At 37.5% G+C, this 72,089-nt stretch overlaps 1 protein-coding gene across 2 annotated transcripts; it reads left to right on the plus strand.

The window, feature by feature from the left end:
- The first annotated feature begins 19,784 nt into the window (after window positions 1-19,784).
- LOC129875226 (cation-chloride cotransporter 1) lies at window positions 19,785-58,739 on the plus strand. 2 transcript variants are annotated; one of them, XM_055950673.1, is made up of 13 exons: window positions 19,785-20,108; window positions 20,252-20,389; window positions 20,822-20,900; window positions 22,602-22,693; window positions 27,114-27,228; window positions 27,376-27,476; window positions 27,653-27,714; window positions 28,003-28,230; window positions 31,904-32,018; window positions 32,204-32,398; window positions 35,521-35,921; window positions 40,205-40,366; window positions 57,453-58,739. In XM_055950673.1, the coding sequence occupies exons 1-13, from the start codon at window positions 19,909-19,911 to the stop codon at window positions 58,529-58,531; spliced, it is 2,967 nt and encodes a 988-aa protein (XP_055806648.1). In that variant the 5' UTR covers window positions 19,785-19,908; the 3' UTR covers window positions 58,532-58,739. The 2 variants fall into 2 exon arrangements, with proteins under 2 accessions (XP_055806648.1, XP_055806649.1); XM_055950674.1 differs by lacking the exon at window positions 19,785-20,108 and having other exon boundaries at window positions 20,309-20,396.
- The last annotated feature ends 13,350 nt before the right edge of the window (window positions 58,740-72,089 follow it).

A 72,089-nucleotide genomic window follows, 5' to 3' on the forward strand; every position in this document is an offset into this window, starting at 1 on the left:
TGAAGTAGAATAACATATTTATATGGGTTAAATTGAAGTAATTACAAGAACTAATTGGAGACAGAAATCTGTCCGCTAATATTGTTGTCGACATGTGTTGCTTGTGGGCTATTTTAAGGTCATTTTTGAAGTAGTTGTGAAGGGATTTATTGGTATATAACTTTTGAATAAGGTGGTTGTTATTTTTAAGTAAATGGTGCTGAATGTATGCATTGTTTGGGTTGTTTTGGAGTTAATCCGAAAGTACGAATTGTAGGGGAAATGTTGCCCAATTTTTGTTAGAATTCCTAATTATAGTGCTACTCTCTTATTTGTAGACTTATAAATATAAAGAGTAGTCGTAGCCACTGGAAATTAGTTAGACATTCAGGTATGTAAAGCTAACATTTCTTTCTTTTGGCATGATTTTATGTAACAAGCGGACGACAAATGTATAGAATTCCAACGAAGCTCTTATTCTTAGAGATACTAGGATGGCGAATGTTCTTAATTTTTAGAATTTATATCGTTATGCCTTGACTCATATGTATGATTCCAGCCACCCTAGTTGGTATAAGTCATATTTTTGTACAAGTCATACTTTGGTATAATTCATATTTAGCATAATTTATAATGGCAACCGAAGGTTATTTGAAAAGACTACCGTCTTAATTTTAAACAATAGTTCATTTTGATTATTCCATTAAGTCTTAAATGATGAGCCGGGTATGTATCATTCACAGTTTCACTACATTATTCACTGAGTCCCTCACTAGAGAGCCGGGTACAATATATATATATATATATATGATGATATGACCTAAGGACATGATGATGGCACCGAGCCCATGATGGGATGAATATGATATATATGTATATGACGGATTCACCGAGTCCCTAAAGGGCCGAATATGATATATGATATAAGCATGCATGACTTTATTTCATAAGGCACAGGTACAGTGACTTCTTGAGTATCATACTTGTCTTTTGAAACCTCAACTTTATCTATGATCTTCTTACTATATTTTATACTTATATACTCAGTACATATGTCGTACTGACCCCTCCTTTCTTCGGAGGGGACTGTGTTTCATGTCCGCAGGTACAGATACTCATTTTGGAGAGCCGTCAGCTTAGGATTCTACTCAGCAGGTTTGAAGTGCTCCATTGCCTCAGAGCCTAAGCTTTTGGTACCAATCCTTATAATATATATATTTGTGTATTTAGGGGTACGGCAGGGCCCTGACCCATCATATATTTTTGTTAATTCTCTTAGAGGTCTGTAGACACATGCATGGGTTATATATAAATGTCATTTGGCTGTACTAGTACGGATTATTTTGGGACATTTTCATTCAAAGTGGCAGCCTCATCAGCTTGTGCATGTAAATGTTTATTTTAGGATGTGTTATGTTGCGCAGCCTTGTCGGCTTACATATTATGCTATTCTATCTTTGAAAATTTTAACTCCCTAGGAGACAAGTAATATTAGTATATATACAAGTGACAGTTTTGAGATAAAGTGTTGTCCATATAAAGCCCATATCATGTTCAATTGCTGATTGATTATAGATAATAGGCGTATATGAGTGTCCAATTCGGATACTAGTCATGGCCCACGGGATTGAGTCGTAACAGAAGTGGTATCAGAGCAGTTCATCCTTGGAGTATCTACAGACCATGTTTAGTAGAGTCTTGTTTATCAGTGTGTTGTGCATCATATCTATAAACAGGAGGCTACGGGACATTTAGGATGTTATCCTTTCTTTTTACTTTAAATCGTGTGATAAAGCTGTGTTATCAGGATAATTTCTCCCTACCAGGATTGTTATGTTTACAGCGATGCCTCTGTGGAAAGTGACAGTGGCCCATAAGGGCAAGTCAGTAGCAAGGGAAACCAGCTAGACCCCGAGAGTTACTAGGGCTCGTTCCTAGTCTACGCTTAAGATTGTCCTCTAGTCGGTGAGTTCCACTACATCACCACCCCCAGAAGAACTTAGAGTAGCTGCAGATCCTGAGGCCCCAGTACCCAAGCCTCTAGGTCCCCATCTAGGGGGGGAGGATCGAGCCATGAGAGATATTGTTCAATTACTCACCAGATTAGCAGAAACACAAGCTCGCAGGCATGGATTAGGAGTTGATTATGCAGACAGACATGATAGTTTAAGGTTTCGTGACTTGTTGACTTATAACCCCCTAGAATTCTACAGGTCGAAGCCCACAAAGGATCCACGGGAGTTTATCCAGTAGGTGCAGCATACATTGAGAATAATTAGGGCTTCCAAAACTGAGTCTGTAGAGTTAGCTTCATATCGATTGCATGATGTAGTTGTTAATTAGTATGAGTCCTAGAGTTATCTAGGGGCGAGGGTGCACCACCAGAGATGTGGAATGAGTTTGTGGAGGCCTTCCTTGGAAACTTTCAACCTTCGAAGATGAGATAAGCCAGAGTAGATAGATTCTTCCATTTGAGGCAGAATGGCAGAAGTGTTAGAGATTATAGCCTTGAGTTTGATTTGTTGGCGAGACTTGCGCCCACTATTATAGCTGATAGAGTGCATCGTTATATGATGGGGCTGGATCATTATTTGATTGATAACTATATGGAAATGGCTTCTCAGCCAGGTATAAATACTTCTCGGGTACATGCATATGCACAGGAAGTAGAGGATCGGCACAGAGGGCGTCAGCCCGATAGAGATCATAATCGAGGCCAGCATAAAAGAGCTAGATTGGCTAGTTATTCTGGTGAGTTTCGAGGAGGGAAGCCTTAGCAGTACAGTAGGTATCCTTCTCAGCCAGCCCATAATGCACCCCTACAGTTCACAAGTAAGAGATTTGATAGCACAGGGGATTCAAGAGCTGATCAAAGCTCTAGGGTATCAGGTTCACAGATGCCTAGGGGTTCGATTCAGTCGAGACCACTTTTGCCTCGGTGTTCTTGGTGTGGTACGCCCCATTCTGGAAAGTATCGTCTCGCTACTAGTACTTGTTTTTCTTATGGTCATCAAGGTCATATTATGAGGGATTGTCCATTCAGGGGTAATCTAAGTGGTGCAGCTCAACCTACTGGGTCAGTTGCTGGTTTATCTTCTTCTATAGCATGTGCCCTGTGGGTCAAGGTATCTTGATATCAGTAGGCCGTAGAAGAGGTTGTGGCGGAGTTTCTAGTTCTAGCGGTCCTTTGAACCGCAAATATGCATTAGCTAGTAGACAGGACTGAGAGGCGTCACCAAATGTGGTTACAGGTATACTATCAATCCTATCTCGAGATGTATATGCATTGATAGATCCAGGCTCCACCTTATCATATATATCTCCCTTTATTGCTAATAGAATTGGAATAAAACCTGAATTGATAGAAACATTTGAGGTAGTTATGCCGGTAGGAGATTTTGTTATAGCCAAGCAAGTATATAGAGCTTGTTTGATGATTATATAGTCATCATACCAAAGACGATTTGATAAAGTTAGATATGACGGAATTTGATGTTATTATGGGTATGGATTGGTTAGCTTCTTGTTATGCTAATGTTGATTGTTGAGGAAAAGTAGTTCGATTTCAATTTCCACGAGAGCCAATCATAGAATGGGCGGGCAATACAGCATCACCGAGGGGTAAGTTTATTTCATACCTCAAGGCAAGGAAGATGGTTAGAAAGGGTTATATTTATCATCTGGTTTGTCTGAATGATTTAAAAGCAGAAGAACTGACTCTTCAGTTAGTTATGGTAGTTAATGAATTTCCAGATGTATTCCCAAATAAACTTCCAGGTCTTCTTCCTGAGTGGGAGATAGAGTTCACTATAGATGTATTGCCAGATACTCAGCCCATATCTATTCCCCCTTATAGAATGGCACCCACGGAGTTCAAGAAGTTGAAGGAACAACTACAAGACGTATTAGAAAAATGTTTCATTAGGCCTAGCATATCACCTTGGGGAGCACCGGTATTGTTTGTGAGAAAGAAAGATGGGTCACTGCGAATGTGAATTGATTATAGGTAGTTGAACAAGGTGACAATAAAGAATAAGCATCCTCTCCCTAGGATTGATGATTTGTTTGACCAGGTACAGGGTGCTAGGTATTTTTCCAAGATAGACCTGCGATCAGGTTATCACCAAGTGCGGGTAAAGGAGGCGGATATTCCAAAGACAGCATTTAGGACCCGATATGGGCATTATAAATTCAGAGTGATGTTATTTGGGTTAACTAATTCTCCAGCAGTGTTCATGGATCTAATAAACCGAGTGTTCAAGCCATTCCTAGACCTATTTGTGATTGTATTTATTGATGATATTCTGATCTACTCACGATCGGAAGGGGAGCACGCAGATCATTTGAGGACAGTATGTCATGATCCAACCCTATAAGCCGCGACTAGCATCCTATTTGGATACCAAAATAATCTTACATACTAAATCATCATATTACAGAAGAATTCTAATTTCGTATTCTTTATTTAATCAGAACAGAAGACAATTATTATGGTAAGCAGTCGCGTGTACAAAAAAAACATATTAAACTAAAAAAGGCGACGGAACGCGCATCGCTGGATATGTGCCTACATACAAACATATGGGCTGTTTTGGTCATTATACCATAAAGGACCGCATTAAGACATATGTCATAAACAGACAAACATACATGACCTATGACCCACACCTATGTCTATAGGTCTCTACAGAACATAGCAGAAATATATGACGGGACAGGGCCCAACCGTACCCAAATGGTCAAATATACAGGAGCAGGTACATAGGAAAGACATATACAAAAATGCGGGCTCCGAGTCAAAGAAACACTCTATAGTAGCAAAAGGTGTGTAGCATACGCTGACGGATCACGAACGTCTGTACCTGCAGGCATGAAATGCAGCCTTCGAAGAAAGGGGTGTCAGTATGAAATATGTACTGAATATGTAAAGCACGAAGTATATATAAAATCCAAACTATAACTAAAAGGAAAGGTACAAAGAGCACTTACCAAACTAGGACATCAAAATTTGTACTGAAATATATAAACAAAATGCAAATAAAAGAAATCATGGATAAGGCTCAGGAATGTGGTCACCACCCCGACACTGGTACCACAGCACATCATACTCCAAAAGGTCTCAAGTCTCCATACAAACCCCGAATATACCATATCATTATAAAATGTCATATCATCAGAACATATCATATGTCATATCACATCATAACACCATAGACGGTACCCGGCCCTATGGCGAGGTCTCAGGATCCGTAATATATCATACTGTCGAGTATATTATAGGGCGTACGATTATAAAGCCAGTCTAAGTTCCGACGAATGATATCATAATAGTATGTATGAGCGGAGTAGTGAGAAACTAATGCAGCACATGTATATAAAGCATTTATGGAGACTCGAGATAATCATATGACCACAAGTTAAGTAGACCCAATCGAACGGCTAAGGGACACAGGGGTTGTCCCGTGATAGCATTTCTAAAATTATATTTGCAGCCCCAAAATAGGTATTAGAACATCAGGGGACGATTAGGACATTATTCTTTAGAAGGAAAAATTATGGACAAAAGTTATTCCTTTATGTCATATGAGAATAAACTAGATAGGACAAACTAGGCGAGTTTTGGAGTTAGTGGGCCCATCTCCAGCCAAGTCGAGGTGGCGTACATAAATTTTAAACATTTGGCTCTACGGAGTCATCTATCAAGGTTGTAGGATGATCCGATCTCATAAGTAGAAGTTACGGATGTTTGCACGTTTCTTTTCAATATATTTGAGTTTTAAATTCAATTTCACTGAAAGGATTTGTAGGAAATTTAAACTCGGATAGAATTCCCCCCGAGGCTCAAATTACAATCTACTACACCTAGGATATGCCAAAAGAAGGAAAGGAAGATCTTTACATACCTTATCCGCCTCTTACACTCACTCAAACTCAAATTCCATTTCTTCTAAAATCTACAAATAGTCACAATTACCAAATGTAATTTATAAGCCTTTAAGAGTTCAATTTTTAACCCTTACTTGCCTACAGAAATTTGGGCAGCACCTCCCCTACCAATTCAACATCTCCGAGAATTTAACTCGTCCAAACTATCAACAAAACACCGACAACATCAACAATCACTACAAAACACAATTTACGCCCATAGTCCTTCTTTTTTTTTCTTTTTTTTCTTTTTTTTTTATTACACAAGGCAACAAATTCTACTCCAACTTCACACCTTCAACTAATATCGATATTTCATACTCATTCACTAATTCAAGACCACTTAAACATAATTTGAAAGAAATTTACATTATTTCACACAATATACACAAAATTCCACCAAAACCATAATCCACCCAAAACTTCTACGAACGCAACGAAACTACCAAGTCGCATTGTCTTCTTCCAAATTCATTAAGAATAACAATAATTCTCATATTAGAATTCTACTTCCATAATTACATAAAAACTATACTAAAATCACATAATTCACTATAACAACTTATAACCAATTTCAAGGTCATCTCGAATCATTAAACTTTTAGTTACATCATACTACCACAACGATGCAACTAACAAGCTAAATAAAATTCAATTTCTCTTCCCTTCACCATCATACCACACGACCATACACACACTTGCACACCCACACGGCCACACACACACATACATCACAATTTCATGATTTTCATTTAATTCCAACACTTACAACACATACACTTCTTCCATAACATAAAAAGATAGAATTCTTACCTTTTTCTTCAAATTTCCACTTGCCACAAATGTAGTTTTCTCACTTAATTAATTATACCACGTTGAAGAGGGCCTTGAACATAACAAGGATTCAAGAAGGAAGAGATTTTTGGATCAAAGTTGAAGAACTTGGAATTTGTTTTCTTTTTTTTCCTATAATTTCGGCCAAATGGCCCTTATGCTCTCACTCTCTCTTTTGTTTTAATTCCTTAAGTCTTAAAGCTTCTAGTAGATAGAAGATATATAGATAATAATGGGCCTTCTTAATTAACTTATTACATAGAATAAATTTTTCATGGGCTTGGGCCACCCTTTGCTTTGGGCCTCAACTTCTCTTATTATTATTTTTTTGAGCCCCAAAACTATAAGTCTTATTTTTGAAATTCATGAAACTAATTTCCAAAATTCCTAATTTTACCCTCGGCCTTCCTCTGTATTTCCACATCAATTTTCCCTAAACATCACACTGGTATTAAATAAAATAAATCATAACCCCATTCCTAGCAAGTCAAATTTTTTTCTTTTTTTTTTGTTTTTTTTCGAATGCGCAAAAATGCGGGATGTAACACGGTACTTGAGGCGCTCCAGCACCAAAAGTTGTATTGTAAGTTCTCTAAATGTGAATTCTGGTTGACTTCAATAGCATTCTTAGGGCATATTATTGGAGCTGATGGTATTCGAGTAGATGCACAAAAAATTGAAGCCATAAAGACATGGCCTAGACCTACGACACCTATTGAGGTACGTAGTTTTTTGGGGCTAGTAGGATATTACAGGAGATACGTAAAAACGTTTGCTTCGATTTCAGCGCCTTTAACAAGGCTAACTTAGAAGACAGCTAAGTTCCAGTGGACCATGCTTGTGAAAGAAGCTTTCTGTTGCTAAAAGAAAAGTTGACTACGACCCCAGTTCTAACTCTTCCTGAAGGACCAGATGGATATGTTATTCATTGTGATGCATCTAGTGTTGGGATAGGTTGTGTATTGATGCAGCACGGTACGGTCATAGCATATGCCTCCCACCAGCTAAGAAAGCACAAAAGAAACTATCCAACTCATTTTCTGGAGTTTGCAGTAGTAATTCATGCTTTGAAAATATGGAGGCATTATTTATATGAAGTACATGTTGATATCTATACGGATCAACAAAGTCTCCAATACCTCTTTAAACAGAAGGAGTTGAATTTGCGTCAGAGAAGGTGGCTAGAGTTGCTGAAAGATTATGATGTTGATATTCTATACTACCCGAGAAAAGCAAATGTTGTGGCAGATGCACTTAGCCATAAATCCATGGGTAACTTGGCAGATGTATAACCAGAATGGGAAAATATAGTTCGTGAGATTTGCCAGTTAGCTAACCTTGGAGTCCGATTGGCTTATTCTAGTAATAGTGGAGTTTTTGTTCGAGGAGTTGCTGAATCCGCTATCATGGAAGAGGTAAAGCAACGCCAGTATGAAGATCCTATTCTGGCACATTACAGAGATGCGGTCCTTCAGAAGGAAAAGACCCCATTCGAGCTCACACCTGATGGAGTAATAAGATATAGGAAAAGATTATGTATACTTGATATTGCAGGGCTATGGTAGTAGGTTATGAGAGAGGCACACTATGCCCAATATTTTATTCATCCAGGGTCAACAAATATGTATCATGACCTTAGATTTTTATACTGGTGGAATGGCATAAAGAAGGACATAGCAGAGTTCGTAGCCTAGTACCCAAATTGCCAACGGGTTAAGATTGAGCATCAGAAGCCTGGCGGACTATTACAGGATATAGAGATCCCAACTTGAAAATAGGAAGCCATTAATATGGATTTTATTACAGGCTTACCTCGCACTCCACGGAAGTATGATTCTATATGGGTTATTATAAATAGGCTGACAAAATCAGCCCATTTTCTTCCGGTTAGAACTACATACTCAGCTAAGGATTATACCAGAGTATTTATCAAGGAGATAGTAAGACTTTATGGGGTCCCCACATCTATTATTTCAGATAGAGGATCTCAATTTACAGCTAACTTTTGAAGATCATTCCAGAAGGGGCTAGGAACACAAGTGAGTCTTAGAATGACATTTCATCCTCAAATTAATGGACAGGCTGAGCGTACCATCCAGATACTAGAAGATATGCTACGTGCTTGTATTATTGATTTCAAAGGTAGCTGGGATAATCAATTTATCACTTATTGAATTCGCTTACAATAACAGGTACCATTCTAGTATCTAGATGGCACCATATGAAGCTTTATATGGAAGAAAGTGTAGGTCACCTATTGGTTGGTTTGATGCCATTGAGACTAAACTAATAGACCCAGATATGATTCAGCAAGCTGTGGATAAAGTGAAGCTCATTCAGGAGAGATTATTCGAAACCTAGAATCTATATAAATCATATGCAGATAATTGACGTCGACCTTTAGAGTTTCAGGTTGATGATTGGGTATTCTTGAAGGTGTCACCCATGAAGGGGGTAATGAGGTTCAGCAAGAAAGGGAAGCTTAGCCCGATATATATTAGCCCTTATCAGATTATTCGTAGAATAGGCAAGGTTGCCTATGAGTTAGACCTATCATCCGATTTGGAAGAAGTACATCCAGTTTTTCACGTGTCAATGCCTTGCAAATGTATAGGCGACCCTTCCAGAATATTTTCATAGATGATGTCCAGGTAACAGAAGAGTTTTCCTATAGGGAGAAACCTATCGCCATCCTAGATCGGCAGATTAGGAGGTTGCGGACTAAGGATGTGGCTTCCGTCAAAGTGCTGTGGCAAAATAATAATAGAGAAGAGATGACCTGGGAAGCCAAGGAGGAGATGAAGAACAAGTACCCTTACTTGTTCCATACACCTACAGGTAACTTAAATTTTTAATTTGCTGAAATCGTAGAGAAATGAAATTTTCATATTAAATTTAACATTCGAGGACGAATGTTCTTAAGGGGGAAGGATGTAATACCCCGTATTTTTTATTTTCTAACGTTTTAGTATATTGTACTCAGTGTGGAATATTCATACATATATGAGAAACCATGACTTGTAGGTGAATGTATTGGTTGGAAATGGATTGAAAGTGTGGCAATGGTTTAAAATTTTAAAAGGTGGCATGTGATTTTTTTTAATTCTAAGAGGAGTAGTAAGTTGAAGTAAGAGGTATTAAGATTTGGACATGGTGTAAATTTAATGGATTGGTTATACGGTACTATTAAGCTAAGTAATAACTTATTGTTGGCCAATATAAGTGAATTATGGGAAATCCAATTCTAAAATTTTTCTGGTAGCCCATTGTTGGTGGAATGGATGAGGATTTTGGGCTGCCAAACTCCAATAATATTTTTAGAACAAAAGCCTAATATGTTGTCCACATAATAAACTATTTTTTGATCCTAAAATTAGCCCAAAAACCGATCCAAAAGAGCCCAATTAAAAGGGACAAAGATCAAGCAATTTTCAGCATTTACACTTCACAAAAATTTCCAGAATTTTCTCCCACTTCTCCCTTATCTCAAAACCTATCCAATAACGTCCCAACACTCTTTGAACTTCAAAAATCTCTACAAGGTGAAGGTAAGTTGATTATTTATTTTTTTTAACTTGATTCTTCCATAGAATTCATTGGAATCATGCTATAGATGTTGGAAACATAAATCTGAAATTTTTGGAAAGCCGTCCAAAAATTTTGGTTTTTAACTTTCGAGAATTACTTTGATCTTTAGTTTATTTTAAGAAGAATGATTTAGAATATTGCGGTATAATTCTAAATAAGGTAATTAAAGATGTTAAATAAAGGTTTATTTCTCATTTTTGGTGTTCTTAAAGACGGAATTGAGAAGAGGTTTTACATGTTTTTGGTGTAAGAACTTTTGAGTTCAAATATTCTATTGTGTTGTGAAGTTATGTTGGGGCTGTTAGATGTTGTTTTTGTGCATGATATGGTTAAGGTATGTTTAAAGTGTAAACTAAAAAGGATGTGTATAATTTGATTGAAGTAGAATAACATATTTGTATGGGTTAAATTGAAGTAATTACAAGAACTAATTGGAGACAGAAATTTGTCCGCTAATATTGTTGTCGACATATGTTGCATGTGGGCTATTTTAAGGTCATTTTTGAAGTAGTTGTGCAGGGATTTATTGGTATATAACTTGTGAATAAGGTGGTTGTTATTTTTAAGTAAATGGTGCTGAATTTATGCATTGTTCGGGTTGTTTTGGAGTTAATCTGGAAGTACAAATTGTAGGGAAAATGCTGCCCAATTTTTGTTAGAATTCCTAATTATAGTACTACTCTCTTATTTGTAGACTTATAAACATAAAGAGTAGTCGTATCCGCTGGACATTAGTTAGACATCCAGGTATGTAAAGCTAACATTTCTTTCTTTTGGCATGATCTTATGTAACAAACGGACGACAAATGTATAGAATTCCAATGAAGCTCTTATTCTTAGAGATACTAAGATGGCGAATGTTCTTAATTTTTAGAATTTATATCGTTATGCCTTGACTCATATGTATGATTCCAGCCACCCTAGTTGGTATAAGTCATATTTTAGTATAAGTCATACTTTGATATAATTCATATTTGACATAATTTATAATGGCAACCTAAGGTTACTTGAAATGACTACCGTCTTAATTTTCAAACAATGGTTTGTTTTGATTATTCCATTAAGTCTTAAATGGTGATTTAAATGCATATGGTTACTCACTACCCTTCTCGTGCATGTCTTAATGTATCTTTCACCGAGTTTCGGGATGGGTATGTATTGGTGAACAGTTTCACTACATTGTTCACTGAGTCCTTCTCTAGAGGGCCGGGTATGGTATATATATATGATGATATGACCTGAGGACATGATGATGGCGCCGAGACCATGATGGGCTGAATATTATATATATGTATATGATCGATTCACTAAGTCCCTAAAAGGCCGAATATGATATATGATATAAGCATGCATGACTTTATTTCATAAGGCACAGGTATAGTGACTTCTTGAGTATCATACTTGTCTTTTGAAATCTCAACTTTAGCTATGATTTTCTTATTGTATTTTATGCTTATATACGCAGTACATATGTCATAATGACTCCTTCTTTCTTCGGGAGAGGGGGGGAGGGAGGGCTGCATTTCATGCTCGCAAGTACAGATACTCATTTTGGAGAGCCGCCAGCTTAGGATTCTACTCAGCGAGTTTGAAGTGTTCCATTGTCTCGGAGCCTAAGCTTTTGGTACCAATCCTTATAATGTATATATTTGTGTATTTAGGAGTACAGAGAGGCCCTGTCCCATCATATATTTTTGTTAATTCTCTTAGATGTCTGTAGACACATGCGTGGGTTGAATATAAATGTCGTTTGGCTGCACTAGTCAAGCTTATGTTTTGGGATATTTCCATTCGGAGTGGCAGCCTCGTCATCTTGCATATGTAAATGTTTATTTTGGGATGTGTTATGTTGTGCAGCCTTGTCGGCTTGCATATTATGCTATCCTATCTTTGAAAATTTTAACTCCCTAGGAGATAGGTAATATCGATATATATACAAGTAATAATTTTGAGACAAAGTGCTTCTCATATAAAGCTCATATCATGTTCAGTTGCCGATTGATTATAGATAATAGGCGTATATACGAGTGTCCAATTCAGACACTAGTCATGGCCCACGAAGTTGGGTCGTGACAGATTCTAGTTCTACAATTGATAAAGGCATAAAAATTGTGAAGCCAATCCATGCCAAGAATGATATCAAAATCAAGCATGTTCAACTCTACAAGATAAACTGAGGTGATTTTCTGAAAAACTAAGACCGAACAATTTTTGTAAACCCATTTAGCTAAAACTGAGTCACCAACCAAAGTTGAGACTGGGAAATTTCTTACTAGATTTCAGGACTGAACTCAAAATTCATGGCAACATGAGGAGTCACGAAGAAAAGATTCGCATCTGGATCTAACAAAGAATAAACATCAAACTAAAAGACTCGTAACATACTAGTGATCAGATAAGGGGAATTCTCCTAATACTGTCGAGTCTAAAGAGCAAAAACTCTGCCTGGGCGTTATCCGACACTAGTACTAGATGAAGTACCCTGCTAAGCCAGGCGACCTATTGAAGCACTAGGTTGAGTCTGCTGGCGAACATCCCTACCCTTACCTTAGGCAGATGGGCAATCCCTCAATCTATGTCCATTCTTACCACAACCATAACATCCATCAGTACTAGCCATATACTCTCTTGAATGGTTCTTACCATATTTCTGACACACAAGGAAAGTGAACCTAGTAGAAACACTACCATGAGACTTGGATCTTAGTGCTCTATCCTTATTGAAGCAGTGGAGCACTAGCAGAAGATGGAGCTAGGCTTGAATACGTCTATCGAAAAGAGCAACTACTACCTCTTGATCACTAATGAGAAAAATCCACATTATCTTACTGAGCCCTCTTGTTATCCCTAATACTCCCCTTAAGCTTTTTTCCTCAATTTGTTGATCATAAGTCATCAAATGGGATATATCCATCTCCTTGATCAACATCGCAGTTCAGCAATCTTTCATCACTATCTCAAAAACACCAGAGACAAGCTTACTCATACGAGCCCTAGAGTCGACTACCATAGATGGAGCATACTTTGAAAGTTGAGTGAACTTCAAAGAGTACTCCTTCACAGTCATATTACCTTACTTCAACTTACGAACTCTTAAACATTTGCTTTCTTCAACTCAAGCGGAAAGAACCTGTCAAGAAAAGTAGCCTGAAACTTCTCTTAATCAAGTAGACATGCATCCTCCTCCATATCATCCTTCCGTTGCTTGTACCTTATATGAGCCACTCCCATCAATTGATAAGAGGATAACTCAACACTCTTAACCGGGGTGACCTCCATGATCATAGTAATTTTCTTGACACCCTCAATGAACTCTTGTGGATTCATATCTATCTTTGAACCATGAAACTCTAGAGGGTTCATCTGAGTGAAGTCCAGACTCTAGTAGTGGCCTTAATAGCATTAGGGTTGACTTGAGCGGCCATGGCTTAGGCTATCCTTGGAGAGCAGCCCTAAACTCAGCATGAGAGACATGTTCATTCAAAGGGTTTATTGGAGTTAGAAGTGCTTGTTGCTCTTTATCTTGGTTCCTTTTGACGAAAGCTCTTCTTGACGGTGTAATGTTGTACACATATAAAGAAAGAGTTAGAAGGAAACCATTTAGAGTTGCACTCTATCGCACGATTGAGAATATGAAAGAAGTGAAGTATTTCTTAAACGTTTCATAGCCTCTTATTCATAGATGTGGTTCGCTTTACACCCATGAATAAGACTAAATGTGATTTTCAAACACCTTTAGACACTTGAACCTAATGCTCTAATATCAAGCTTGTCATAATCTGAGACTATCCATTAGTTGAGACACAGTTCTTAGGGACAGAACTGCTCCCAAGCTAATCTGATGGCATGGCATGAAATTAAGATTAATAACAACACAAGATATAACTTTAAAAAGTGAAAGACATATCAAAATAGACAATATCTGAAAGTCAACATAGGCGGAATCTAATTATATGACTGAAAGTCTCTACTAAATAGATGATTTGCTAAGATAGGTCCCTAACTAACTCCAATATCTGCAACTGAAAGACCAAATTGAAAATAATGAAAGATAAACTCGTCCTCGGATCATGAAAACTCACCAACTAGCTCAACTACTCATTGGAGATATATACTAACCGCGAGCATGATAAAAAGCTCACAACCTATATTATGAAATAATATATGTAGAAAAGTATGCAGTCAGTACTTGGAATATACTGAATATGAGGAACATGCGTAAGTAAACATGATATTTGAACAAGATAAGTCTATAAAACATGTTGATGCAATGATCAAGTATGAAGCATGAAAAATGAGTAACTGAACAGAAATATCTAAAATACATGATCAATGCAATAATCTGCTCTTACATGGAAGCACATGATAACAAACAAAAGTACTATTGAGCCTCAAATCCAGTGGACAATTAACTCAGGTACCTATAGCTTCTAGTGGGATGATTGGTTGGGGGTTGGACCCTTGGCTAACCATAATGATTACCTTCCTAGACTCAATAATTCTACTGATTACCCTTGAAGAATAGAACTTGGAATGTGGAGAAAATAAGATAACATACCTTTCACAGTTAGTTCACAAGATCCTTAACACTATTATAAAGTATCAACAAGGCATACCTGACCAAGCTTGCTGGAAACTAAATTCCCACGGAAAGTTTACATGTAAGTCTGCTTGGGAGCTGATCAGGAAGAAAAAATCCAAGACTTTGACTAATTCATTTACTTGGCATACTAATATACCCTTCAAGGTCTCTTTTTTACTTTGGAGAGTACTTAGATATAAACTTTCCACTAATGAAAAGATTGTGTCATTTGGAGTACAACCTGCAGCTTGTACCTATTGTTACAGACCAAGAATGGATGATGTGGATCACATTTTTACATCTGGAATTTTGCCAAACATATCTAGAAACATTTTTTCAATTGCTGGGGAATTCTGCATGAACCAAAGGGTACTTCAAACTAGAAAAAATGGGGATTCCAAGATTTAGAAGAAGAAAACTAAAAATAATCAAACATCCTCCTTGATATACTACTTTCTAATGTTGTTATAGATGTCTCTATATCTATTTTTGGCTGCCCAATCCTTTTCAAATTAGCTATTTCTTAGGATAGAGATATAGCTCTTTTGAATAGGTCATAGTATTAGAATTTTCTTTCTTACTTTGTAAGGGGAGAGTCTCCCTTATTTACGTTTTATATTTTGTATCGAGAGGAGTCCTCTCTTGTAGGTGCTTAGTATCAAGGTTTACATTTTGATAGTATTGGGGATGAGTCGATCGACATTAATAGGTTAGTCGACTTATGAACCACCTAGGATTGGAGGTAAGGTTTTATGTCTTCCTTCTTTGTATTTTTTTTATTTTATTTATGTTAAGGCTTGGGGGTTTGTGGCTTAACCTCTGACCATCACGAGGGATGAGATCCTTGGGTCAGGTCTGTTTAATTAAAAAAATGCAATAATCTGAAAGTCTGACTATGGGAGATACCGTTAACCATCATAAACCATGTGAGCTACAATATGGAGTTAAGTGTATTGCTCCCACACTGAAAAGAGAGTGCCCATACTTGCCAAGGTATGAGCCATGATATCTAAGCTAAGGTGGATCCACTAGCTAATGTCTATTGGAGACAAAACCTAAAGTGACATATAGTTCCCAGACTTAGGGATTGCTACTAAAGGTCTACAGACACTAAACGGAAAACTTCATCCCAAGAGCCCACTCGGTGCTAAGTATACTCCCCATGGAAACATGCATAAAACTGAATCAGAAATAGTATGATAAAATTTTATTTTTGATAATCTAATAAACATATAGAGTAGCTCATGAATCATGATTTAAATGTGATAATAATTGATGATGCTTTATCTAAAAGCAACGTAAATCATGATAACTGATAAATACTAAAAGATACTTTATCTGAAAGTATCTAAAATCATCGAATATGATAACTATAGGCATGAATGTGTCATAACATAATTTCTAAATCATAAAAATGCTTGTATACATGTGGGTTCATGAAAATAACATTGAAAACGTCAAATTATAACTAAATTCATCCAATTAGAGACCATATTTGAAGAATCAACGAAATTCAAGAAGAACCCATAAAGATCATAATACCCTAAAATTAGGAGAAATCATAACTTGAAGAAATTGGGGTTTCTTTGAGAATCAATGGGTGAAGAGAAATCCATTGATGAAATTTCCACGTACCTTGATTCAAAACCCTAGCTGAATTTGGGGAAGAAGACATGGAGATTGGATTCCTTGTTCTTGCCTAGAACCCTTGTTCTTGGCTTGAGAGAAAACTTGAGAGAGAAAAAATCTTAATTGGGTGAGAGTTGAGAGAATGAGAGGTTGGGGCTGATAGAAACCCCTTAAATTCCACTTAAAATAACCCAAAACAATATAGTGTAAGGTTAAAGAATGGGAAAAGACTAAAGTACCCCTAATTAAAAAGTTGTCGGAGACATCTACGAACGACATCTACGGTTCGTGGTTCCATCTACGGATCGTAGAACACTGCCTGTTGAACTCAGGCAAAATTTTAATTTTCAGAAGTTGGAACTACGAAGCCTAACTATGGACCGTAGATTGAAGTACGATCCATCTTGCTGAGTCATAGATTGAAAGTACTGAAAAACTGAATCTCTAAAGTTGGAAACCGCGAGACCCTAAGTGCAGCTCATAATTCCATATACGATACTTATAGGCCTTGTAGGATCAAAAAACTGAAATAACTATTCTCTGAAGACGTATTTACGTGATCTAACTATGAGTTGTAATTTTTTTTATGAGCCATAAAACCCTTTCTTCCCGTTCAAGTCAAATTTTTCAACTTTCTGAAGCTTGATCTACGACTGGCATCTATGACTTGTAACCAAGCCTATGAGTTGTAAATTCAACTTGTAAATCCCAAGTCTGATGTCTAATTTTCTGAAGTCTTGTGTATAGATGATTTTCATGAGCCATGGTTCCATTTACGGATCGTAAACCACGTCCGTAAATTCCAAAATTTCTAGACTTTAAATTTTTGGTCTGTATAAGTCCTGATCTGGTCTAGGGACTTCTGAGGTGTTACAGATTCTTATGAACTTAATTCATCTCCAATGCTTTTTCCACACTAATTAATTAGAATCCTCAAATTCGGGTTTATGCGCTTATGAGAAATAATTTGGGTCTTAGCTTAGAATTTGCAGGGGTTACATCAAGTCCTATACACCATGATAATTCATAAGCTTCATAGAATTGAAAATTTATCAAACAAATCGAGACAGAACTAGCACGTCGTAAGACATGACATCTCGTGTGTCGTGATAAGTCAGAACTTTAGAGACCTGTATTGCATAATCCAGATTTGAAATTGCACTGACACCTCACAAGTCACAGCACACGTCGTGCTAGTGTGTTTTTGTGCTGATTTTCATTTTCTTCACTCTTTTCATGCGTGCTTGGTCCTCCCTAAACGATCTCAAACAATTTTATCAATTTCTTTTCAATCTTTGAAGTCTTTTTTTTATTCATTTCAGCTCAAATTATTTCTTTTGTACCAAATCATTCTCTAAAAAAATATACGCGTAAAGTGCATGAATTCAAACTCAGCCACAAGTAAATCGTCAAAATAATAGGCTAAATATAACTAAAAACATGCATTCTAGCTGAGTATCACCTTCCATAATCAATGGCATGGCGAGCTCTTTTCTTTACAATACTAACATATTTTTCTGCAATTGTTTCACTTATTGTTCATAAGCATTAGTTACTTTGAGTTTGGGTTGTATTTCTTTTGCATAAAACATCCATGAGCCAACTAGTGAGAAGGTCAAATGCATGCAAATTGCATGTATTTTTACTAGCTAGAACATTTTTTGTCGCGTTCTTCGAAAATCTTTTTAAACAAACAATATTTGTATATTTTTTTCTTTATATAATTTCTTCAATGATAGGTGAGAGCAACAAAACTTGCTTGAGTGTCAATATTTAATTGGTTATAAGGTGACAACTATACTTTCCTTTATCTTGGGCATCAAGTAATTTCTCATTATAATTTTTTCGGAAAAAGGTCAAAATTACACTTAAACTATTCGAAATAGCTCAACTATACCCTTCAATTATTTTTGGAATCAAATATACTCTCGCTGTTATCAAAAGAGACCACAAATACCCTTTCACTTAACGGTTGACTGTTAAAGCTAACGTGGTAGTGCCACATGAAAAAAAATATCCACATGGACGGCTACATCAGCCTCTCTCCCTCTTCCTCTTTAGCTCAGGGGCATTTTTGACCCTTTTTTTATAATTTTATTTTTTTCCTAAATTTCCTACACCACCACATACCCCCTCCCTCCACAACCCCACCCACTTTTTTTTAATTATTAATTATTATTTTTTAAAAATTTTCTACAACACCACATACCCCCAACACCCCCCACCCCCGCCCGATTTTTTTAAAGTTTTTAATTTTTTTCTGACTTTTCTACACAACCACATACCTAGCCCCACTCCATCACCCTAAAAAAAAATTCTTAAAATAAAGTTTTACAAGTTGTTTTTTTGAATTTTTACACCATCCACCCCTATGCCCCCCTCCCAAACCCCATCATCCCCTCCAAAATTTTAAATTTTTAACCACTCAAACTTTTAATTTTTATAATTTTTTTTATAAAAGGTAAATTAAATATGAAGTAGATTAAATTTTTATTTTATTTTTTACCCTACGACCCCCTTCCTCCAAGACCGATACCCCCACCCCTCAAAAAAAATATTGAAAAGTTTTCATTTTTGATTTCTCTATACCCACTTCCTAAAAAAATATAAAATTTTAAAAAATAATTTTTTTGGGGAGGATCGAGAGGGGAGTATGTGGTGTTGTAGAAAAAAAAATAATTAATAATTTAAAAAATTGGGTGGGGTTGTGGAGGGAGGGAGTATGTGGTGGTGTAGAAAATTTGCGAAAAAAATTAAAATTATAAAAAAAGAGTCAAAAATACTCTTGAACTAAAGAAGAAGAGGGAGAAATGCTGATGTGGCCGTCCATGTGGATATTTTCTTTAATGTGGCACTACCACGTCAGTTTTAACGACCAATCGTTAAATATAATGATATTTTTGATCTCTTTTGATTATGATGAGAATATATTTAATTCTAAAAATAGTTGAAAGATATATTTAAATTATTTTAAATAATTAGAGGATAATTTTAACCCTTTTCACAATTTTTTTCCAGAGTTTCAAGTTTCATCATCCAAAACATAAAACCCTTGTGCCTTGGAGATCCCCCCTCCAACAGGTACGCTGGTTAAAAGGGGGTTGGGTCCTTGAGGTGCACACCGGCACGCTTTTGTCAGTTTGCTTGTGAATTAACAAACTCGGTTAAAAATTACGGAAACTTGACCCTTTTTTTCTCTTCGCCCGCCCGCCCGCCCGCCCTTATCTGCAATACATTTCGTTTCTCTCTTAAATACAAATGCATTCAACCTCTGTTGTTTGAATTGTCAATCTCTCTCTTTCTTAATTTCTACGTTCAATCAGATCTGAATCATAATATATAGATTTTGTCAATTGGATTGTTGGAATTCAATGCATTCTAATCGAGATAAGGAGGAAATGGACGGGGGAGGAGAAATTGAGGGTGGCGGGGATGAAAATGACTTCCCAAAAGCTGTTAGGGGACGAAAGTACAGTCCGGTGGTGGCGCATGATAATGAACGGGCCATTTTGGAGATGTCCTCTATTGATCCTCGATCCTCATCCTCTCCTTATTCCAATCAAGATCTCAAGTACTCTCTACTTTCTCTCTCAGATTTTTAGCTTCTCACATTAGTTTGATTTCATGATTTGTTTTTTTGCTGAAAGTGTTCAAGAATTTTGCTTCTCTTACATTGTAATTTTATGCATTATTCTGATTTACACAATTTATCAGGAAAGTTAAAGTGAATATGCAGCCAGATGTGGCTTCCGAAGGTTCAATGCCCAATCACAGTGTCAACGGTCCTCAAAGAGAATCCAAACTGGAACTGTTTGGCTTTGATTCTCTTGTAAATATTCTAGGTCTCAAGAGGTAAGAGGTAAACATTCTGTCGTCCTTTACATTTTATTGCCTACAAACCTTTTATCTTCTATTAGATATATATGATAAATACAGCTCCAACCTGTTCTAGTTTGAGGTGTGGTTGATTGATTGATCTAGCTTTAGTTTCATTCTTCTCTCTCTCTCTCTCACACACACACACACACACACACACACACACTCACTTTTCCCCAAGAACTGCCTAAAAATTGTAGCACCGTGAACTACATTGGAGAATAATGGAGTTTTTCTATTGGGTTGGGTCTTGGCTTGAGGATAATTTTGAATTTTGTAAGACTTGATACATGTCCCTATAAACTTATCATTTTGTGTTTTGAAAACTATCATTTTGTAATTCAACTTTCCTTTTAAGTATTTGATATCTGATTAATATTATGGTTCTAATCAATCTTGCTATTTCAGCATGACAGGTGATCAAATTCAAGCGCCACCTAGTCCGAGAGATGGTGGGGATGTGTCTATCGCTCTTGAGCGGCCCAGGGTACTGTGATAGGTTCTTAATCATCCGTTCTATTTTCCTGAAGTTTTATGTGATACCCATTAACACTGCATTTTCGTTTAATGGAAAGGGAAGAGAATGGGGAGGAAAACATATAACTCTATTTCCATAGATAAATTATCTAAAATACCCACGGTGATTTGGTACTACCGGAAGAGGAGTAAATGAGTGCTCCTTTTTGTCCATTTCTTGAGAGACTGGAAAAGTTGACGTGGTTGGGTAGCATACTCTATTTTTATTCTCTCTACCTTTTTGCTTCCTAACCAAAAGAGGGAACTAGCCCTTCTCTCTTCTTCTATTCTTCTCCTATGACTGATCCTCTCTAAACTCCAACGAAACATGTAACATGCTTTCAAGGCAGAGTCTCCCATGTAATTCTCCTTTCTTTCATGGTCTTTGTTGTCATATCCTATGCCTTCCTCTCTCTTTTGGGGGAGGCCCATGGGGAATGGTTAAAGAAATATATGGTCTGCATCTTTGAATAAATGCTGAACAGTGGGCAAGAAGGTGGCTAAAGGGTAGAGTGAAGTTATAAGAAGACTAAAGTGTAGAAAAACTCACTTTAAAGTATATGCATTGTATGGTAACATATTGTTGATTAATTATTAGTGATAAATGATCATTGCATGCTCAAGTTCACTTTGAAGTTTAAATAAAGAATCACCCTCTTACACCATTCCAAATTGTCAATGTTATTTTTGTTTAGGTTCCTATGTCACAACAATTTGTTATAAATACTAGGTAATTATCTATGAAGGCTGTATCTCGTGCTAGCAATGACCTAGTTTTAGATATAGAGGAGGTTGCTGGATCACCAGTTTCCCTCTCTTGCTCTTCTTTGTGAGAGTGAAGGGAAGAAAAAGTAGATCCATGGAACTTGTTGCCATATTCATGTACTCCTTGACACTGTAATATCTTATCATACTACTTTAGTAGAATACCGTTCTTGATAATAAAGCTGAGATCTTCAGATTTTAAAGTTTTATTGTCTCAAAAATAAAATGTTAGCAGACAGAATACATAACAGAATATTCCAAAAAGTTAAAGCATGAGAGATCCTCACTAAAAAAAATTGTTAGATGTAATCGTGTCTGTCTACAAGTTTCTATACTCACTATCTCAGTTTTACTCATAATTTGTGCAAGATAAGATGAATCTGAATTGTGTAGTTGTGTTATCAATTATCCATACTGTGGTAAAGTGAGAGTGTATGTATTCTTAAGTGGCTGCCTGAAATACATAAACAACAGTTAAGTTGGTTGTTCTCCCCTCTCCCCTTCGTTTCCCCCTTTAGTTTACAACTTCATTTAATGAGGTTTGTTCCAGATTTTATTTCAGATCAGCATGGAAGAGTGTGAGGGATATTGTAGTATTCTTCTCTAGTTACTTGTTTGGTTTCTCCTACTTTTATTGTAATTTGGTTTACAATCAATTCTTACAATTACAGACCTTCATTTGGGCTTAAATGAAGAAGTGAAGATTCATATTGACAACAATGTATTTGTGACTGAGGCTTAGTTGTAGTTGTAGTTGTGCATTCATCAGAACTTGCACTTTTGAGATTTGATATTCATCGATCACAACTTGCATATGTTGCTGAATTATGTAATTCTGTAATGATGGGTTGCTCAATGAAGCTTTGAATGCCTTTCTAATTGTCATTTTCTGTGAATGCTGTTGTAGCCTACTGCTGTCAAGTCTGGGACATTGATGGGTGTCTTCGTGCCATGCTTGCAAAATATCATGGGAATTATCTATTATATCAGATTTTCTTGGTATGTTTCATCGTATTCAATCCCTTATGTGTTCTCTTCGGATTCTTTTTGTGGACAAGATTTATAATGTGTAGCTATCAAAAGGTGATCAAGTTGCGTTTCCTTAATTCTGCATTTTAAGGACTATGGTCAACATTCTGGATGTGGATAACTTCCTTTCATTTCCAATACTTCGGCATTTGTAATTCCCGCGTTCTATAAATTCCCGCATTGATTGTTATGTTGAGTGAGTAAATTGTAAAGCAGATAACACTATGTTTCCTATGTTAGTTATGATTTAGTAGTCTACTCACGTCACAAGTATGGGTTGATATTGATATTTTAACCTGCTTCTGTGCGGTACTCACTACTCAAAATGAGTTGATCTTCCTTCTATCTCTGGTATTCTTCTGTCCCAGAACTTGTTAGGCAGCTATTAGAATAGGAACAGGATTGTACATTATATTTTGCTATGTAATGTAGTGTCTATAAAAAGGGCTCTATGTAATAGTGTAGTTTATGTATCTTAATAATATTTTTCTATGCTCTCTCACACTCAGGAAGGTCTGGTGAGAAGCCCACTCAGCTCTTCCAGCATCTGGCGGTTCATGCGCCCTCACACGCTGGTAACAACAACTCCAGCGGTGCGTCCGTCTCACACGCCGACATGCGAGGTTTATTCTGGCCACTTTCTTGGAAAGTTTTTTTTTCCTGTCGGGGTGGTCCAACAATTCCGAGCTCACCCATATAATTTTCATAGAATTCCGATCACTTTCATTTTTTCTAGTGAGTTTTCCGGCGAGATCCAACCCCTGTGTCAGCTTCTTGACTTCTGTTTCTTGGCAGAAACTTGGTGTTTTTCTCTTTGGTCAGATTGTCTTGAAATTTTGAGCCATATCTTCCGGATTTGATGTTTTTAATTCCAAAAAATACGGGAATCGAAAGTTCAAGTCCTATGATTACTTCCTAACCATTCATGGGAAATTCAAACTATTTAGCTTGGACTTTCTCGGTTGTGGTGCAAGGGGCAGGTGTTCAAGATCACGTAGCGAAAAAGGCTAGTGAGTTTGATGAAAAGACCAAAACACAATGGGAGAAGGTTGATGCTCAAGTATGTAGTATCCTGTGACAATCTATCGATTCCAAGTTGATGTCCTTGTTATGTCCATTCCAAACACGTTCAATTTGGGAAAAGGCTTGTGCTTTATCTACTAATGACATATCTCGATTTTGTGATGTGATATCTTACATGACATACCTAAAAAAAGAGGAATTAGATATGTCTACTTACTTGGGACAGGTACATACAATTATGCAGTAATTTGAGAGGTTGATATAGTCACTACGGACGTTGAAAAACAATAGGAGAAAAGACATACGTTGTTTCTAGTTCTAACACATGTTAGACTTCCTACCGACCTTGATTCGTTGCATGATCATATTTTGGCTAGTCCTGCAATTGATGAACTATTCTTTCGTTTACTTCGCATCGTGCCTCCTAGTCACATTATGGTCTCATCAAGAACCACCGACTCCACCGTTCTCGCATCTCAAATCACAGAAAATCAAAGATCTCAGTCCACAAAGAATCGACGAGGAGGTTGATTTGGAAAATCTCGACGTAAGTGTAGTTATTATAGTAGGCTTGGACATACTCGTTACATATGCAATTCTCTACATGGTTGACCAACCAAGAATGCTCATATTGCTCAGATTGATACCATAGGTAATCAAGGGTTGTCTTTTTCTGATGGGGAATATAAGGAGTTCCTTCCGTATCGAGTAAGTAAGTACATATCTCAACAAGTAGCCTTAGTTGCTCAGCCTGATACTTCTTTGGCTTCTATTGCTAGTAATTCTTTTACTTATGTTTCACAATCTAGTACCCTTGGACGGTGGTTCATGGACTCAAATGCTTCTGATCATATTTTTGGTAACAAATCACTGTTGTCAAATATTGTTTATTCAGCCACTTTGTGCTGTTACTTTTAGCCAATAGGAACCAAACAAAAGCAAAAGGAGTTGGACAAGCTAATCCCCTTTCCTCTGTCAGTCTAAGGTCTATTTTGTCCTTGGCTGTCCTTTTAATCTTGCATCAGTCAGTCATTTTGACTCGTGCCTTGAATTGTGCTTTAATATTTCTTGACAATTCTTTTGTTATGCATGACCGTAGTATGGGACAGGCAATTGGCGTAGAGCATGAATCACAAGGAATCTACTACCTTACCTCTCCTAATTCCTCCACAACGTGTCCAATTATAGATCCTCCCGTTTTAATTCACAGCCATTTGGGACATCCGAGTTTATTCAGGCGACAAAAAATGGTACCTAGATTGTCTAGTTTGTCCACATTAGATTGTGAGTCGTTTCAAACTTGGGAAACATACTCACACTACCTTTCCATGTAGTATTGCGATTCGTCCAGAGTCTCTCTTTTCATTAGTTCATTATGATATTTGGGGTTCTAGTAGAATCAATTCAACCTTATAATTTTGTTATTTTGTTAGTTTCATTGATGATTACTCCAGATGTACTTGGATTTTCTTAATGAAAGATTGTTCAGAATTGTTTTCTATATTCAAGAGTTTTTATTTCGAAATACAAAATCAATTTGGTGTTTATATTTGTAATTTCCAAAGTGATAATGCCTTAGAATACTTATCCTCCCAGTTTTAGTAGTTTATGACTCACCAAGAAATTATTAGTCAAACATCGCGGCAGTACACCCCTCAGCAAAATGGGGTAACAAAGAGAAAAATAGGCACCTCATTGAGACTACTCACATCTTCTCATTCAATCCCATGTTTCGGTGTGTTTATAGGGAGATACAATTCTCACATCTTGCTATTTAATTAATCGGATGCCATCATTTTCCATTCAGAATCAGATTCCTTTTTTAATGTTGTTTTCTCAGTCATCTTTATACTCTTTCCCCCTCCTGTGTTTGGGCGCGCATGTTTTGTTCATAATTAGCCTTTGCAAAAGATAAATTAGCCTCTCATGCTCTCAAATATGTATTATTGTCTATTCTTAGGTTCAGAAAGGGCATCGTTGCTAGTCACCAAATCATCCTCGATACCTCATATCTGTTGATGTCACATTTTGAGTCTTGACTTTACATTTTTTGACCATCCAGACATCTTTGAGGTCTTACCTATACCAATTTATGAGGAATGTAAAATTATTTCTGTATCTCCATCCATAGTACTACCACTTCTGACTTATCGTCGTCTGCGTATAGGATCCGCTGTATCTCCAGCAAAATATTGAGCAATAATTGTAGCAATGTGTGAGCTAGTTTAGATCAGACAGTTGCTCAGAGAATAAAAATTTGGATAAGTCGGTCAAATGGAACTTTGGTGTGATAATCAACTGACCTTTCATATTGCATCAATTTGGTGTTTCATGAGAGGACTAAACATATTGAGATGGATTGTCACTTTATAGAGAAAAAATAACCTCAAGAGATATTGTTACAAAATTTGTGAAGTCAAGTGATCAGCTTGCAGATATTTGCACCAAATGAGCTGTTGCTCACTGGTCCTCGTATGGGAGCCTGTTTGGATTTGGCTTTTTATTTTTGACTTATAAGCAAGCCAAAAGTTAGAATTTTTAACTTATGATTGTTAGAATTTCTAACTTATAACTATTGGCTTATATTTAGCAACAACAACAACAACAATAACAATATACCCAGTGAAATCCCACTTAGTGGGGTCTGGGATGGTATAGTGTACGCAACCTTTACCATTACCTTGTGGAGATAGATGTTTTTGACTTATTTTTAGCATTTTAGTTTAATACTAAGTGCTTGTAAGCACTTTTTTTTTAACTCGCCCAAACACTCCAAAAGTGCTTAAAATTTATTTTAGCTTAAAAGGACTTAAAATAGGCCAAACCAAATGGGCTCTTAGTTACATCTATAACAAGCTTGGTATATATGACTTATATGTGCTAGCTTGAGGGAGAGTATTAATAGGTATAGGATTGTACATAGTATTCGTACATGAAAATGATTGTAATGTAGTGTTTATAAATAGAGCTCACTGTAATAATGTAGTTTGAAGGGAAGCCTTGGAGCAACCTTGGAAACAGCCTCTGACAGAAATGCAAGGTAAGGTTGCGTATAATAGACCCTTGTGGTCAGGCCCTTCCTCGGATCCTGTGCATAGCGGGAACTTTAGTGCACCGGACTGCCCTTTTTTTTGTAATAATGTAGTTTATGTATCTTAATAGTATTTTTCTGTGCTTTCTCCCAGCAGCGTAATCAGAGGAAGGAGGAAGAAGTAGAAAAGGACACTGTAGGAAAAAGGAAGAAAAGAAAAGATGCAATTGTGTGGGATGGGGGGTGGGGGAGTTGAAAAAGTATCTATTTGTGTGTTAGTCTCGTCATATCCTATAGTTGACATGTTGTGATACTTTGTTTTCTTCTATGCTGTAGGATTGTTGGTATGGCTGGGATTGGTGAGTCATTGTTACTCGTTGCTTTCTGTGGATCTTGTACTTTCTTGACCACAATATCATTAAGTGCTATTGCCACCAATGGTGCCATGAAGGTGAGAAAAATTTGCTCATCAAAATTTGAATGAAAATAAAGGAGATAGCTTCTGAATTTTGCTTTATTATATCAGACACACACATTTTCTTTTTCCCCTAGTAGCTTAGATATCAATGATATCTTTGATTTGTTTTCTCAAAATTAGGGCGGAGGGCCTTACTATCTCATTGGTCGTGCTTTGGGTCCAGAAGTTGGTGTCAGCATTGGACTGTGTTTTTTTCTTGGAAATGCAGTTGCTGGAGCAATGTGAGTATACAATCTGACCTTTTGTGTTAATTGCTACTCACTTGGTGAACGTAGCAAAGGAGGCCACAATGCTTTCATCATCGGACACTAGCAAATGAGGTTACATTACTTTCATCATTTGGCACTATCTATAAGTTTGAGTTAATGTTGCCTGCTATTACATGTCTGTCTTACAGGTATGTATTGGGAGCTGTGGAAACCTTTCTAGATGCTGTACCAGCTGCTGGTATTCTTAGAGGTATTTCTTGAGTGAGATTGTCACAGTTGATTTATTGGCTAGAATTAATGTTTCGAAAGGACTATAGATCATAATTTGGCTATGAATGCCTCCTTGGATCTTGTCTTTTTTATAGTAGTTCTTTTTTGTGTTTACTTGTATGGACATGTTTGATTATAGTCTGTTCTCTTCCTTGGTTATATGGATCATTACTTTCAATGAGTACATTTTTGTTGATGCTTTACTGGGTAATACATTATTTTGTCAAAATCATTTGTATTTCTGAATTTTACTTTGTCATTTATGCAGAAACTGTCACAAGAGTTAATGGTACAGATATTGCGGAGCCCATTATAAGGCCAAGTTTGCATGACCTGCAAATTTATGGGATTGTTGTCACTATTCTTCTCTGCTTCATAGTTTTTGGTGGTGTAAAAATTATTAATCGTGTCGCTCCGGCATTCCTTGTACCTGTTGTATTCTCATTGGTGTGCATATTCTCTGGCATTCTTTTGGCAAGGAATGATCGTCCAGCAGGTTTATGTTGTTTATGCCTACTTTTTTTTAAAAAATGTTTTGAAAGCTTTGTGTGAAGTGTTCTGCTGCTTAGAAGTTGATTGCACACGCTTAAAAGTTGAGATATATGAAGAAAAGCTTTTGACAGTGTAAGGTTAAACCTTGTCGCTTTTTCTTAGTAGAATGCTGTTGACCAATTCATTTTGTTCTGGCCTTGAGAAGAGTGGAAACTTATTGCTAAGCTAGTCTGTAATGATAAATCTCAATTGATATCTCAACCTTTGCAATTTCCAGCAATTATATTGCTTCATAGTGGTCGTTACTGCTTTGAGAAAAGGCCCAAAATGGTCCTCAAGATTCGGGCTTCCACTCAAAATAGTCCCTGTTCTTTGAGGTGGAGCACTAATGATCCTCCATCTTTCAAAAATTGAAGCAGATGTAGTACTAGGTAACTGATACCGTCTATAACTAACACAATGCCTCATGTGCCTTTCAAGTTCATGTTCTCTGAAATGAAAGCTGATTGCTCTGCTCTTCTGAGTTGTTCTCTTCTTCTGCACTGTTGATTAGTTCTTAAGTTTTTGCCTTTTGAAGCTCTTCAGACAATGGTTTCAGGAACTTTTAACAGTCACCCCTTTCTTTTCTCACCTCCTACATTCCCATGTGACTGTTTTCTTAACACAACAACAACAACAACATACCTAGTGAAATCCCACAAGTGGGGTCTGGTGAGGGTAGGATGTACGCAGACCTTACCACTACCTCATGGAGATAGAGAAGCTATTTCTGAAAGCCCCTCGGCTCAAAAGTCATAGTCCCAAGTAACAGAGAAAAAAAAAATATATTCTAACACGACTGTTAAAAGCATATTCTAGTCTTCAGAATTTATCTCGGATTCGGCAGTGATAGAAGCTCGTAATTGCAATTGGTAGCTCACTGCATCACCATTATCATGTTGTGTACTCACCACCTTCTTCTTGTTTATATTATTAATCATCTCAGTTGTGCAATTCTACTCTCTTCCTGGTTTTTTTTATACTAGTACAAAAAGGGAAATTAGGACAAGAAGAACATGTCAAACACACTGAATACTCTCCTCATGTAAATTAAAAAGAAAAATACTTAGAAGGACAAGAAGAATATGTCAAACACACTGAATATTTATGTCCATTTAAAGCTTCCCAACTACTCATACAGGGGAGATAAGGCAACAGCTGAATCCGTTGCTGATGCGATTGCTGATAATGAGCTGGCTTGGTTCACCTTCCATGGACAGGAAGTATTCCGTTTGTTTTAGTTGGAAAAAAAAATCCAGGACTAAATATGTTCCAGTTTTGGAAAGATGGAGTACTATTAGTGCTCCAAGTCAAAGAATAGGGGCTATTTTTTTTGAGACAAGTAACAATTTTATTCAGTAAAAACTTAGCCACCTCAGAAAAAGGTGCTAAGTTGGAACCTTTACAAGCATCGAAAGGGTGCTTAAACCCCTGCCTAGAACCCTATGCAATTATACATTGCCAACTCAATATACTAACTCTCGTACTTCCCCCCATATATTCTGTTTACACCAAAAAAGGAACAAGCTAAGACAATTCATTCTAATTTTTTGGATAGAACTGCTAGTGCCTTCAAAATGTCTACCATTCCTTTCTTTCCACAGTGTCCACCAAATGCAAGCAGGAATGATCTTCCACCAGTCCTCCTCCCCACCTCTATTCCCAATACTCCACCAATTGTTCAGCAGTGCCAAAGTAGAATTAGGTATTACCCAAGTTATTCCCAAAATACAAAAGAACATGTGCCACAGATTTATAGTGGTCCTGCAGTGTAGGAATAAGTGTATTGTTTTCACCTTCATGTTCACACAAATGACATCTTGAACAAATCTGAAGACCTCTTCTTTGTAGCTTATCTTGAGTTAGGCAAACTTTCCTAATCACCAACCAGACAAAGAATAACACCTTCATAGGGATATTTACTTTCCAGACTTGTTTCCAAGGACGATTCTCCTTTACAAGACCTCTTTGAGTCAACTGCCAATACACCGACTTTACTAAGAAGACCCCTTTACTATTTAGTTTCTTGAGTCTGTCTGTAGAATCCATGCATCCACCAAAAGTTCCCCATATCTGAAGCAGTGTGACGAAACTCTCTACTTCCCAGTCATTAAGAGCTCTTCTAAAGATTAGATTCCACCCTTGTTGACTCCACATTTGGTTGATCATGTCATGTTGTTGGAGACCTATAGATAAATAGCTGGAAACATAGACTTCAGATTGCTCTGCCCAAGCCAATGATCAGCCCATAAATAGTTTTTTTTTTCCATCAACCACAATAATCTCCACATTTTTCCAGTAGACTTGCCATTGGGTTCCGATAATTCTCCACAAACTGCTACCATAGGGACTATTAACTTCATTTGTGGTCCACTGGGTCAACATCCCATATTTCTGGGATATGAAATTCCTCTAAAGTGCATTGTCCTCATTATTGACCTCCAATGCCATTTTTGTAGCAGATTTCTATTATGCAGGCTCAGGTTCTTCATGCCCAAACCGCCATGTTTCTTGCTCAAGGTTATAGCTTCCCATTTAACTAGATTACTGCTTTTCTTCTCTTTGTTGCTTTGCCAAAGAAAGTCTCTTCTCAATCTGTCAATTCTTGTTTGTAACGGAAAGATAGATGTTATGTAAGTAGGAAGAGCATCTAAAACTGAATTATGAGAGTCAATCTCCCACCTAGGGAAAGATACTAAGATTTCCACCTTGAAAATTTTTTGTCACACCTTTCTATAACCTCATTCCAGATTTCTACAAAACAGTTTTTAGCCCCCAAGAGAATCCCCAAATAAATTGTAGGAAGAGCTCCCATCTGACAACCAAGGTTACCTGCCAGAGAGCAAATTTGGAACATCATTGACCGGATAAAGAAAGCTTTTTTGCCAATTAACATGTAAACCTGACAATGCTTCAAAATAGTTAGGATGGCTTGAGATGTCTGATTTGTACCACATCAGCTTCACAAAATACTAGAGAGTCATCGGCATACCAAAGATAAGATATTTCCATTCCTTCAATGGCATTTGGTTGAGATCCAAAGCCTTTGATCAAACCATTCAACTGTGCGACCTTAATCATATGATTTATCCTTCCATGACGACAAAGGATCACCTTTTCTTGTCTAAGCCCCCTTTGAGATTGGTAAAAACCTTCAGGCCCACCATTTTTCAATGCTGAGAATTTGACATTAGAAATGCAAAATCTTATCCAGTTTATCTAGAATAAGGACTATTTTGAGTGGAAATCCAAATTTAGAGGACCATTTTGGGTATTTTCTCTTACTGATTCCTTTATGGACTTAGCTCCCTGCCTCCTGCATTTAGGACATTGTAAATTTACAGTTAGTTTTGACGTATACTACTCATGGATGATAGCCTAGATCTTCAATTGCTAATTTCTCTCTTTGCTTTATGGGATGGATGCTAGTGTCACATTTTTGAGAGAGAGACAAAATTTGAAAGTTTTCTATCCCTTACATCATCATCAATTTAGAAGGAGGGAGCAGAGTTCTAGCTTCCTTCCTAGTATGCAAGCGGCTCATGAAAACTTATTCTGATCCATAGTTAAACTTGATTTTCTCTTGTTTGAATATATGACAGCAAGCTCATTACTTTCTGTTGCTATGCATGGTACAGTTGGAATCACGGGGTTGAGTTCAGAATCTTTCAAGGACAATTGGGGTCCTGCATATCAGAGGACTAGTAATGCTGGGATTCCAGATCCTAATGGAAAGATATACTGGAGTTTCAAGTAAGGCTTGCAAATCTGTTTTTCCTTCTCTCTTGTTCAATATATGTGGTACTTTTGCCAGGAATAAATTGTCCATTTCTTTTCTGCCTTTTACTTCAGTGATTTCTTTTCTGCCTTTTGCTTCAGTGATGCGTAAGTTCTAATTGTGAAACTGGGTCTAATATTTGATTCTTTCTCCATGTAAGTGCGTTGGTAGGTCTCTTTTTCCCTGCGGTGACTGGGATCATGGCAGGTTCGAACCGTTCCGCCTCGCTAAAGGATACTCAGCGTTCAATTCCTATTGGGACATTAGCAGCAACTTTGACGACTAGTGGTTTATATCTAGTTTCAGTGCTGTTCTTTGGATCCGTCGCAACTCGAGATAAGCTTTTGACTGACAGGTTCGTCTAAATTGTATGCTCTTATGATGCTTCTTGTTACGGCCTTGTTCCTAAATGAAATACAGTGGTCTGAGTGGCATAGTTTCTAAAATGAGACTCAAGTATGTTGAGGTGTATCAATTATTTTGCAAAATATGAGTAGGTGGTGAATACGATTATGTGTAGCTAAATATGATCGATGTAAGCATATAAAACAAGAGACAGTACCATGAGCTCAACATAGTCAATAGTAACATGATGCATGTGACCTACTGTAATATAGTGTGGAAACTCAAAAAGGGTGGGTACACTAGCAACCCGTAATACTATGAGGGCACATCAATTTGTCAAAATAAGGTCACAAGGGCTTCACAATGGACCATGAGGGCATCAAGCATGAGGAAGCATCTAAGTATAAGGCCACAAGCGCATCAAGCGTAAGGCCATGAAGGCATCACTAAGGTCATGAGGGCATCATGTAACTCACACCTCCTCTTGTTGTTTTGTATGATGCTCGCCTTTCGAGGAAAAATGAACACCATTTTAGGAGTTCATAATATCTCCAAAAGGATATTTTCATTTAAAACATAAGGCTTCTAGTCGACAAAAGATTCTTTTGACATGTCGAGTTCCATTTCAACTTAGATATTTCAAACTTCAGCATAAACATGTATTCTTATATCATAGCGCACTTTGAGATTCTAAATAACATCATGCAATCATAAAGGAGTTCAAATAACGTATTCACATAAACAATTTGTCATTTAGTACTGCCATGACTAAGCGACACTATCATATCAACATCATTTCTTGTCCCAAATGCTCATGGGTGTCTTGGGGTGTTGGCCTTAGGCCAATCCAACCTTGTTTCATTGCTATGAGGTGAGCCATCACTTGAACCTCTTCCAGATCACCCAAACCCACAACATATGGCCTACCCATAATCTATGCAAATCATAACCTCCAGCTCAAGCTATAGTGAAAAGATTACCTTAGGAGATCAAAATCTCAATTCCTGACCCTTACGAAATTTTAGGTGGAGTATCTGGACAAAATCAATGAATTTGGGGATTCAATAACATTAAGCAACCACATTCAAGTGTTTACTACTTGTAAACTGTAAATTGTGAGATGGTTGCTACAGTTAATCAACTAGAATTTTGCTTTATATTACCGTATTTTACATCAATGGATTTACTTCGCCTTTGCATAAATTGTAAGTTGATATTCAGTTCCGGTTCTCACTATTCTTGGTTCAAATCAATAATTCTTTTTTGCTTTTGAATTTAGTATTGATGACTTTCTTTATGCCATCATTCTAGCTAGGGTTTAGAAGACATGGGTATTTCTGTTAAGTTTTCAGTTTCCTTGTATATTATGAGCGGCTCATTTCAGTTATAAGGCTGATACTCCATTTATTTAATATCAATATATTTGGGATTTGAGAGTTTTAATGACTTGTATGTGACCCATAAGTACGTTGTTAGAATAGGAATAGGTATATACAATCATACTTAGAGTAGGAATAGAAATATGAATATTAATAGGAATAGAAATAGTAAATAGTATCGTACTTGGTAAAGAATTGTATTGTAGTATCTATAAATACTGTCTCTGTACAATAACGTAGATACACAATTCAATAATATTTTCCCCCTATATTTCTCACATGGTATTAGAGCCTCTAAGATCTTGGTAGAGAATCAAAGAGCTTCCGCTATTGGCGAGAGGCTATTATCCATATATGCCGCTCGTCTGGCCAATGATTATGTTAGCAAAAGTTGGGTCACCGTGTATCTTTCCCGTGACTATTTTCTCATAACTAATTTTTGTAGTACCGTGCCATCTTTCTGGTGACTACTTTCTCATATTTGATTTGCGTAGCATCATTTCATCTTTTCGATGACTACTTTCTCATATCCAATTTGCATAGCACCGTGCATCTTTTCGGTGACTACTTTCTCATATTTGATTTGTGTAGTACCGTACATCTCTCCGAACTACTTCTCATATTTAATTTGCGTAGTATCGTGAATTTTTTCGAACTACTTTCTCTTAGCTGAGTTGCATAGCACCGTGTGTCTTTTCGGTGACTCCTCATATTTGATTTGTGTAGTTCTATGCGTCTTTTCAGTGACTCCTCAAATTTGATTTGTGTAGGGTTGTGCCATCATTCCGATCTTACCCATATAATAAATCCTTTACAGTAGGGTTTTGCTATCATTCCTATTCTACCCACATAATCCTCTTTCTCAGTAGGTGCGTGTCATCATTCGATCCTATTCATGTAATTCACTTTCTCAGTAGGGTTGTTCCATTATTTCTACCCTACCCATATAATTTTATTTCTCAGATTGTGACCACTTTCAACCATCATATCTAATAATCCGATGCATAAGCATGTTTCGGCCAGTTTTTCGATGCCTTTCTTGTTTAATATCGACATCTATTCATTCCAAGACAATCCATATATTTTATATTAGATTTTGAGCACTTTAAGGCGATCGCTTCACTGTGAAGAAGTCTATATGGAACAACCACCTAATTTTGTTACTCAGGGGGAGTTTAGTAGCCTTGTATGTCTATTACGTAAATCAGTCTATGGTTTGAAACAGTCTTTTCATGCTTGGTATGGGAAGTTCAACACTGTAATTCAGGAAGTTATCACTCTGTGTTTTATCGATAGTATGCATCAAATCTAGTATTTCATGAAAAGATTAGCACATTGAGATTGACTGTCAATTTGTGAAGTCGAGCATCAACTTGCAAATATCTCACCAAGCCCCTCATCGTTCCTCATATTAATTACGTTTGTAATTTGTAACAAGCTAGGTACATATGACGTGTATGCACCAGCTTGAGTGGAGTGTTAGAATAGGAATAGTATATACAATCCTACTTAGAGTAGGAATAGAAATATGAATATTAATAGGAATAGAAATAGTAAATAGTATTATACTTGGTAAAGAATTATATTGTAGTGTCTATAAATAGGGTCTCTGTGTAATAATGTAGACACACAATTCAATAATATTTCTCCCTATATTTCTCACGTACTTAACTTTGTATGAAAGAGATTATATTATTATAGTGAATGGTATTTCAAAATCTACTTATGGTGCATGGCTAATACACTCATGCAGGTTATTGACCGCTTCAATTGCTTGGCCGTTTCCAGCAATTGTTTATGTCGGTATCATCCTTTCAACCTTGGGGGCAGCCCTTCAAAGCTTGACTGGTGCACCACGTCTCCTTGCTGCGATTGCAAACGATGATATTCTACCTGTTCTGAACTATTTTAAAGTGGTAGATGGAAGTGAGCCCCATGTGGCTACTTTCTTCACTGCCTTCATCTGTATTGGATGTGTCGTGATTGGGAATTTGGATCTTATTTCACCAACTATAACAATGTTTTACCTCCTATGCTATGCTGGTGTGAACTTATCCTGCTTCCTTCTGGATCTGTTGGATGCTCCCAGCTGGCGACCTCGGTGGAAATTCCACCACTGGAGTCTATCTCTTGTTGGAGCATTACTTTGTATAGGTATGTTCTTCTACTTTTGCTGTTGGAGAATTGGTATTCTTTCTCTGTTTTGGTTGATATCACTGGAAATAAACTAATTGTCTATGCTCTAAAATAAATGTTTGCTTCATATTACTTTATCTTGCCCAAGAAAATCATCATCTTGGTGCTGCCTGTTATACATTAGTGAGTATCCAGGAGCTTGAAACTGCTAATATTTGACTTGGACCTTTACTTGTCCATATATTGCTTCTCCCGGTACGTGTCGTTAATCATTTAGCCTATTTCTGACAGAATTTGGTAACATTTTCCCTAGTATTTTTTTGTTAATTTGATTTTGTACTCAGCTACCAAACTAGGCTTTTGTTATCAATTCTAATTTTCGAGGTTGAAAGGGCTGAATGTGTTCTTTTTGCTTTTTGCTGCGCTTCATAGAAACTATATTCGAAGAAAATATGAAGATAATTAGGAATGATTACAATTATTTGGCAATATATGATTAGCAAAATGTCGAACTTCTTACAGTTTTTCTAAGAAGAATTAGTTCAAGAGAAGAAAAAAATTAAAATGTTTAAATATATGACTAGTCAGAAAGAAATCTACTTATGGACACTGGTGGCCTTCATTCAAAATATGGACGGAGTATAAATCTTGTAACCTTCAATCTGGTAAACAACTTCACGATTTTTTTATAATTGAGATGCACTTTGAGATTTGTAAAGTAAACTGAATAAATTGAAAACGAAGTGAGTATAGATCTTGTAACCTTCAATCTGGAAAACAACTTCACGTTTTTTTTAATTGAGATGCACTTTGAGATTTGTAAAGTTAACTGAATAAATTGAAAACTAAGTTCTTTTAAGTGAAATGGGATGAGAAAAAGAAGCGGTAGCAATATATAGGACCTTCAAAAAAGAACAATTTATAATTCAAAAAACTCTCAGGCCCTTTTCCCGAAGCTCACCTCTAAGGTCCTTTCCGGGCTTCTAGAGCTCCTATTCCGGTGATATTCGATCACTCGAATCATCCTCTGACCCTTTTTTTTAGCAACTCTCTATTTCTTTTCAGATATGGATGACGATGTCATCTATTTCACGGTAGGAATCAAATAGTACAACATCATAAGAAAGGTCTCCAGAGCTGAATCTTGGTATGAATGGGTGCAAAGAGGACACGATATGATGACAAGAGCGAGAGCTTCAGCCAGAAGACAATGGAGTGGATAGGCCATGTCCTTAGAATTCTGTGGCCAAAATTTATAAATGATTGTAAAATCAAGGTAGGAGACGGAGGGAAGACCTTGTTTTAGGAGGAATGCTGGGTGGGACAGGGACCTCTTAAAGTCAGTTTTCCACACCTGTTCAGCTTGAGCCTTTAGAAAGTGGCCACCATCAAAGAGATAAGAGATAACCAGGGATGAAACTTCAGATTCAGGAGACCATTAAATGATTGGGAGGGGAGCAGGATGGTTAAATTTCTAAACATTCTGGTGCAATGCAAGGACCTCAACACCACTGAGGATAAACTAAATTTGATTCCAGACAAACAAGGGAGATTCTCAGTTGGGTCAGCTTACAGAAACTCTCAGAGATCACACACTTTACAAGGGTACTGCTCATGGTAGATGATAAGAAAAGTTAAGGTGCCTTTCAAGGTGGCCTGTTTTACCTGGATTTTGGCCAAACAGGCTGCTCTTACTCAGGATAACCTTATGAAAAGAGGTTTCCAATTGTGTTCTAGTTGTTCTTTATGTGAAGGTGAGGCAGAGACATAAATCATCTCTTTCTACACTGTAGAGAGACTGTGAAACTGTGGCAGATTTTCATCAACCTGAGGGGCATCAGACTATGCCAAGGAATATAAAAGGAAGCTTTAGCTTGTTGGAATAGGGATGGAAATCAGTCAGGGCACACAGAGAGATGGAACATTGTCCCAGCTTGCATATGGTGGACTATTTGGTTGGAAAGGAGCCAGAGATGCTTTGAAAACAAGAGCTGCTCTATGCAGAAAATGAAGATGAAATGTGTGGGTCTTTTAAATTTTTGGTGTAAACATGAGCATCCTCAAGATGAAGAGGACATTCCTAGCATTTTAGATTACTTATGAGTTCATATGAGGATATTTACACTTCTGTGATTTTTAATTGTAAGTATTACTGGAATACTTCTTGAGTATTACTTTGTTTATAATACAAGTCACCTTTTCTCAAAAAAAGAAGTGGTGGAAATGTGGTGCAAAACAAGTTGTATAGGTTTTTTGTAACCTTGGACGCCAAGTTGAAGTTCTTGTTTGTCCAAGAATAGGGGTGTGGACTTGCTTTCAAGTCCAAGAAGCCCATGTCTGAAGTTTCAGTAGTCCAAGAAGCCCAAGTTTGCCAAATAAGGACTTATATTTCTATTGTTGTTTGCTTCCTTAGTAGGTTCGTAGTTTTATTTATAGTTTCCTTTCAAAATAGGTATTCTACTTTCCTTGATTTTAGCTATTTCCGGACAAGTTACCCTTTCCCGGAAAAAGATATTAGAATAGGACTTATAGTCATCAAATAAGAGATCCTAAGCTCTAAGTGGCCTCACTCCCCCATCTCAGTGAAGTTACATGTTTCTGAGTAGCTGCTGAATGCAATTTGAGCTTTAATTGCTATCTTTCTTCTTTATACTTGTCCTTATTCCAAGTATGGTGGTTATAGTTTTAATCTTGTTTTCATTGCATGTGGTGCATCTTTATCACATTAATTGCTTACAAGTGGTTTCTTTAGAACTTCTAAATGTTTGATCATTCAAGAACGCCGAACCCTTAACTGTAACCTCTTCCATCTGTGTCATCCAGAACCAAAACTTATTGTCACTTAGTAGTCATTTCTTGTTTCAAACAAGTGAGTAGTTATTCTAAATTAACGTGTCATTTTGTTTTTAAATCAATTGATTCCAAGTTATACTGCCCAAATACATTTGATTCTTGAAATCAAACTATTCAGCTCTTTTTGATGGGCTCTTTCTTAACTTGAGAATCATGTCAATGTGTTTATTCCACTGATTGCTATGATAAAATAGACAGAGAAAAAGTATCTCTCTTTTAGGCTTGGCAAAAATGTAAATATCAACCTGGTTTATAATCCTTCTGATAGTTTGCTACTTTGCTTGGACATGGGTTTGGAGCCTTGGAGGATTCTGGGTTATTGTTCCTTCCCCTTTTCTACCAGTCGGTGAATCTAGTTTCGGCAAAACTGTTACTACTAACCTGGTTATTATCCATCAGATGGTTTGTTTGGACATGGGTTGGAGGATTTTAGGCCACTGTTCTATATTCTTCTACAACTCGATTTTTTTAGTTTGATAAAATTCAAACTCTTGGACTCAAGGATCGGATTGATTCCCTTAAAGATCTCATTATTTATTTTTAGTTTTGATTGTTGTTGCTTAGTCCAACTTTTCTTTTCCTTATGTAATTGGTTGTACCCTTCTTGTGTTTCTTGAAAGTGGTAACAGAGTATATTAATATCAGCACAAAGGCTGTGCTAGAGCCATATTTCAGAAAGCTTCACAGAGTCTCCCTGTATTATCTTACTGGGAATCAATCATGTCCACCAACAATTCTGCATCATCTACAAAGTTCTATTTACACCAGAACTGAAACAAAATTTCATCTTGATTTTCTGGGTAGAGCTATATCTGTCTTCAAAACATCTTGCATTTCTCTCTCTCCAAATTATCCACCATATGCATGCAGGTAATTTTTTCCACCATTTCTTTGTCTCAGAGAGCCACAATTGTAATTCAGCACTTCAGCAGGTCCTAAGTAGCCTTAGGCATAGTCCACCTGGGCCCTACTATATTGAGGAAAAGCTGCAATAGCTGATCTGTTTTTTTTTTGGTCATAAAAAAAAATGTAAGAAGAGGTGACTAATGCTTTTTGAGTCAGCACCACATAAAAAGCATCTTGAACATATCTGAAATCCCCTTATCCTGCTTGCTGAGACTTGTTCTTTTTTCTTTCTAGGATACTGTTCCCCTGTAGACAGTCACATTAAATAGTAGTTTTGGTTTATGTAATAGTGGGAAGATTGAGAATCTTGGTTTATGGATGTATGTCATCCAAATGTAGAATGACCTCTTTCTTAGCCTGAATAGCGGGACATTGCTGATGAATCCAGACTCCAGTCTTTATCATCTCACTCATCCTAGCAAGGAGTAACCCCCACCCCCCCCAAAAAAAAACAAAAAAGAAAAAAATTGACACTGTTTTGAGTTCTATCTCCTTCTGCATTTCAGAGTAATGAATGTTCTCTTTCTGTTGTTCCTTTTCAGTGATCATGTTTTTGATTTCATGGGCATTCACTGTGGTATCACTAGCCCTGGCAAGTCTAATCTATTATTATGTGAGTATCAAGGGGAAAGCAGGAGACTGGGGTGATGGTTTCAAGAGTGCATATTTTCAGCTTGCTCTTCGTAGTTTACGATCTTTGGGAGGTATGTATTTGTCTATTTATATATCTGCTTATTCATTTAAATTTCTTGTCAAGCAACACAAATCAGACCTTCAGTACTGTCCGTTCCTTGTTGTCTTAAAACATCTGATTGCTCCTTGCATGTGTATTCTTTTATTGCTTAAAGGTTGAGTGAAGCAAACACAATTTAGGATTGCCATTGCAGGACCTCACTTTTTTCTAGTATGTTGTTTACCTAGGATTTGTCTATGTGCAAAATATATATCTATTTATTTTTTGGATATTATGTTGCTTTTGTTTCGGTTATTACAATCGAAGAAGGTGTTTCTCATTATAAACTCACGACTCATCCTCATTTTAGAAACCAGATAGGATAATCTTATGACTTTTGGGCTTCTCTTCTCGTATGGGAAATGGTTCACAAATACACTTCATCCACATATTGGTCTAAACATACCCCTAAATCTTTTTGGATAAGAAAACAAAGAGAAGGCACAGAGAGTTGAACTGCTGAATCGTGCGTTATATTTTGGCTTCTCTTCTTCTATTTCAAACATTACCAATAATCTTTTTTTTTTTGAGGTGATGAGAACAGTTATTTCTCAATGTTTCCTAAGTTAACTGAACTGTTTGATGGTTGTGCAAAATTTTATTTAGCTAATTAATGGATGCATTCCGATTAATTTTCGCTCAATTTTTTTTTTTGAAATGGTAACTTTTCATCTATATATCCACGGGTATACTACATCAAAATGTAGTCCCCCTTCAAAAAGTAATACAATTTAGTAGGCCTATTTGTACTTTTTGTTACAAATAGTCTAAAACATAAAAAATATCTTCGGTCTGTCCTAATACTTTTTTTTTTGTTGATAAAGTTAACATTTTATAGACAGCAATACACCAAAGGTGAATTTCAGTAGTAATTACATCAGGAGTATATAGTAAGCAAAGCCAAAAGATCTATCATCTAAACCCCTCCTAAACTATCTAAAAAGTGAGTAATAGCCTCCACCTCTCTGGGGGGGACATGGTTACACCAAAAATAAAGGGTTATAAGACAGTTCAACTTCAGACTCTGGAAAGGGATGCTCTTGTTTTCAAAGTATCTCTGGTTCCTTTCCTTCCAAATTGTCCACCAAATGCAAGTAGGGACAATCTTCCATCTCTCCTTATGACCTGACATATTCCCTTCTCTATTCCAGCATGCTAGGAAATCTGAGGTGTGTCTTGGCATGGACCAGCTGATACCCCTCAAATTCAAAAACATCTGCCATAAGTTTGCTGTCGCTCTGCAATGGAGGAAAAGATGGTTTGTTGTCTCTGTTTCTATTTCACAAAAAAAGCACCTGGAGCATAGTTGCCTTCCCCTTTCCATTAGATTGTCCTGAGTTAGTACTGCTTCCCTGGCAACCAACCAGGTGAAACAAGCTACCTTGTGAGGTACATTAATTTTCCACATCATCTTCCAAGGCCATGGTAGAAGCATTCCAGCTGGCCTGTCAAGACGTTTGTAAGCTGATTTAATTGAGAACTTCCCATTGTTGGCCCTCACCCATTGTAAACTATCCTCATTTGTGTTAAGTTTGTTTGCTGCTCCAAGGGCTTGAAGAAATCTAATAATTTGTCTATTTTCCAGTCATTCAACATTCTCCTAAAAGATAGATTCCATCCTTGGTTGTCTCTGACTTCTGTTACTGTTGCTTCCTTCTGTTAGTTCATATTATAGATAACAGGATGCAACTGTTTCAGGGAGTGTTGTCCAACCCAAATATCATTCCAGAAGGATGTCTTCCTTCCATTTCCTATAACAATTTGTGAATTTCCCCATATTTTAGGCCACAAACTCCTGTTTGTTCTCCATAATCCTACCCCATAGGGGCTTCTGACTTCCTTAGTAATCCATAAGTCCCCCATTTCATATTTGGAGATTATAACATCTTTCCATAGACCTTGTTCTATAGAAGCAAACCTCCATAGCCACTTCAAGAGAAGACTCTGGTTTTGAACTTTGAGATTCTTTATGTCCATTCCCCCCTCTTTTTTGCTGTTTAGCACCACATCCCATTTCGCCAGATGATATTTCTTTTCCCCCTCTCCATTCCCTTGCCATAAAAAATTCCTTCTGATGGAATCTAACTTCTTTAAGACACTCCCTAGCATAGGGGATAAAGACATCATGTAGGTTGGCATAGCATCAAGTACACTATTAATTAGTGTCAATCTTCCACCCAAGGATAGGTATTGGCTTCTCCAATTTACCAGCTTTTTTTCACACTTCTCCACCACTGCATTCCATATGTTCTTTGATTTACTCTTTGCTCCCAGAGGCATCCCTAGGTAGGTGGTAGGCATTTCTCCCACTGAACCTCCTAGGATGCCAGCCAATCTGTTGATTTCTGGAACTTCATTCACTGGGTAGAAAAAACTTTGCCCCAGTTTATATGTAGTCCAGAAACAGCTTCAAACAGTATAAATATGATCCTCAAATGCTTTAGCTGTTCTTCCTCTGCACCACAGAACACTAGGGTGTCATCAGCATATTGCAAATGGGAGATAGATAAGCCCCTGGTGTCACTATCATTCATCCAGAACCCCCTAATCATGTTATTTGATTATGTTGTTTTCAACATGTCACTTAGTCCTCCCATAGCTAGGATAAAAAGGAAGGGGGATAGGAGATCCCCTTGCCTTAATCCTCTTTCAGAGGGAAAGAAACCAAAGGGAGTACCATTTATTAAAACTGATAATTTGACTGTTCTCACACAGTACTTCAACCAATTTATCCACCTATTTCCAAAACCCACCCTCTCCAATGTGTTCCACATAAAGTCCCAATTGAGATGATTATAGGCCTTTTCTATGTTCAGCTTACATAGAATCCCAGGAACTGTAGTTATTTTCCTCACATCCACACATTCATTGGCTATAAGTATGGCATCCATGATCTGCCTACCCTTGATGCCAATTGATGTGTATCCACCAACTTTGACATCACTTTCTTGAGTCTTTCTGTTAGGACCTTTGATATGATCTTGTAGATACTACTAATCAGGCTGATGGGCCTGAAGTCCTTCAATTCTGATGCACCCATTTTTTTGGGGATCAAGGCTATAAATGTAGAGCATTAAAGCTTTTTTCAAAGTAGCCTTGACTATGGAAGTTCTGGATGACTGCTATCACTTCTACCTTCACCACCTCCCAACACTGTATGAAAAAAGCCATGGTAAGGCCATCTAGGCCAGGAGCCTTGTCTCCTGCACTATCAAAGACATTCTTTGATTTCTTTTTCTCCAAATTGACTTTGAAGAAGGAGATTGTCTTCTTCATTGAGCATAGCTTGTTCTCTGGGACTGAATTGAGGTCTCTAGTGTTCCTTATCTCCGTAAAGGTTTTGGTAGAAACCTATAATTTCCTCCTTAATTGCTGTTGAGTCTGTAACATTAGATCCATTAATTAGAAGACTATCAATGTTGTTGTATCTCTTGTGACTGTTTGGTGTTCTGTGAAAAAACTGTGTTTTTATCACCCTCTTTCAACCATACAGCCCTGGATCTTTGCCTCCATGCTACTTCCTCCCTTTTTGCCACTTCCTCAAACTCTACTGTCAGAACTGCCCTCAAATATGACTCATCTTCAGACAAGCACCTTTGTTCCTGGATCACATCTAAATCATAGAGCTGATTTAAGATGTTCTGTTTCTGTAAACCTAGATTACCTTGTACAATTTTGCTCCACTCTTTCAGCTTTGCTTTGAGAGCCTTCAACTTACAAGCTAGAATGTAATCTGCTCTACCTACAAAAATTTCAGAGTCCCACCACCCCTTAACTCTCTCTTTGAAGTTTTCAGTTTGCAACCACCAATTTTCGAATTTAAAATAAGACTGACCTCTCCCAGTTTCCACATTCTAGTAGCAGTGGTTATGGTCTGAGTTAACTCTAGGCATAATAGTTTGTTTGATTTTCTTGAAAGATATCGCCCATTCTTCTGAGAATAGGAACCTATCCAATCTTGCTGCTGTGACATGCCTATCTCCTCTTCTCTAAGTGAAACTGCTACCTGTTAGTGGTGGGTCTTCTAATTCCATGTCCTCAATGAACTCTGAGAAATCCTCCATCGCTTTGGTGATTCTGTTACAGTTCTTCTTCTCATAAGGGAATCTCACAACATTGAAATCCCCGGCAATCACCCAGGGACCATTAAATAGGCCCTTTACTGATCCCAGCTCCCACCATACCTCTTCCTTTCCTCTCTGTTATTTGGAGTATAGACACCTGAGAAGTGCCAGCTAAAATTCTATGTTTTACCCTTAAATCTTACTGTAATACAGAAAGCCCCTACCTCACAAACTTCTCCCTCCCATATGTTGCTATCCCACAGAATGATAATCCCCCCCTTTGGTACCTCTGGCTTCCAACTGAGAGTAATTTACCCTTCTATTGGCCCATAGTTCTTTAATTGTTTCCCTTATGTCACCTCTTAATTTAGATTCCTGAAAGCAGTAGACATCTGCCCTTCATTTGTGTACCATGTTCATTATCATCAGCCTCTTCCCAGGATCATTGAGGCCTTTCACGTTCCACGACACTATGTTAACCTTCATTAAGATTGTTCACAAAACACCCCCTCTGCTTCTTGTTCCAAAGCTAAAAGAGTTGCTGCTTGGTTCCAGATTTTTACGCTCCTTTGGGATCTTTTATTTTGGAGTCGCTGGCGCTATTGCACCTGAGGCCTCTCCTGTTACTTGTCTTTTACCATCAATTTTCATGAACAAGTTCAAGGCCACCTCCTCACAGCCTTGAAAGTGGACTCCAAATTCCTTAGTTTAATTATATTCTGTTGGACCCACATGGGGATCGTCTTCTCTGATTCTGTTGTGCCTTCATCTCCTGTTGAGTTGAGAGGTAAAATATCTTCTACTGTATCGTCCCTCTCCTCCTTCTCTTCCAACTGTAGGTTTCCCCCCGCATGTGTAGGCAAGTTCTCCTTGCTTTCCATCTGAATGATAGACATCGCATCATCATCATTTTGCTTTTCGGCCAGATGAAAACCATTGTAAGCCTCGCCGATGTTTCCTGGAGTGATTACTAACCTGTCGTCTATCTCCCTTGGCGGTGTTTTATTAGCATCCATCTCAATTTGGACTGGGTCTGAAGTCTTTGTTACACTGGGCCCAACTCTTTTGTAATTTTTGCTGAACTGGGCCAACGGATCCAAGCCCAATCCTTCATTACTCTTTATTTGACTTTTAAGTGGGAAGTCACATGTCCAGTCAGGGTTAGTATTTCAAATAAATTTGAACAACCCACGTGTTCCTCTGTGTATACAGCTGTTTCCATCTCGGATAAACGTGTTCCAGCACCAAGTATTGTCCGATGGTTCGAAGCTTTTCCCACTGCACCAGTTCCGGCGATCTCCTTCTCTTCTCCGACATAAAATCTCACCGGCGTCTTATTCCATATTTGGATAATGTACCCAGTACCTTCAAATTCGACTCTCGCTTCCTTCAGAATATTATTTCCCCAACCCTTCACTTGGATTCTCGTCCATTTTAAATGATTCCGAAGTTTTGTTTCCTCCTCCGTCCTTATCCACCCTTCACAAAAATCCCCTACCGCCTTAGAAACCCTATCTGACTACAAGTGGAGGAGTAGCCCTACCAGTCTGATCCATGTTTGCTTGATAGATGCTCTAGATTGAATAACCCCTACAGTTGGTGTCCACCATTGGAGTTGCAGGCTCTATTTCTTCCATGACCAGCTACCTCTGAGAACATGTTCTGCCGCTTTCATAGAGGCGAACTCAAAGAGGAACAATTTTTACCCATGTCGTAAATGTACAGACAATGGGCTTGATTCCAGTTTGAGCTAGCCCATCTACGAATCTCGGAGAGAGTCGGGATTTCATACCCATTGGTTACCTGACCATAGAGGCTCCTGCTCAAAGTTTCATTATGAGATAACTTGGATTCCCCCTCAATGCGAATTATATCTCCCTCTTATTTTGTGGTCGCAGCATCTATCCCTCTGGAGGTCCATTTACTTTTCCTGACTGTTTCAGCATAAAAGATCTCCTTATCAATCAGTGTGGGAGTTCTATTAGTTGTCCTTGTAGCTTTGTCATAAATGAACCTCTCTATTTTATTAGCCATATCCCACCAACCTACATTGAATGTTGTTTCTGGGACAATTAATACTGCTCTGTTTCTACCCTGTACACTGATTATACTTATGTATCTCCCCCTATTGTTGAAGTTTCTTGCACAAAATAGCTGCATAGATAGTTCCTGTCGTTTCCATCTGCATACAGTATTGCCTTTGACCTTCGAGGCTTCTTTGAGAGTCCTACACAGCCATTCCATTGTTTTCTGGCTAAAACTTGACCTGCTCATCCTCTTTCTTCCACGTTCAGTCCAGTCATACCAGTTTTCTCCTTGAGAGAAGCTTCTCGAAATGTCAAAAGATTTGAGTCCCATTGCAAAATATATTATGAGCCGTTTGGATGAGCTTAAAAAAAAAGTAACTTTTATGTATGAAGTGCTTTTAGAACTTTGAAGTACTGAAAGTTATTTTTATAAATAAGCAGTTGAGTGTTTGGATAAAAAGTGCTTATGTTGAAAATAAGTGTTTGAATTTTAGGGTTAAAAGAATAAAAATGGTAGTTTGGGAATTTAGTTAAAATATAAGGGATATAAAAGTAATTTTTATGGTCAAACAAAATGGCTTTAAGCAAAAAAAAAAGTTAGAAATCCTAATTTTTCATTTTTGACTGACTTTAAGAATTTTATGGCTTAAAGATAGCATTAGGCAAATACGTCCAAAAGCTAAAAATGGGCTTAAAGTTGGTTTTCAATCCAAACGGGCTCTATGTCGCTTTCCATGGTAGAGATCGAAAAGAGAGAGAAAAGGTTGTTAGTTAACACGTAAGGTGATAACCAAGGTGACGAAAGAAAGATTTCCGGTGCCGAGGCCAACGGAAGGGTGGTTCTACCCTCCTAGTAGGTAGGAGAGAGAACTATCTCGGTCTTCGTGCCTTAGAGAAAAAATCAAAAAAAAGAGTCATGGTCATTGTTCTTTTCTTAGTTTTGCAGTTTTTCAGTCCTAATACTTTTTGTTCACACCAAAAGTAGTACAAAGTCATGCAGTTCATCTTAAAATTCTGTAAATTGCTCTGCTGGCTCTCATAGCATCTTTGATTTCTTTCCTTCCACACTATCCACCATATACAAGCTGGGACAATCTCCCATCTCTCCTCCTTTGCTGTAGCATTGCCAATTCTCATCCAGCCCTTTAGCACTCCTTCTATGTTCCTTGGTTTCACCCAAGTGATTTTCCTCGAGCAAATGAATAGTCTCCAAAGCTGGTCTGCCTATTTACCGTGTAAAAAGAGATGGTTGACTATCTCTGTTTGTTCTTCACATAAATAGCATCTGGAACACAGTTGATATTTCCTCTTCCTCATGTTTTCCTGAGTCAGTAATACTTCTCTGGTCAGCAGCCATGTGAAGCAATTGACCTTGTATGGAATTTTTGTTCCTCATATCATCTTCCAAGGCCACTGTTCCATCCTGTTGTTTGAAGTAGTGAGGTTCTTGTATGCTGAATTCACAGAAAAAAACTCCTTTGTAGCCTACCTTCCATATTGCAGTATCTTTTTCCCTAGTTAGGTTGCTGAAAGGGGCCAAGGTGTTGTAGAGAGAAACTATCCTTTCCACCTCCTAGTCATTCCATCCCTGACCTGTCCACATTTTAGCAACAGTGGCATGTTGTTGAAAGCTTAGAAGGTGTAGATCAGGGAATATTTGCTTCAAAGTTCTCTGAGCTATCCATTTGTCCTCCCTAAATGCCATTTTGAGTCCATTCCCCCCTTCCTTCTTGCTTTTTATGGTCTCTTCCCATTTGACCGGATGGAATTTGCTCGTCTTCATTTCCTTGCAAAAAAAAAAAAATTCCTTCTTAGCATGTCTATTCTCTGGATCACATTGTCAGTGGCTGGTAATACTGACATCATGTATGTAGGTACTGCATCCAGAACACTATTGACCATGGTCAATCTACCCCTAAAGAAAGGTACCGACTCCTCCAGCTTGTCAGCTTTTTCTCACATTTTTCTATCACCCCATTCCAAATCCCCTTTGATTTACTTTTGGCTCCCAAAGGCATTCCTAGGTAGATAATAGGTAATTTCCCTACTTTTCCACCCAGAATAGTTGTCAAGTTGTCTACCTCTGCCACTTCATTAATAGGGTATATGTAGCTCTTTCCCCAATTGATGTTTAGCCCAGACACAGCTTCAAAACTAATGAATATCGCCCTTAGTATCAGCATCTGGCCAGTAGCTGCTCCACAAAAGACTAGAGTACAACAACGAACCCAGTGTGATCCCACCATGTGGGGTCTGGGGAGGGTAGAGTGTACGCAGACCTAACCCCCACCTTAAAAGGTAGGGCGGCTGTTTCCGAAAGACCCTCGGCTTAAGAGAGAAGAACAAGGGAGGAGAAACAAGGAAAAACAAGGAAAAACAAGACATAGGTCAGTAAAGCCAGGCATATAACAGACAATATAAAGATATAAATAATGAGAGCGATAAAGCGATAAAGTCAGGGTAGGAAAGATCGGGGATAAAGGGGCATTAACTACTATAGATAAAATAGGATACCCAAAGTAGACTGGGCCAACTAATATAAGCAGTAATCCCATGCAAAATCCTATGTTAAGACAAATGAGCGCGACTACGACTACTATGGAGAACCGATCGGCCACCTAGCCCACTATCTTAGTCTGAGTCCTCCATAGCCTCCTATCTAAGGTCATGTCCTCGGAGAGCTGCAACTGTGCCATATCATGTCTAATGACCTCTTCCCAATATTTCTTCGGCCTCCCTTTGCCCCTCCTGAAACCGTCCATAGCCAACCTCTCGCACCTCCGCACTGGAGCATCTGTGTCTCTCCTCTTGACATGCCCAAACCATCTCAGTCTCGCTTCCCGCATCTTGTCCTCCACCGATGCCACTCCTACCTTGTCTCGGATATCTTCATTCCTAATTCTATCCATCCTAGTGTGCCCACACATCCACCGCAGCATTCGCATTTCCACGACTCTCATCTTCTGGACATGAAGTTTCTTGATTGGCCAACACTCCACCCCGTACAATAGGGTCGGTCTAACCACCACTTTGTAGAACTTGCCTTTGAGTTTTGGTGGCACTTTCTTGTCACACAGCACTCCGGAGGCGAGCCTCCATTTCATCCACCCTGCACTGATGCGGTGTGAAACATCGTCGTCGATATCCCCATCTTCCTGTATAATAGACCCAAGGTATTTGAAGCTTCTTTTCTTTTGAATGGCCTGGGTACCAAGCCTCACTTCCCCGTCAGCCTCACGCGGCAGGCCACTGAAACTGCACTCCAAGTATTCTGTCTTGGTCCTACTCAATTTAAATCCTTTAGACTCCAACGTCTGTCTCCAGCCCTCCAGCTTGTCGTTAACTCCGTTGTGAGTCTCGTCAATCAGGACAATGTCATCTGCGAACAACATACACCAAGGCACCTCACCTTGTATTTGTCTAGTCAATTGATCCATCACCAGGGCGAATAGAAACGGGCTAAGAGTCGATCCCTGGTGCAACCCCATCGTAACAGGAAAGTGCTCCGAGTCCCCCCCTACCGTCCCTTACCCTGGTCTTAGCTCCATCATACATGTCTTTAATCGCTCTAATGTATGCCACAGGTAAACATTTCGCCTCCAAGCATCTCCATAGGACCTCCCTTGGAACTTTGTCATAGGCCTTTTCTAGGTCAATAAATATCATGTGTAAGTCCCTTTTCCGCTCCCTATACTGCTCTACCAATCTCCTTAAGATATGAATGGCTTCTGTAGTCGAGCGCCCCGGCATAAATCCAAACTGGTTCTCTGAAATAGACACACTACTCCTCACTCTCATTTCTATCACCCTTTCCCACACTTTCATAGTGTGACTTAGCAGCTTGATACCTCTATAGTTGTTGCAGCTTTGAATGTCTCCCTTGTTCTTGTACACGGGAATGATTGTACTCCACCTCCATTCTTCAGGCATCTTCGATGTCCTGAAAATGACATTAAACAGCGCAGTCAGCCACTCCAATCCTACCCTACCTGCATTCTTCCAAAATTCCCCAGGGATCTCGTCAGGTCCGGTCGCTTTTCCCCTGCTTATCCTACGAACAGCTCCCATAACCTCCTCAACCTTTATTCTCCTACAATACCCAAAGTCGCGACGCCTATCCAAGTGCTCCAAGTCTCCCAACACAAAGTCTCTGTCCCCTCCTTCGTTCAAGAGTTCGTGAAAGTATGACTGCCATCTCTGTCTAATGCGGGATTCCTGTACCAGTACTTGACCATCCTCGTCCTTGATGTACTTCACTTGATCCAAGTCGCGTGACTTCCTCTCTCTCGCCTTGGCAAGCTTAAATAGCTTCTTATCTCCGCCTTTTTCCTCTAGTTCTGCATAGAGGCGTTCAAAGGCTGCCGTTTTGGCCGTCGAAACTGCCATCTTCGCCTCCTTATTCGCTAACTTATACTTTTTCCTGTTCGTTCGCTTCTCTTCATCATCCTTGCTATATACCAACTTTACATATGCCTGCTTCTTTGCTTCTACCTTTTCCTGGACTTCTCCATTCCACCACCAATCCCCTCGGTGTCCGCCATGGCGGCCTCGTGAGACCCCCAGCACCTCTCTAGCTGTTTCCCTAATGCAGCTGGCCGTCCTATCCCACATACTGCTCGCCTCCCCCCTACTATCCCACGCCCCCATAGCCATCAGCTTCTCCCCCATCTCTAGGGCACTAGACGGAGTCAAACGACCCCACCTAATCCTCGGTCGGTCATCCACGACCCTCTTCTTCTTCTTCCTTCTTATCTCCAAGTCCATGACCAATAGTTTATGTTGGGTCGTAAGGTACTCACTTGGTATGACCTTGCAGTCCTTACAGAGGCTTTTATCCTCTTTTCTAAGTAGCCAGAAGTCTATTTGCGTCGCCGCCCTCGAGCTACGAAAGGTTACCAATTGTTCCTCCTTCTTTGGGAAACTCGAGTTGGCCACCCTTAAACCAAAAGCCTTTGCGAAATCCAAGAGTGAGGCTCCTCCACTATTCCTGCACCCGAAGCCAAATCCTCCATGCACCTCGTCATAGCCCGTCGAAACAGACCCAATGTGCCCATTGAAATCTCCTCCTATGAATAGCTTCTCAGTAGGCGGTATACTGACCACCACTTCGTCCAAGTCCTCCCAAAAGCGCCTTTTTGTCTCCTCGTCCAACCCCACTTGCGGCGCATAGGCACTAATAATGTTCAGGGTGATCCCTTCAACGACTAACTTAATCGTCATCATCCTATCATTTGTCCTCTTAACCTCTACCACCTGATCTCTAAGCTCGCTATCTACTAAGATCCCTACTCCATTCTTAAACCTCGACTTGCCCGAGAACCAAAGTTTGAACCCATCCACCTCCTTAGCTTTAGGTCCTACCCATTTAGTCTCTTGGACGCAAGCTATATTAATCTTCCTCTTCTTAAGAATCTTAACTAACTCTATGGACTTTCCCGATAAGGTCCCAATATTCCAAGACCCTACTCTCAATCTAGAAGCTCCCTCCGCCCCCTTAGCCCTCCCAACCCTGGCCCTTGATCCCAACCGAGGACATGACCCTATTCTACCATCGCACACTAAAGCCAGAAAAGCAGAAATACGCTACTGAAAGGTTACTCTCAGATAAACGGACGATCAATAGTATAGCACAAGTTAGCAATTGTTTAAAAACAGTGAGACAGGTACTTAATTTGGCAGTGCAATAAATATTTATAGGCTAAAATATCGGAAATGGACTATTGGAGGTACCAACTCCAAGTTAGTAAAACCTGGTCACTGTCGAAACACTGTTCACTGCCGGAAAGTACTGTTCACCGCCGGAAAGTACTGTTCACTCGCCGGAAAACTGGATACAAATATATGGTCAGCCTCGGAATGCAGAGGCGACCACAAAAGACTAGAGTATCATCTGCATATTGTAGATGAGTTATCTCCCGGTTGTTTATAGCTCTATTGTCCACCTGAAAACCCCGGACCCAATCCTTTTCCCTGGCTGTCTGTATCAAGTTACTTAGACCTTCCATAGCTAGGATGAAGAGGAAAGGTGACAAGGGATCATCCTGTCTCAGTCCCCTTTGAGAGGAAAAAATCCACATGGGGTCCTATTTTCAAGGACAGAGAACTTAACTGTGCTAATGCAGTATTTTACCCAACTTATCCACTTGGCTCCAAAGCCCATTCTTTGAATCATCAGTACCAAAAAGTTCCAGTTCAAATGATCATAAGCCTTCTGGGTGTCAAGTTTGCATAGGATTCCAGGTTGTTTGCTACATTTTTGGACTCCACACACTCATTTGCTATCAGTACTGCATCCATGATTTGCCTTCCTTTAATGAAGGCCGTCTGTTGTCTGTCCACTAGAATGTGGATCACCTTCTTCAGTCTTCCTGCCAAGAGCTTGGCTATAATCTTGTGTGCTCCTCCTATTAAGCTTATAGGTCTGAAATCAGTTAGCTCCATAGCTCCTACTTTTTTAGGAATTAATGCTACACATGTAGCATTGATGCTTCTTTCAAAAATTCATTTCTTTTGGAAATTCTGTACTGCAGCCACCAGATCAGATTTGATAGTGTCCCAACACTGACTGAAAAAAGCCATAGAGAATCCATCTGGTCCTGGTGCTTTTTCCCCCTCACATGATTTGATACTCTGTAGGATCTCCTATTCCTCCATTTGTGCCATTAACAGGTTGTTCTCCTCTGCTCCAATCATAGGGCAATTCCTCATTTCCAGGTGTGGCCTCCAGTCTTCTGTTTCTGAATAGAGCTTTTCATAAAAGGTAACTATCTCCTCTTGTACCTCTTCATGATTACTCAGAATTTCTCCTCACTTTCAACTTTGTAATTGTGTTCATTCTTCTGTGAGCATAAGCAGTTCTATGGAAGAACCTAGTGTTTCTATCCCCCTGCTTTAACCATGTAGCCATGGACCTCTGTCTCCAAGCAATTTCCTCCCTTTTTGCTATATCTTCAAATTCCATAGTTAGAGCTAATCTAGTTATTATTTCATCCGTCTCTAAAGATCCGTGCTCCTGAATCTGTTCTAATTCAGCTAGTTGTCTCAAAAAATTCTGCTTCTGAGCCCCCAGGTTCCCATGAGTAGTCTTACTCCACTCCTTCAACTTCCCTTTTAGTGCTTTGAGTTTTGTCTCCAACACAAAATCTGGTTTCCCTGAGAATCTGAAAAGACTCCCACCACTCTTTGACAACCCCTCTGTGCTTAGCCACCAGTTTTCAAACTTGAAATATGACCTTGTGGTTTCCCATTCTCCACATTGTAGCATAATGGGAGAGTGGTCTGAGGTCTCTCTATGTAGGATGTTTTACCTGATATTTCTGAAATTTGTTTCCCATTCTTCAGAAAATAGGATTCTATCCAGTCTGGCTGCTGTTGTGTGATTGTCCCCTTTCTTCCATGTGTACTTTCCCCCGGATAACTCAATATCCACCAATTCCGTGTCTTCAACAAAATCCGAGAAATCTGTCATGCCTTTGTTGATTCTGATGCAATTTTTCTTCCCTGAAGGGTATCTAACTGTGTAGAAATCTCCACAAAGAACCCAAGGTCCAGAGATTAGAACCCTGGCTGCACCAATCTCCCACTAAGTTTCATCCCTCTCCTCTCTATCATTTGGAGCATAGACTCATGTGAGATGCCAATTGAAATCTTGGCACTTCCCTTTGATACTGCAAGTGACAGAGTACTTGCCTACACTACTAGTTTCCCCCTCCCAAACTCTTTTTGTCCCACATTATGACTATGCTTCCTCTAGTCCCACTGGCCTCTAATTGGGCATAATTAACCGATCTGTTGCCCCAAACTTCTCCGATTATAGCAGTGATCTCACCTTCTACCTTGGTTTCCTGAAAGCAGACCACATCTGCCTTCCAGGTGTTAAAGATATTTTTTAATACAACCCTTTTCGTCACACTATTCATCTCCCTAACATTCCATGAAACAATATTGCGCTTCATCATTCTCCTATCGCCAGATATCCTCCTCTACTTCTAGTTCCATAACTCATAAATTTTGTATTCAACTCCAAGCCTTTCAATTTATTGACTCCTTTCTTTTTTACTACAGTCAGTTCCCCCTTCCCTCCTCTGTTTTCCTGCTTGTTGCTATCTATTTTCATAAATAAATCTTCTGCTTTTTCTTCACATCCTCTAAAATCTACTCCAAATTCAGTAATCAACTTGATTATATGTTGCTTAATCCAAGTAGGAATACTTGTTGGGTTGGTGTCATCTTCCGTTGGTAATAGAATCTTTAGAGGGATTGCGTCTTCTGGAAAAATTCCATTATTTTCTCCTTGTATCTTCAGTTGTGCGATTTGGTTTTACTTGATTCTCCATCTCTGTGCTTTCAATTATGATCACTGGAGCATCTTCCTCCATTGCTTTTCTACTCTCCTGGTCGCCGTTGGACTTGTTTAATTCTCCCGTATCTTGATTCCCCAGTTCCTCAAAGCTATTGTGGGTTTTTATCCGAGACAAGTTTGCTTGTATCTCGATATTTATTATGAGGCCGTTTGGATTGACTTATAAGCTGCCTATAAGTTGTTTTCAGCTTTTTTTTGAGTATTTGGTTGACCAACTTAAAGTTATTTTGTGCTTAAAATAAGCCCAATAAATAGTTGAATTTATTTGGATGAAATTATTTTAAGCAGTTTATAAGTTGAAAACAGCTTATTAGTCAAAAAAACAAATATTTGAGCAGTTTTTAAATTATAAGCTGCTTAAAAATAAATCAATTCAAACAGGCTATATGTCAAAAACATGGGCTGCAGAATTCTTCTGTTGTTGCTTTTTTGGGCCTAGAAAATTTGGGCCCAAGGTTTCTTTTCTCTTAAGCTGGCCTGCTACAGCTAATAAAGGTCCTTTTCCTTTTCTGTTTGCCTCACGTGTGGAATCACGTGACCTCCAATTCAAAACTTTGCCAGCTGTCGAGGTCCCCGCGTGGTGTTCTGACTCATCCACAAGTTTATCACTAAAGAGGAAAAGAAACCCTTATTGCCCATCGATCCATAGTGTTGTTCCTCTCTCCTCGTCTCCTCCTTTCTGAAAGTCACTGGCGCTTCACACCAGATCGGTACTGTGTACACAAAACCATCACTAATGACTTCGATCTCCTTCGGAACCATCTTCCCATCACCCTTCACCTTGATGCGTGCCCAGTTCATGTGATTTTTGAGGTTTGTTTCTTCCTCTTCTTCGATGAAGCCCCCACACTGATCTCCGATAAGCTTGAAGATTTTGTGGGACCATAGGCTTAGGGGTAAACCCGTCACTCTTATCCACACCCAGTCTCTCACTATTTCTTCCTTCCGGCAACCAGTGGTTGAACTCCACTAGGTTCAGATTCATCTTCTTCCACACCCATGTTCCTGCCATGACCTGCTCTGCTGCCACTTTTGTGGGTAGCTCGAACAGGAGGTGCCCGTCGTTCATGGAGAAAACACCGACTCCTATGGCTGACTTCCAAGTGTTGCAAGCCCACCTTCTTACATCATTGAGGGTTGGTATCTCTCGAAGTGCGCTCTGAAATTTACCGACAATACATCTCTTAAGAAGATCTGTCTCCGATATCGATGTTGCGTTCCCCACTTTTAAGCTATCACCTTCCACCAATATGTTCGCCTTCTTCGTGGATTCTGTCTTCCATCTATTGTTCGTTATTGCCTCCCTGAAGGATGTTCCCAGTGGCTTCCCTTTTTTAGATTGTGCTTTCTGCTCTGTTGTAGGCTCATAGGTGAATTTTGCTATTTTATGAGCAATGTTTCCCCATCCCCCGTTGTAAGAAGATTCCGGTGTAATAATGATCGCTTTACTTTGTCCTTGAATAGCAATAAAACTGACATATCTGCCATTTTCATTGTATTTAAAGGTGCAAAAGAATTCAGAATACAAGTCCTTTACTTTCCATCTTTTAATAGATTTCCTTTGGACCTTCGACGCCTCAATAAATACTGAGATTTGCCATTTCAGTACTTTAATGCTAATCTTCACTCTCATTAAATTCCTGCTGCTTTTGGTTCACTCATACCATGTTTCTGCTCCTTCTTTACATCTGGTGATTTCATAAGACTTGAAACCCGCATTATAAAAGATGGTGTTATCCCCCATTGATATCTTTCCGGCCATGGTTGCGGAAAGAGACCCCCGGGACGTGATGAAGTTTGGTTTCAGATTGAAAGTTGGCTAGCCTCGGGAAGCGTGTCTGAGAGCATTTTTAAAACCTTTGAGTTTTGTTATTTGGTCTCTCCTAGTAGGATTTTCGGTCATTGTGTTTTGGCATCATGAAATATTTCGTAACTTGATCTTCAATTTGTTATTTGTAAAGAAGAAATTGAAGCTATTAAATGATGACTTTGGTTTACTAGAGACTACTTGAACCTCCAGGGTCTTTAACGTGAGATTTGAGTCTCTCGTGTCTACCATTTTACCACCAGTGAAACTTGGAAGTTAATTGTATTCCATGAATTTATTATTGTATAATCATGAGTTCAAACTTGAAAGAACTTCCAATTTTTAAGTGAAACTACTTGTGTTAACTTTTAGCAAGTTGTCTATAACAAGCGTAAATAGTCAATTATCTATTACTGCAAAAAAAAAAAAAAGGTTTGGTGCACCGAAGGAAAATACCATCTTATATTTTTTTCCTATTCAGTAAGCATCATATAGTTGAAGTCTTGTAAGCCGTTATCCTGGTTAAACAGATCGCCTATTAATATTCATCCAAAGGCCTCTATGTTTTCCTTTTCCATATCCTTGGAAAACATTACAGTAGTAGGAAATGCACCTATTTAACTTAAATATGCTGCAAAATGCTCTGTTGTTAGTTGCAAATAACAGAAACTGAAGAATTTCCATCTTTTTTTCTTGGCAATATCTTCAATTTTCTCAAGAAAAGGTTATTATTGTGAACTTACACTGCCTGTAGACATCCAGAATGAGATGCATTTAACATCCAATTGTAAATGCAGCAAGTCAGGTACATCCCAAAAATTGGTACCCTATCCCCCTCATATTTTGTCGTCCATGGGGCAAGCTGCCAGAAAATGTACCTTGTCATCCCAAGCTAGCAGACTTTGCAAACTGTATGAAGAAAAAGGGCAGGGGAATGTCCATCTTTATTTCTATTACAGATGGAGACTACCATGAGCGTGCTGAGGATGCCAAGGCAGCTTGCAAGCAGCTAAGTACGTATATCGACTACAAGCAATGTGAAGGTGTAGCAGAAATAGTTGTTGCTCCCAACTTGTCAGAAGGCTTTAGAGGCATTGTTCAGACTATGGGTCTTGGGAATCTCAAGCCAAACATTATTGTTATGCGGTACCCTGAGATATGGCGGCGTGAAAATTTGACTGAAATTCCTGCTACCTTTGTTGGAATAATAAATGACTGCATTGTCGCAAACAAGGCAGTAGTTATTGTGAAGGGTCTGGATGAATGGCCTAATGAGTATCAAAGACAGTATGGAACCATTGATTTGTACTGGATAGTCAGAGATGGTGGTCTTATGCTGTTGCTATCTCAGCTGCTTCTCACCAAAGATAGCTTTGAGGGCTGTAAGATTCAGGTATTCTGCATTGCTGAGGAAGATTCTGATGCAGAGGGACTCAAGGCTGATGTAAAGAAATTTCTTTATGACCTCCGGATGCAAGCTGAGGTAATTGTCATTTCCATGAAGTCATGGGAAGGCCAAGGGGAGCAGCAAGAATCTATTGAAGCATTCAGTGCAGCTCAGGGAAGAATAGCTAGTTATCTGGGAGAGATGAAAGAGAGAGCGGAGAGGGATAAGACTCCTTTGATGGCTGATGGAAAGCCAGTGGTTGTCAATGAGCAGCAAGTTGAGAAATTCCTGTATACCACTTTGAAGCTGAATTCGACGATTCTAAAATACTCGAGGATGGCTGCAGTTGTGTTTGTAAGTCTTCCTCCTCCTCCTGCCAATCATCCAGCATTTTTCTACATGGAATACATGGACCTGTTGGTTGAGAATGTACCCAGGCTCTTGATAGTTCGTGGATATCGTCGAGATGTTGTCACTTTGTTTACGTAGGTAGTTCTGTTCATACGCTTCCTTCTTACCGCCTTTCTCTTTGTTGCTTTATTTTGATAGTTTCCATTCAATTCAATTTGTTACTTTCTCTGTCATCCTTTTGTTGTTTTTCTCTTTTCTCCTGGAGGTGGGTGTACAATATAGTTTTTGTATCATTAATTCTTTTGAAACTGAATATTTGGGGAAAGAAATTTTTGTTATCGATGAATCTCTAGCTGATTATTAATTAATCTTTTAAGAATACGTTGAAATAGAATATCTCGTTATTGATGAATCTCAAGTTGGTTAAAGTACATTGTTCTAATGAATCAATCTCAGCTAGCGTATAATCATTTCTCTAGTTGTTTTTGTTATTGCCTTTGCCTCAATCTTTTTGCTTGCATCGTTGTGTTGCACTCCTAAGTCCTATTCTTCTCCAACCTTTGGGCAGATTTTGTTGAAAAATTGGTCAACGTTGTTCAATTGATTTTCTTTGGAATTATTTGTTAAAAAAAAATAATAATACTGTACCAAATATAAGAGGAAATCTGCTGCCTTTTGTCATCCTCACAGGGACGAAATTGGAATGTCATTGATATGCTACTTTTACGAGTCTCTGGTTGCACGTGAATCTTATGACTTAACAGATTTTATATATATATTTTTTTGATAACTGTGTCTATATTTTAAGACTATTTGATTGAAATGTAAAATAAAAATAAAAAGGTAAAAAACTTCCATTAATCATTTGAAGTTGGAATATAATGTCATCTTTATTATTCTTTCTTTAGTGCATAAAAATGTCTTTCATTATCATCTTTATTTAGTGCAAGACTAAATCATTCTATTATGTATTTTTAATCTAATTATCACTAATAAGTGGTGCAATAAATCATATTATTATGTATTTTTAATCTAATTATCACTAATAAGTGGTGCACTAAATCATAATGGTGCACTAAATCATAATGGTACACTAAATGATGATAATGATGACATTCTATTATTTTTTTCATCTTTGTATGATTTTCTCTCCTATAAATAGAGAGGTCTTCTTTGTTTTGAAATGTAAGATAAGAAAAGAAAAAATTGAGAGAGTTAAGTTTATATAAAAAAGAGAGTTCTTATTAGTTGAAGGGAGGTGTTCTTTGTGTAGAGCTTTAAACTCAACTCTTGTCCAGAGTTTGTTGAGTTACATTTTTGTGATAAGGCTGTTGTATCCTGGAGGGGACAAGTCAAGAGGACTACTGCTGGACCAGTGAAACGATTTACTGCAGTGAGCTTGAATCTCCTTAAAGAGAGCGAGATATCCGCGCCTCAGCCAAGAAGTGAAGTTAATTTTTTTATTTTATTTTTTAATTGTAATTTGTAATCTTATAATTTCACCAACAATTTTAAGGAGATTCATTATGGCTACAATTGAAAAATCCGCGGATATCAAGATGGGAGATCTAAACAAACCATTTCGGTTTAATGGTAATCATTTCAAGAGATGGAAGGGTAAAGTACTTTTCTACTTCAGTCTTCTCAATGTTTCATATGTGTTAACTCAAAAAAATCCTAATAAAGTTGACATCTTCTCCATGGATAACGATGAACTAATTTCTCATCAAGAGAAAGTGAAAAAGTATAATAATGATTCCTACAAGTGTCGGTATTATATTATTAATTATCTATCTGATAATTTTTATGATTATTATGATAGAACTTACTCTAGTGCAAAGAAAATATGGAAAGCATTGCAGAGTAAATATGATACCGAAGAAGCTGGAGCGAAAAAAATATGCTGCTAGTCGATTTTTTCGTTTCCAAATGATGGATGATAAATCAGTGATAGACCAAGCTCAAGATTTTATAATGATCGTTGGAGAGCTCAGGTCCGAGGAAGTCAAAATTGGAGACAACCTTATTGTTTGTGGCATAATAGACAAACTTCCACCTTCATGGAAGGAGTTTCAAAAAACTATGCGCCACAAACAAAAGGAAACCTCTCTTGAGACTTTGATCATGAAAATCCGCATGGAAGAGGAGGCAAGGGCCCAAGATGCACTTTTACAAAATGAAGAGACCAACATCACAACGAAGGTAAATTTAGTTACTTCAAAATATGCTACTCCTGAATCTAACAAAAATACCTCTTTGAAGCCTAAGAAGAAAAAGTTCAAGAAAAATAATGGTAGACTTTCCAAGAAAAATAATGGTGAAAATAGCCAAGCACAAAATCAATAAGTTTATGATAAAGGACCGTGCTTTGTCTGTGGCAAGAGTGGGCATATTGCTCGATTTTGCAGATACCGGAAATGTGGTCCTATACCTCAGGCAAACGTTACCGAAGAGCCTTTTGTGGCAATGATTACAGACATAAACATGGTTGAGAATGTTGATGGATGGTGGGCTGATTCTGGTGCAAACCGTCATGTCTGTTATGACAAAGATTGGTTTAAAAAATATACTCCTTTTGGAGATCCCAAAACCATCATGCTCGGTGATTCTCATACTACTCAAGTGCTTGGAACGGGAGATGTCAAATTGTATTTTACCTCTGGAAGGATATTAACTTTGAAAGATGTACTTTATACTCCTTCCATGAGAAAAAACTTGATGTCTAGTTTTCTTCTTAATAAAGCAGGCTTTAAACAGATTATTGAATCTGATCAATATGTAATTGTGAAAAAAAAGTATTTTTGTGGGAAAGAGGTATGCTTGTGATGGAATGTTTAAACTGAATGTTGAAATGAATAAAATTTCTACTTCTGTTTACATGTTTTCTTCTACTAATTTTTGGCATGCTCGTTTGTGTTATATTAATGATCGTTATATTGGAATCATGAGTAATTTAGGATTAATCCCAGTGATTAAAAAGAATATTGAAAAGTGTGAAGCTTGTAGTAAAGCAAGAATCAATAAAAGGCCTCATTTTAAAGTTGAAAGAAAAACTGATTTATTAGAATTAGTTCACACTGATATTTGTGAACTTGGAGGAATTTTAACTCGTGGAGGAAATAGATATTTTATCACTTTCATTGATGATTTTTTTAAGTTTACATATGTTTACTTAATGAAAAATAAAAGTGATGCTTTTGAAAATTTTAAATTTTTTCTCCATGAGGTTGAAAATCAGTTTGGAAAGAAAATAAAAAGAATTAGAAGTGATAGAGGCCGTGAATATGAGTCAAATGAGTTTAATTCTTTTGTTAGATTATTGGGAATAATTCATGAAACTACTCCTCCTTATTCTCCTTCATCTAATGGTGTAGCGGAAAGAAAAAATAGAACTTTGGTTGAATTGACTAATGTCATGCTTATTGAGTCAAATGCACCTTTAAATTTTTGGGGTGAAGCTATTTTGACTGCGTGTTATATGTTAAATCGAGTGCCTCATAAAAAGACTAAACTAACACCTTTTGAGTTGTGGAAAGGTCACAAGCCAAAATTGGGATATCTAAGTGTTTGGGGTTGTCTAGCCTTTGTGAGGCTAATGGATCCCAAAATTACAAAATTGGGTAAAAAAGTTACTACTTGTGCTTTTCTTGGTTATGCTTTAAATAGTACAACCTATAGATTTTTTAATCTTGAAAATAATATTGTAATAGAATCAGGTGATGCTATTTTTCATGAAAATAAATTTCCTTTTGATTCTACAAATAGTGGGGGTCAAAGAATTGAACAAAATATTTTATCACTACCTAGTTCTTCTTCTTCCATTTTAAAAAATAAAGAAATTGATGATTTTGAGTTAAGAAGAAGTAAATGAGCTAGAGTAGAAAAATATTTTGGGCCTGATTTTTATGTTTTTAATATTGGAGATGACCCTTTCACTTTACAAGAAGCTTTATCTTCGCATGATTCTATTTTTTGGAAAGAGGCTGTAAATGATGAAATGGAATCACTAATTTCTAATAAAACTTGGAAGTTAGTTGATTTACCACCAGGTTGTAAAACAATTGGTTGCAAATGGGTCTTACGAAAAAAGTTAAAGCCAGATGGATCAATCGATAAATATAAGGCTAGACTAGTTGCTAAAGGATTTAAGCAACTAGAAGGCTTAGAGATTTTTGATACTTTTTCTCCGGTTACAAGAATTACATCCATTAGACTTTTAATTGCTATGGCTGTAATTTTTGATTTGCATATTCATCAAATGGATGTAAAAACTGTTTTTTTAAATGGAGACCTTAATGAAGAAATTTATATGGAACAACCTAAAGATTTTGTTGAAGCAGGCTAAGAAAGCAAAGTATGTAAACTTACTAAATCCCTATATGGCTTGAAACAGGCACCAAAGCAATGGCATGAAAAGTTTGATTCCTGCATGATTGAAAATGATTTTAAAACAAATGAGTGTGATAAGTGCATATATCATAAGTCTTGGAATAATACACATGTTATTATTTGTCTATATGTTGATGATTTATTGATCTTTGGCTCGAATATGAATGTTATTGATAATACTAAGAACATTCTTAGAAGCCATTTTGATATGAAAGATCTTGGTGAGGCAAATTTTATTCTGGGAATAAAAATTACTAGAACATGTGATGGAATTTTCCTTGACCAGTCACATTATGTTGAGAAAATTTTAAAAAAATATAACTTTCTTGATTGCAAGCATGTTTTAACTCCTTTTGATTCAAGTGTACACTTGTTTCCTGTTCAAAGTGAAAATGATGTGATAAATCAAAAGGAATATGCTAGCGTAATTGAAAGTTTAAGATATGTGACTGATTGCACTAGGCCTGATATTGCATATGCAGTAGGAGTACTTAGCAGGTTTACTAGCAAGCCAAGTAATGAACATTGGCATGCTATAACAAGAGTTATGAGATATTTAATTGGAACAAAAACTTGTGGTTTGTTCTATAAAAAATATCCTGTTGTACTTGAAGGCTTTTCTGATGCAGATTGGAACACTCTAGCAGGTGATTCCTGTTTTACCACTAGTTACATTTTTACATTGGGTGGTGGTGCTGTTTGTTGGAAATCAAAAAAATAAACTATAATTGCTAACTCTACCATAGAAGCTGAACTAATTGCTTTAGCTTCAGCTAGTGAGGAAGCGAATTGGTTAAGAGATTTATTATTTCAAATACCTTATTTTGAAAAACCAATTCCTCCAATTTTAATTCATTGTGATAGCACTGCAGCAATTGGTAGAGTTCAAAATTGTTATTACAATAGTAAATCCAGACCTATAAGGAGGAAACACAGTAATGTAAGATCGTATTTGACAAGTGGTACCATTAATGGTTATTATGTCAAATCTTGTGAAAATCTTGCAGATCCTCTTACTAAGGCCTTAACAAGAGAAAAGGTCTGGAACACATCGAGGGGGATGGGATTGAAGCCTATAAATCCATGAGTCATATATGAGGAAACTCAACCTGGAGACTAGAGATCCTATAACCAGGTTCAATGGGAAAAACGAATCATATGATGACTTATTGTGAAAAAAAATGCATTATTTTTTATTCCCTCCCTATGATGTGAGTGCATTGTTTCCTGTAGTGAATTGTGGAGGTCGATTTTAAAAAAACTCTTAATGAAAATCTGTAGCCCGTATGGGTGGAGTGCTAAATTTACAGAAGCACTCTCGATAGATTTTACCTATGTGAGTATGGAAGTAGACCGCTTCCTATGAGAATTAGGCTTATTCTCAAAAGCACTCATAAAACTGGGATAGCACAAGGCCGTAATGTGATGGCTTATAAAGCTCGTGACAATACCTTGATTACTATGTGTGAGCAGTAATATTTTATGTCCCTTAAGCAGTCATAGTTCAAGTCTGAGACCACTACGACTCTGGAGTAAAAGTTATTGTTTCACTAAGTGGAGGTTCAATGCAGAGCACATCTTCATTATGTATAGTAATCTTCTTTCAGCTGATAAACTCTCTTATACAATATTAAAATGAGTGGGGGATTGTTAGTGTGAGCATTTTAACATTTTATTAAATTGCAATTTTAGCAATTGTCCATTGATGACATTTAATGTCATCTTTATTATTCTTTCTTTAGTGCATAAAAATGTCTTTCATTATCATCTTTATTTAGTGCAAGACTAAATCATTCTATTATGTATTTTTAATCTAATTATCACTAATAAGTGGTGCAATAAATTATATTATTATGTATTTTTAATCTAATTATCACTAATAAGTGGTGCACTAAATCATAATGGTGCACTAAATCATAATGGTACACTAAATGATGATAATGATGGCATTCTATTATTTTTCATCTTTGTATGATTTTCTCTCTTATAAATAGAGAGGTCTTCTTTGTTTTGAAATGTAAGATAAGAGAAGAAAAAATTGAGAGAGTTAAGTTTATATAAAAAAGAGAGTTCTTATTAGTTGAAGGGAGGTGTTCTTTGTGTAGAGCTTTAAACTCAACTCTTGTCCAGAGTTTGTTGAGTTACATTTTTGTGATAAGGCTGTTGTATCCTGGAGGGGACAAGTCAAGAGGACTACTGCTGGACCAGTGAAACGATTTACTGCAGTGGGCTTGAATCTCCTTAAAGAGAGCGAGATATCCACGCCTCAGCCAAGAAGTGAAGTTAATTTCTTTATTTTATTTTTCAATTGTAATTTGTAATCTTATAATTTCACCAACATAATGTTCTCTAAACTGAATATTGTGCATTCAGAATATGAATTTATAATACAAATCTTCAACACTAAAAATACAAATTTAAATTAAATCCAAAAATTAAATTTAAATAAAAAATCATGTACCTTTTTATTGATATAGAAATTGTCCGATCAGTAGGAGAATTGAACTTAATACTCATTCCAAAGAAAATTAAAGTATCTTAGGCCCTCTAGCCTTGTGTTCCTAATTAATTGATGCTCATAAATACTATTGTGTTATAAATAAATTTGTATTATAGTAAATCCTATTTAAGGACCAAGTTAGTTTTCTCCTATAAATAAAAAGAGTATTCATTCATTGTAATTGGCCTGTGAATATCTGTCAATCTCTAATCCTTCCACACAAATAAGAATGCTTCTCTCTTCTTCCTACTTTATTCTTCTTATTGTTTTATATAGTTTCATAATATGTTATCAACACGAGACTCTAACCAATTAAATTTTGTGAATCAAGAAGAAAAATAACAAGGATTGGTACGGAAAAGAGGCTAGGGAGTCCGACTCTTCAATCGAAAAAAAGACGGTCATTTATGAGTCAGCTAGGAAAACACAAGCTATGATTTCTCGCAACAGAATTAAGGAACTGAAAAAATTTCCAATACCGGCAGCGTAATCTAAGGGAAACCCTTTTACCTTAGGAATTAGGAATAAGCCGTTTATGCGTGGTTGCATCTATCTAGAACAACCCTCAAAATGATCCAAAACAAGAATGATTACGTTCAAGCAGAGATCTCACCAATAGTAGAGGCGGGGAAAGCCCAAAAAAGAGCAAAGAATACCATAACCTGCGATACGAATCTTGGTCGAAATCGAAAGCGGGGAAATTGACCACATGATCGGGAATGGGCTAGCTACATCAGCGTCCAAATTCCTTAATCGTTATTTCCTAGGCTTCGATGATCAACCTAATGAGAGATCTCTCTCTCTCCCTCTCTTTTTGGGCATAGCTTACTATCGTCTTTTAATCTCTTGTCTGTGAGCTCCTTTCCTTACAATCAAGTGGCTTTCACTCCTTAACAAAAAAAGTCTGAAGAGCTAACTGGAGTACGCCTGCACGACGAACGAGGAGTATGAGAAGAGAGTTTTGAAGGTCAGATCGGGTTGTCACTCTTGGGAAACTAGCGAGTCTGTCCCTAAAAATTAGGTCCATGAAGCCAGAGTGCGACAAATATGTATAAAATCAGGTATGCTTCTTCTGACATGGTGGAAGGATTGTTTGGGACTAATTCCAATACTTTCGTACTTTGAAATAATTGTCTACGACATCCTGGGTCTATAATGATGAGACCCTGGGTCTATAATAATTGAAGGAGGAAAGAGTGATGGAAGGATTTCAGAAGATTAAGTCCACTGGAAAAGGGTTTCCTAAAGGTCAGAAGGACATTTAGTTCAAAATCTTGGGATTAGTGCCTTAGAGCTTTTTATAAACAATTTAACTTTAAAATGCTGATAATAATGAGATGAATTATAAAAAATTCCAATACTTTTGTACTTTGACACGATTCTTTGGGACATCTTGGGTCTATAATAATGAGACAAATTATAAAAAATTTCAAACAGACACTATTAAAGAACCTAAAGATTTTTTTAAATGGTGAATTTTCTTGTACTGTTTGTTGTCAAAACAAGTTAATTGTGAGACCATCATCAATAAAACTAGAGATTGAGTCCCCTACGTTCTTGGAACATATACATGGGGGAATATTTGTGGACCTATTCACACACTAGCGTATTGTTTAGATACTTCATGGTCCTAACAGATGCTTTTTCTAGATGGTCTCATGTGTACCTATTATAATGTTGCAACTTGACGTTGCAAAATTGTTGGCACAGATAATATGATTATGGGCACAGTTTTTGGATAATCAGATTAAGCGCTTGTTTGGATAAGCTTTTTTTAAGTTGGAAATTCCAGCTTTTCACTTCTAGTTTTTTTAAAACTGTTTTGTCTTAAAATGAGTGTTCAAAAATACAAAATACTTAAAATAAGACTATCCAAACAGACTCTAAGTCCATTCGCCTTGATAACGCTGAGAATTTTTATCCCAAGCATTTAATGATTATTGCCTATCGATTGGGGATTGAATAAATCATGTAAAGATAATTATTTACATAGTATTAGTTAATTTAGTCTTATTAATGTTGTTCATTATTAAATCAAATTTAATTTGATTCTGATTTAATTAAATAATATTTTAAATTTATTTACTTGCTTAAAATATAATATTTTAAATTCATTTGCTTGTTAAAATATATATCTACTATAGTATGCATATTTGTTGTTGTGATTAATCGTGTCAAAATTATTACTAACCACTATTGTTGTAATGATAAGTAATGATTGTGTGATTATTGTTCAAGTTTTGTCGCACCAAAAAAGGGCAACACATCAGGTGAAAGTCCTGATGTACCGTAATAATAAGATATTGAATTTAAGTCTCATCGATTCATGGTCTAAGATGTTTTTATATAGATAAGACGTTGGTTTGCGTATCAATGCACCATATTGATGATATAATGAAGATTAAAGCAAAATAATGTACCGTTGATGAAAATTAGTCATGGAACATGTCCCATTAGAAATGCTTCATTCTCTTAAAGTGAATGAAATAGCAATGCATAATATATCTGAAAGAAGACAATAGGTTGAATAATGCACATGAACATGGAATAAGGTACTATGTTATCATAATTAGTGCATAATATATTTGAAAAAAGACAAGAGGTTGAATAATGCACATGAATATAGAATAAGGTACTACGCTATCAGAATTTGATATGCTTAGATGATTGTGTTCCATTAATGGATTGAGAACTTTTGATAAATGCTACAAGTACAGATCCATTCCCTAAAGTGAACGTGATAGTCTACAATAAAGCTTATAAATATGAGTGGCACTTTTTCTTGATTGTATCACCACTCACCTCTTGGAGAACTTGAGAAAAATAAATTTGAAATTTACTACAGTAGTAGTATATCTAAAATTTTCTCATATAATATGTAATGCCCTAGAAAATATTTAAGTTCGGATCAAGTTTTAAAAAAATTAAACTCAAGAATTGGTGAGGTTGAGACTCGCCGAAGTCACCGGAGACTCGCCAAAGTGACGCAAGCTCGCTAAATTATTTAGAGAATTTTGGTCAGAGGTTGAAGCCAGTTCGGCGAGCTGAGTAAGAAGTCGGCAACTCACTGATTGGTTCGGCGAGCTCGACTAATCTTGCCAAATAGATAAGAGATTCATGCTCAGAACTGAAGCCAAGTTGACAAGAGATAATGGAAATGATGACTTGTTATAAGACCCCGTAAGTCAAAAAGTCAAAACGAAGGAAAGATTTCAAGAAGGTGGACAGTATGAGCATCTACAACGCAACCTATGAGTCGTGAATACTTCTACGAGTTGTAGGACTGACTCATAGAAGTGATGTTGAGGTTTGAAAGTTGATTAAGTAAGGGAATGAGTCTACAGGACAAGTTATGACTCATAGAAAGATTGACGAGTCGTAGAAGTGACTCGTAAGGAAGGTTTAGAGACTTAGTCCTCAGGGTTTCTCAGACCCTGCAGGACGAGTCCCTTCTACGAATTGTAGAAGAATTTATGACTCGTAGAGATGAGTCGTTGGAAAATTTTAGAGGGTCGGTTCTCAGGGTTTTCTCAGATCCTACAGGAAGGGTCATTTCTATGACTCCTTGACACCTCTACGAATCGTAAGGACCATTCGTAGGGTCTGTTCCGACTTGTTTTAAGAAGGGAATTTTAGTCCTTTCCTATATTTTGTCAGTAAAATGTGATCATTTTGGGACTAAATCTACCCTATCAAAAGACCCTAAGCCTTCCCAAACCCCTCATTCTCACTAACTCTCAAACTCACAAAACTCTTTCCTCTCAAGATTTCTCTCAAGGCTTCCTCCTTCACCAAGCTGATTCTAGGGTTTCTCAAGATCAAGCTCTCCTTTCAATCTCAGGTCAACTTCACCAGGGTATGTGGGTCTTTATCAATGGGTTATTCCACCCATAGAGCCGAAAACCCCTTTTTAACTAAGTCTTTGATTTGCAAGTAAGAATCATCTTAAGGGTTACTCTAACTTCTGTTTCAAAGCATGAATCATGATTAAGCAAATGGTCATTGGTCTATTTTGAAGTAATATGATTTCAAATGCATGTATTGAAGGTTTGCAAGTATTTTCTTTACTTTTTTCTTCAAAGATTCTTGTAATTCATGGTGAGTTATCTATAATCATGATTTAAAGTAATGAATTTCATGGTGTTTATCCATGATTTCAATTGTACACATGTTACAAAGTTGATTGGACATGTATCCACTTAGTTTTACTCTATTTTCATTTAAAGTATGATTTGAAGGTTATGGACTCCATTAAATATTTACGAAAGCTAATGATTATGATTATGAGAGCCTTTGAATGAAAGAATGAATGTTGGTGAGGGGATTTCTCACCTAAGCTAATGGATTCCTTATGCAATAAGGACAATTCTTGCATACTTGAATCACCAAAGGTTTTATGGAGCTATTCTACCGAATGATAATTTAATGTCCTAAATTATATATATGTTTATGTTACTATGTTATACTATTCTGTGGGATTTGACTTAGCACCGAATGAGACTTGAGGTGGGGTTTGATAAGAAAATCCTAGTAGCAACCTCTTATTTCATTAACTATGTGCCAACATAGGATTCCTTGTAGGCTAGGCTAGTGGATCCACAAATGGCCATTTAATGTTAAAAGAAATGAATGTTGACAGAGTTCTACCTTGACAAGTAATCTCTCCTTTCAATGTAGGAGGTTACATTTGATTCCATGTTATAACTCACATGGTCTTATTATCGGTTATATTCATCTTCCCACAAAATAAATGTTTCAAATGCTATTTACTTGATTACTAATGCATGCACTTATTCATTTACCTTACTTTATAAATGTCATCATGTTCCCATTTTATTGCATGCCTACATACTTAGTACATTCAAAGTACTAACACATAGTCTTTTGCCTACATGATATCACCATGTAGGGACCAACGTTCCTCCTTGTTCTCATCCACATGGCTAGTTGAGATTTCTCTTGAAGGCTACTTTTGGTGAGTTTCCATGTATCGGGAATGATACTCCTTTATCTTTCTAGCTTATGATATGTTGAGACCTTTAGACATTATTATGGCATTTCATTCCATTTGATTGAGGGTGAGTTAGGGATTTGTCTTAGTCCCCGTTAAATCTAAAAGTTAGAGGTATTGTTGGACATATGTAATTTGAAGCTTGACTATTATGGTTCTTATTATGATGTTTTCACTTAGTCCCTCTTTTCCCTTGTTTATTTATTGTCATTACCTATAAAAAGCTAAATGAATGCTCAGATGCTTGAATGGGGTATCTCTGCGTACCTCATTAGCCGTGTAACATCTAGGCCTAGGCCTGGGTCATGACACTTGCCGAATGAGTCAGGGAGCATGAATGTTACGGCCCAAATTTCAAAGAATTTTTCCCAAAACCATAGCAGTTTGGCGAGGCGAGGAAGAGATCGGCGACTCGCTGATTGAGTAGGTGCGCACGACTGATCTTGAGGACTAGGTCCCCATAGTTATTGTACCAGGGATATTTCATTCATTTCCTACCCATTTAACCCCTAAGGTATATTGTTTTAAACCTATTCCGAAGACTTATAACTACTTTTACCCTTCAAATTTCCACAATTCCCTCTCATTCACTCAAAACCCCCTAAGGCTCTCAAGAATTTCTCTCTTCAGTCTTCTTCTTTAAGTCAAGCTAGGGTTCATAAAGTTCAAGTCTCCATTGCAAGATCTTTTTGGGCTTTGATTCAAGTTATGTTAGAATTTTTGTCACGATCCGAATTCAGGTGTGATGACACTTATCCATTTTACCGAATAAGTCAGCCTAAAGCCAGTCAACTATGAAGAGATAATACGGAAACAATTTAAATAAGATAGATAATATAAAAGCGAAAGTCTTAATCAACTACAATAACCCGAGAGACTGTTTGTCACAATACAAGCGTTTAAATAAAATAGAAATGAAGGATAAGTACAAGTCTCAATATCTTTATTTTTCAAATATAACAAAACATAGTAAAAGGGACATGGATAGATCGTTGGCATCAATCATCTACCTCTCAAGTCTCCTCTAGTCCATGAATAAGGAAAAAGAAAAACAATATCACGGTCCGGACACAAAACCTACTCAAGTATAGAAGCAAAGAGTGAGTACCAAACATCACGGTACTCAGCAAACCAACTAATAAAACAAGGAAAATCTAATAGAATGCTAGAACTCCTTTCATCTCAACCGAACCTCCTCAACTACAAACCTACATAGAAATCAGCCCAATCTAGAGTACATAGTTCATATGGCACATGGATCAACAATAGCTCATTAGCATCATCGAATAAGTCACATCAGTATCAATTTTATCAATCGCAAAGACAACAAGTGGTTTATACACAACTTCACGATGACAGATAAGATGTAATGCAATGCAATACGATGTCAAGTAAAGTGATGCATATCTATCCTAATGATACACATCTACTGACTAGCAGATTGGAACCCATAGGGATGCACAAGGTGTATCCGTCGAAATCACTTTTCTTCAGCATAATCACCAATCGCCATAATCATTTCACATCGGCATCACCAAAACTATTTTTCATCGGCATAATCATCATTCACTAAAACCATTATTCATCGGCATAATCATGACTCGCTGAAATCAATTCACATCGGCATAATCATCAATTAAGTCTCATCATAGTGTTTCAGAACCAATGCAAATAAATATGCTCATATAGATAATGAGTGAATGATAGTGTCCACAATCACAACGTAATTCATATCAATGCAATTTACTCACATTATCAATAGTACATTAACACCAACATTTACCATATTCACATCA

The sequence above is a fragment of the Solanum dulcamara genome, chromosome 11 (assembly GCF_947179165.1).
Source record: "Solanum dulcamara chromosome 11, daSolDulc1.2, whole genome shotgun sequence".
Taxonomy (NCBI): Eukaryota; Viridiplantae; Streptophyta; class Magnoliopsida; order Solanales; family Solanaceae; genus Solanum; species Solanum dulcamara.

What these genes read in the sequence shown, in the direction of transcription:
- LOC129875226 (XM_055950673.1), top strand. Translation starts at nt 19,909, where the DNA reads ATGCATTCTAATCGAGATAAGGAGGAAATGGACGGGGGAGGAGAAATT. An exon ending in AATATTCTAGGTCTCAAGAG is followed by an intron (nt 20,390 to 20,821) that starts GTAAGAGGTAAA and finishes TTGCTATTTCAG; the next exon opens with CATGACAGGTGATCAAATTC. An exon ending in AAGATATACTGGAGTTTCAA is followed by an intron (nt 32,019 to 32,203) that starts GTAAGGCTTGCA and finishes TCTCCATGTAAG; the next exon opens with TGCGTTGGTAGGTCTCTTTT.